This window comes from Schistocerca cancellata, chromosome 2 (genome assembly GCF_023864275.1).
Source record: "Schistocerca cancellata isolate TAMUIC-IGC-003103 chromosome 2, iqSchCanc2.1, whole genome shotgun sequence".
In the NCBI taxonomy this organism is placed as follows: Eukaryota; Metazoa; Arthropoda; class Insecta; order Orthoptera; family Acrididae; genus Schistocerca; species Schistocerca cancellata.
The window spans coordinates 334,024,539-334,096,627 of NC_064627.1; the positions used below are offsets into that span (position 1 = coordinate 334,024,539).

Below are 72,089 nucleotides of genomic sequence, written 5' to 3' on the forward strand. Positions count from 1 at the left end.
ATTATTTAACAAAAACATAAAAAACCTATTATTCATGCTGAGTGCAATGCATGTTCTGTATGGCGGCTCCTGCTGTTGCTGCTGCTGCTTACTACAACTACATATAATTCAAGAGAAAGGGTTTGGGCAAATCTAAACTCGATAAATGATAACCCAAACAAGTAATTCCTTTTTGTAAAAACTATATTCTGAAAGCGATTCTTTCTCATTCAATTAACAAAACGCTAGAAGCTCTCTGAACAATCTCTTCGTATGTAAATCTGCCTCCAGTGGCATTAAAGCAATATTACAAATTAATCAAACTCTTGAGACAGACTGAAATACTTCTCAATTAAATATATAGTGAAACAATTCACTGACAATTACAAAAGAAATCAATGATAAAAATCAATACTTAATCTATTCGCCTAACAATGGTTTCCCTTAAGAATTCAACTCCTATCACTATCAAAATTACCGTCTGCTGCTACTTACATACACAAACCCTTTTCTTTAAATTAATAAGCGCGCTGCAAATTATAAAAAATATCAACTCAATACCAAATCCTGTGTCGCTGCTGGCGGACACAGCAGTACGGCAGCTCGGCGACGACCCCTCGCCCAACACACATATGCACCACGGCAGGCGGGCTCCTACATTGGCTTCCTAACTGCCACTAATTAATCCGTGCGCTGCGAAGTGCGACAACAATATCTTAGATTCCAGAGCTTGTGTATGCGGGCTGTAGCCAACCTTTAAATCCTAAGAGAGTATTGCCAACTCTCAACTGCAACGAAAGTGAAACCAGTATCTCCGGCAGAAAAGAGAGAAGCAGGTGGATTCAGGTGTTACTTGCTTTCTCACCCTATTTTCCGCCTTCCAGCAGCACATTCAGGACGGCCACAAGGCTCAGCATGTTGGTAACCAAACATCGCCGTCTTTGTACTCATTTCAGCTCGTGTCGTTTTACATTTCAACTTACTGTGTTTTACTGTAAATAAAAGCTCTAAAGATACACTTTGCTCTTTTATTGACATTTGTTGCTTCCCTATTTGTTTCAGTTTCGCAGTCCCATTCTCACAGCTAGGCAGTAATTTCTTCTTAGATTTGTCTCAACTAATATGAATAGGTGTGGAAATGCTACACTGCTTTGCAAAACTTAAGGACGATACAGATAAAGTTACGTAACACTAGGTGGAAACGAATGAAATTGCGGGAGCGTGTTGCCAGACACATTCCTGTTGTGCACAAGATGCTGAGGTCAGCTTGACAATAGCGCCAGGTGAGGGTGGCCCCGCAACACGAGGCTGTTGAAGCTACGAGAAAAGTCGATGTGTGTCAATCGTGGAGTAGTTACGGTGCAGTGTGCTTGTGTTCTTCGTTACAACATGACCCGGCGACAACATATGGGTGACTTCACACAGGGAACGATGGATGGGAAACTGGAAAAAAATGGTTCAAATGGCTCTGAGCACTATGCGACTTAACTTCTGAGTCATCAGTCACCTAGAACTTAGAACTAATTAAATCTAACTAACCTAAGGACATCACACACATCCATGCCCGAGGCAGGATTCGAACCTGCGACCGTAGCGGTCGCTCGGTGCCAGACTGCAGCGCCTAGAACCGCACGGCCACTCCGGTCGGCAAACTGGAAGAAGCACCAAGTATGAGGAGTATATCCCATGAGTTTGGTATATTGCTCACAGCATTGTTTCACGCGCACAGGGGGCGCTCCGAACCACAAGAATCGCTGCTATAGGAGAAGAGGTGGTCGACCACGGTCAACTACACCAGCGGGTGCAGCTGCAACCACATTTAACAGGACTGCAAGGCACGATGTCTCACGCTTCAGAGTGGCACGGAGAGTGGATAGGAAGGTCTTTTTGATCGAGGACTAGTACGTTGCGTTCCGTTGACACCTGGTGGCGTTTGCGATGGTGCCGAGAGCGCAGATACCGGGCCGTCGTGGAGAGGTGTTTCTCAGATAAGTGGAGATTAAGTTTGAGTAATGAAAGAAGGGTGCCAACGGCAGTGGTAACACCGGTTCCCGTCAGATCACCGATGTTAACCGCTGTCGGGCAGGGATAGCACTTGGATGGATGGCCATCCGGTCTGCCGAGGGCTGTTGGCAACGGAGTGTACTCAGTCCTTGTGAGGCAAACTGAGGAGCTACTTGATTCAGAATTAGGGGCTCCGGTCTCGTAAACTGACATACGGCCGGGAGTGCGGTGTGCTGACCACATGCCCCTCCACATCCGCATACAGTGACGCCTGTGGTCTGAGGATGAAACGGCGGCCGGTCGGTACCTTTGGGCCTTCATGGGCTGTTCGGGAGGAGAATAAAAGAAGGGTAAAAGAACGGACCTGCAAAATCACAGACCAATATCCTTAACATCGGTTTGCTACAGAATTCTTGAACATACTCTCAGTAAGAATATAATAAATTTGCTTGAGACAGAAAAGCTTCTGTCCACGAATCAACGCGGTTTTAGAAAGCATCGCTCGTGGTAAACGCTGCTTGCCCTTTTCTCACATGATATCCTACCAACTATGGATGAGGGGCAACAGGCAGATTCCATATTCCTGGATTTCCGAAAACTTTTGACACGGTGCACCACTGCAGACTATAAACGAAGAGACGAGCATACGCAATAGGTTTCCATGTATATGAGTGGTTCAAGGATTTCTTGAGTGACTCGATGGTAAGTGTTCATCAGAGACTAGGATATCGTGATATAAAATAAATAAAATAAATAAAATATTATTTAAATTAATTAATTATTCTATCTGTATGATGGTGATTGTGATTGTAATTGTAATTAATATTTGCTTATCTGGAACGTGGACGTTTAATTATTCGGTATCAGACGCTTGACAATGGCTTTCTCGTAAAGGCAATGTTACTCGTAGTTGACCGTGAAATAAAACTGAAATAATCGGACTTCGTAAATAAATCGTTTCCAAAGACTGCTGCGGTAGGTGCGGACTCATAATCTAAATCTCAATATTTCAATAATTTGCCAGCCATGCCAATACGTCGTACAGAGGTGATTGTCTACTAAACATAAGAAAGTTACACAGTTAGTTAAATCAGATATATTCAATGAATAAGCCTACAGTTCATAATCCTACTTACTTTTATAAATATAAATTCTTTACAGAATCGAGTGCCTAGTCTGGTTGCAACTCGCAGTATTCTTCTATAACATGAAATATGGCGGTGTGCCAGACAATAGAATAAAATACGTGCTTCTCGCACCACTTCTACCAGAGCTCTCTCATTTCTTAATCAAACATAAGAGTAACGTAATTGTGCTTTTGTTTTATCAGCGACACAGCGCTGCAGTTGTGTGCCATAGGCTTTATTTATTTGTCACTGATTATTTATTTAATTAATATTTCGCGTTTCCGAGGAAACTCACGCTCGGCATGCAAATGTGCCTTTATAGTGAGGAGCGCCCCATGGAAGTCTGGTAGGATCGCTCTTATTATTTATATACATAAATGATCTGATGTACAACAGTCTGAGGCTGTTTGCTGATGATGCTGTGATGTACGGGAAAGAGACGTCGTTGAGTGACTGTAGGAGAATAAAAATTGACTTCACCAAAATATCTGGTCGTTGTGATGAATGGCAGCTAACTCTAAACGCAGAAAAATGTACGTTAATGCAGACGAGTAGGAAAAACAAACGCGACGATTACGTATCTAGGCGAAATGTTGCAAAGCGATATGAAATGAAACGAGTATATAAAGATTGTAATAGAAAAGGCGAATGGTCGACTTGGGATTATTGGGAGGATTTTAGGAAAGTGTGGTTCATTCGTAAAGGAGACTGCAAACAGGACACTAGTACGAGCCATTCTTCAATATTGCTCGAGTGTTTGGGATCCGTACCAGGCCGGTTAAGGGAAGGCATCGAAGTAATTCAGAGGCGCGCTGCTAGATTTGCTACTGGTAGGTTCGAACAACACGCAAGTACTACGGAGATTGTGGTGTTTCTCCTGGGTGGCCTTGGGTTTAAAAAAAAATGTAAGCTAAATTTTATAAAGAACCGACAAGTTACGCCAAGGAAGAAGAGATAGAACTACAATGGGCATGTTTTTCCATGGACTCTTGCGCTTCTATGCGTGAACTATCTTTCCTTTGTCATTCGCTTATCTTATCTGCCTGGGTTCGGACCTAAGAGGACGTTCTTGTGTAAAGCTCATCTTTCTCTACCAGCTAATAATGTAAGTTGTACATAAAACCAAAAAAAAATATAATGGTTATATTGTCAAAAGAATTTGTGTATGCGGTCAATGAATTTGTAATCTGATACCTGGATTGCCCTAAGTAGATATGGGCCTTAACAAAGAATTTTCATTGTTAGGCGCTATCTTAGAAAATCTTTAACGTTTTTCTTTTAGCTCATCTACGAGACGTGCCGTCGGTTAGGCCAATTAACTTCCTTTCAGATCCTAAGAGCCCGGAAGAAGCTGCTAATAATTTAACAATTTTTACTTACAGCTTTTCTTTATATAACGAGATAACATCCTTGGCAGAAAAGGTCTGATCACAGGATTCCAGTTCCATTACAGGATTTCATTTGTAGATGCTACTCGTGTTATCTTATATTGGGGAATCGAGACGAAATCACGATATTGAGTTACGTATTGCAGTAGTTAACATCGAACAGACTTGTGAAATATTCTCTGGTGCAAGCACACGACTTTTCACGAACCAGGAATAATATCTGTGCTGTTGGGTAAAGAAGGAAAGGACAATTAACTGTCGACGATTGGGCAACTACCCTGAGAACTAAGCTACTTTATTAATTACTGACCTGTGTCAGGCTTACTAAAAAGATATTGCACTATTAAGAGCATTGTTGTGAGTAAGTTGCAGAAAAGTGTTTTCAACCGCTAGTATTGAATCATTAAGAATACGATTACATTGGCAGACTGCCGTATATTTTTTAGGTATCACTGTTTTTATATTTTTACATTACAAGATGCTTCCGGAACTCAAATTAGAAACCCTGGAGGGAAGGTGACGATCTTTTCGTGGAACAAAGTAGAGAACATTTAGAGAACCGACATTTGAAGGTGACAGCAGAACGATTCTGCTGACACCAAAGTACGTTTCGTGTAAGGACCGTGAAAGTAAGATGAGAGAAATTGGGGTTCGTACGGATGCATGGAGATAGTCGTTCTTCCCTCGCTCTGTTGGCGGGTGCAATAGGAAACGAAGCGACTAGTAGTGGTACAAAGTACTCTCTGCCACCCGCCTTACGACGGCTTGCGGAATATGTATGTAGATGTAGATTCCAGGCTTACCGTCATATGGCGAGAGGTGGGAAAGCTTAATGCACCCAGGAACATTGCCGGATATGATCGTTTTGGTGATCCGAGTGTTGTGGTGTAGGGAGGTGTAATGTTGCATTGACATACTGACCTCGATGTCTTTGAACACAGAACGCTCACCAGTCAACGTTATTGTGACTGTACACCTTCCCCCTGTACATCTTTTCAGGGTTGCACTTGGCCCTGACTTCACTCTTATGGGGTGACAATGCATGAGCGCATCGAATAGCGCAGATGGAAGAGCTATTGGAACTAAAGGATATTCGGCGAATGGACTGCCCTGCCGGTTCTCCGACTTAAATCCCATCGAGGACGTCCGGGATTCGTTGGAGGGACGTATTGTAGTACGTCCAGATGCAACAACGATAATCCAGCAGTGTTCAACAGTACCAGTGGAGGCACGGAACGCCTTACCACAGGAATTCATTATCAACCTTGTGGCATTCGGAATAGGACTTATGTCGATAGGAGCTTTTTTTACTTCAAATAATCGTTCCTGTCATATCTCTGAATATTGACCATTCCTCCTAGTACATGAATTTTGTATTTTGAACTTAATCTGTAATACCAACACATGTCCAACACTCATACAAAAGTTATCCGTAGGCGAATAAGACTACTGTGTATGTAACGGCCACTCTTATTTCATAAACGAAGTGCTTTAATGTACTTTGTAATTTGTTAATCGTAATTACTTGTACGTCTTTCCTTTCATTAGCTTTTAGTTTGTCAACAAAGTCCTTTGAATTTTGTTACTTGTACAGAAGTTGGCGTATGTGTCTATTATTAATGATTTGCTAGTCTTGGACCTGTTGTTGATAACTTAAAAAATTTTATCCATGATAAAAACAATCTTCCTGCGTGGTTAAGACAGGTAAGTACGATGGTAATCCCAAAAGTAAGGTCTCCTTTTTTTTTATAAGTACAGAACTCTGTTTGTGTGGGAGTTGGTCACACTGTTATGAAGAGTGCTTCACGCGCTGTGAGTAAACATGCGCACGCCGCGCTGAGCGCTCAGTCTCGGCTTGGCAGCCGTTGAGAATGGAGCTCCCGTTGGGTGTTACCGCCAAGTGCGAATTGCGCGCAGTTATTCGGTTTCTGAACGCAAAGGGCACTGTGCCGATTAAAATCCATCGCCAAGTGACGGAAGTGAGTCGTACATTGATGTCAAAAATGTTCGTAAGTGGTGTAGAGAGTTTGCAGCTGGTCGGACCGAAATTCACGACGAACAAAGGAGCGGGAGACTGCGAGTTTCTGAGGAGACAGAGTTGAAGGTTGAGCAAAGCTTGCGTGAAGATCGGCGGATCACCCTGGATGATCTCTGCACGTTGGTTCCTGAGGTTTCCCGAAGCACCGCTCACACAATTTTAACGGAAACATTGGATTACTGGAAGGTGTGCGCAAGATGGGTGCCACGCATGCATGCTGACTGAGGACCACATACGGCAACGAGTTGATGCTTCCCGCGCATTTCTTCACCGCCTTGCAGCCGAACAGGACAACTTTCTGGACCCCAACTGTCACGGGTAACGAAACCTGGGCATATCACTTAATATCTGAGACCAAGCAAAAATCACGCCAGTGGCGGCATCCTTCTTCGCCAAAGCCGCGGAAATTCAAACAAACACAGTCTGCCGGTAAAGTCATGACAACCGTTTTCTGGGATCGGAAAGGGGTATTGTTAGTCGACTTTATGCTCACTGGGACCACAATTAACGCTGACAGGTACTGTGAGACTCTGAAAAAACTCAAAGGGGCAATTCAGAACCGAAGAAGAGGAATGTTGAGCAAGGGCTTACACATTCTCCATGAGAACGCTCGCCCACACATCGCTCGGCAAACCGTTGCTCTCCTGCAACAGTTTGAGTGGAACATAATCACCCACTCACCCTGTAGTCCTGACTTGGCGCCCAGTGACTATCACCTGTTCCCAAGGTTAAAAGAACATTTGGCCGGAAAGCGATTCAGCATGGCGGCTAGCTGGTATGACATGGGTATACAAGAACCACCACAGCGTCTACAAAAATACATCTACAGAAATGGTGATTATATCGAAAAATAGTTAAATGTTCAAGCTGTAAACTGATGTAAACCATTGTAGAAATAAACAGGTCTAAGTACTTATAAAAAAATAGGAGATCTTACTTTTGGGATTACCCTCGTAAATTCTTCTTTGTATAGGAAACCTTACTCTGATTCTTCGTCTTTTCAGACAATTTTATTAATAGCAGGACTTTTATACATAGCACAACTCCACCCATACAGCGTAATACGAAACGTTTTCATCTTTGACAACCACACAAATGACAGGCATTCTGTGAAACAAAAGCATGAAACACATACAAAGGACTTCAATATGTTCCACGTAAGATAGTAAACGTCGAATAAGCAGATTTCAGTATACAACTGTATTTTTGTTGTATTATGTCAATGTGTTTTATAATGACACAGTTCACGAAGATCCAGCATCACAAAGCGTTACTTGTCTACAATAGCAACATCTGTAATTCTCCACTATTATTGTCCTTATGCAGCACTGCCGTTTGGACGTAAAACGATCTCATGAACCTGCAACATCAAAAGAAAGTGTTTCAATTGTTAAGCGCTATAAAAGCGAAAAAAAACCTGCTTTGCGCAACAGCAGAACAAAGAACTGTGAAAGAAGCTTACCTGTACTCGAGGATGCTGGGATAACATGTAAACCACGGCTTCTGCTACATCCTCTGGTTCCATGTACGGGGCTCTATCGTAAAGGTCTTTAGGCCAGAATTTCCCGTTGTTTAGCAGCTCTGTCTTCACAGTGCCCGGAGAAACTGCCTGTAACGAAATTTCGCTCTGTGAGATTGACAGCTTCTCTCTTCTATACAATGTAAAACTTGTCAATGAAATAGGAAATGTAGCACAACGCAATGGTAATTCTATGATTCCCTGTTGCTACATAAAGAGGCTTTGATGTGGTGGCTCATTCTCCTCATACACAACAGTCTGGTAACATCTTAGAATGGAGCATAGAGCAGCCAATAAAAACCAGGTACGTGGGACAGCAATAAAAAGTGCGCACCGTCTTCACGTTAGCAATTTCTGTAACACTCTCTGGGGTTCCGTCAAAATTATTATCATCACCTTTCTTTTTATAGTTATTATTATTGTATCTAGTACTATGATGGTGACGCACATTTCTTGTGAGAACGATAGAGACGCCTGTGTGGTATGCCATTCAACTAACCATAACAACAGCAAACAAAGTTCAGGTTCATGCAGATTCAAAGTTCAGATTCATTTTTATCCTCACCTTCTACATCAAAACTACGAAACGTATCTCACCAATAATCGCTTATTCGAACCCAAAAACTAACATAACTCATCTGGGGGAAAATTTTATTATTTCTGTCTCGTTGTTCAGTAAGGTAGCAATAACGCGTTGTTCATTATGCTGTGAACACCTTGCGATAGATACTAATTCTCAAAGGTATTTTATTCAAATAGCAAGCAACAATGTGGCTCAATGTTAAAGCACCTCTAAGTGAGTAAGCGAATTTCTCTTATCACAGATTGTAATATTACGCAGATAAAAATAGATATTCCATCACTCAAGCCTTTTGTCAGAGTCCATTACATATGATTATGAATCAATTTTCGTCGAAGAAGAAGTCGCTGGAAAGGAAGCACGAATATACAGGTAGCAGCTGGAGATATAAATCGACCATAACCGTTCCAAAGGAACCAACCCAGCAGTCACATTAATCTCTTTCGAAAACTACATCAGCCCCATATCTGAAAAACTGCAACAGGAATTGAGCTCCTCCCTTCATGACATCTAGTCCACTGTCTTGACCACCGTGCCTCCTCCCACAGTAGAATCCATCTAAAACTGCAAGAGTCGTCAGTTGCAACAATCTCAGCCATCAGCGTGTCACCAAAGAGAGAGGACTGAGAAAATTGCAGACAAATGTTCTGGGTACTTCCTAAGGAGGGTATTTACTCCAGATCTTCTGGGGACTCCGTCATGAGGGGACGCGATTTCACTTTGCCGGCTATTCACGCATTAACACAGGGAAATAAAGTTGGAATACCGTCCTAAATGCATTACAAATTTTTTTTGAACTGATTAAGCGCGCTAACTTAATAATGAAGGAAATGTAGGGTCGAATACATTTTTATTTATGCTGTTGCAATACATATTACTACCTCTTCGACTCTTAAAATTATATAAATTTCTCTTCGGCCTACGATTTACATTAATAAATGTCGAACTAACTTACAATAGAGAGGAAATTGTACAAATATACAACTTTTTAAATGTTTTTGTAATTCAAACAATGAATCAGAAACACAGGATGGTTATAATAATATGCTAAATATGGAAATTAGGTAATACAAATGGAGGTTGCAAAATTAGTTACAGAATGTCTGAGAAGAAGAAATTCCGGAAGCTGGAGTGACGTTGCATTTGTTACACTGTACATCATAGTTACTCAAAAGGCGTTATGCGGAACACTGACTTTCCGCGGGAAGTGAGTAAGTACTCCGTGAAAAACTATTAATAAAATGAGATTTTTTTCGATATTGAATATTTTTAAAATTTTATTACAATTTCTGTATTATTAGCTATGATTTAAAATTGAAGTACTCACTGAACAAAACAAGTTTTTCAATCTTCAAAATAAGCAATGTGTTCCATCAGAGTACCAAGATCCCCCAAGTGTTCCGTCAGAGGAAAAGTTTGGGAACTCATGGTCTACGTGAAAGAATACAGGTGGGTTAAAAATGCTAGTGACCCAACATACTCTGTAATGGACAATGTAAAGTTTGGTAACTATCGTTACCAACAGTTCTTGAGAAACCAGACGCTGGCTGAAACTACGATAGTGTGGTAAGGAACATACGTTTGAATACTGTAGCTTCTGTTAGACTTCATAAAGATAGAGAGAAATTCAGAACTGAAAGAAGAGCTCGAAGATGCAATATCACGAAACCTACTCTCTATAGCCCTAGGTAAACAGCGGAAACCAAAAAGGAATATGTGTTACTAGGATGTGCCTGAAACACAATTGTTTTGCCTATAATACGAGGTGCATTCAAGTTCTAAGGCCTGCGATTTTTTTTCTAATTAACTACTCACCCGAAATCGATGAAACTGGCGTTACTTCTCGACGTAATCGCCCTACAGACGTACACATTTTTCACAACGCTGACGCCATGATTCCATGGCAGCGGCGAAGACTTCTTTAGGAGTCTGTTTTGACCACTGGAAAATCGCTGAGGCAATAGCAGCACGGCTGGTGAATGTGCGGCCACGGAGAGTGTCTCTCATTGTTGGAAAAAGCCAAAAGTCACTAGGAGCCAGGTCAGGTGAATAGGAAGCATGAGGAATCACTTCAGAGTTGTTATCACGAAGAAACTGTTGCGTAACGTTAGCTCGATGTGCGGGTGCGTTGTCTTGGTGAAACAGCACACGCGCAGCCCTTCCCGGACGTTTTTGTTGCAGTGCAGGAAGGAATTTGTTCTTCAAAACATTTTCGTAGGATGCACCTGTTACCGTAGTGCCCTTTGGAACGCAATGGGTAAGGATTACGCCCTCGCTGTCCCAGAAAATGGACACCATCATTTTTTCAGCACTGGCGGTTACCCGAAATTTTTTTGGTGGCGGTGAATCTGTGTGCTTCCATTGAGCTGACTGGCGCTTTGTTTCTGGATTGAAAAATGGCATCCATGTCTCATCCATTGTCACAACCGACGAAAAGAAAGTCCCATTCATGCTGTCGTTGCGCATCAACAATGCTTGGCAACATGCCACACGGGCAGCCATGTGGTCGTCCGTCAGCATTCGTGGCACCCACCTGGATGACACTTTTCGCATTTTCAGGTCGTCATGCAGGATTGTGTGCACAGAACCCACAGAAATGCCAACTCTGGAGGCGATCTGTTCAAGAGTCATTCGGCGATCCCCCAAAACAATTCTCTCCACTTTCTCGATCATGTCGTCAGACCGGCTTGTGCGAGCCCGAGGTTGTTTCGGTTTGTTGTCACACGATGTTCTGCCTTCATTAAACTGTCGCACCCGCCAACGCACTTTCGACACATCCATAACTCCATCACCACATGTCTCCTTCAACTGTCGATGAATTTCAATTGGTTTCACACCACGCAAATTCAGAAAACGAATGATTGCACGCTGTTCAAGTAAGGAAAACGTCGCCATTTTAAGTATTTAAAACAGTTCATATTCTCGCCGCTGGCGGTAAAATTCCATCTGCCGTACGGTGCTGCCATCTCTGGGACGTATTGACATTTTAAAACAATGCGCATGTTTCTATTTCTTTCCTGTCCGGAGAAAAAAAATCGGAGGCATTAGAACTTGAATGCACCTCATAATATACTACTAAATGACGGACATTTTCCACTTAGGGTAAATGCAAAGTATTGCTGTATGGACAATAAAATAAATTATCAGAAGAATCAAATTGTTCAAATGGCTCTGAGCACTATGGGACTTAAAATCTATGGTCCTCAGTCCCCTAGAACTTAGAACTACTTAAACCTAACTAACCTAAGGACATCACACAACACCCAGTCATCACGAGGCTCAGAAGAATCCAAAAGCCTTTTACTGCTTTTTGGAAATAGGTGTTGTGCCCAAAAGGAAAAGTTCATAATCAGTGTGTGCGACTAGTTCTGAATTACCGAAATGAGTTATGAAATTGTATTAAGTTGTTCATCAAGTGAGAGAGATAGAGATGTTGGTAAGAACTATAAATGAACAGGAAACGATGAAATTCATCAAGAAACAAATTAGAAACAGTAATGAAACTGAATGAAACATAGGAGTCTGTTAATGACAGCCCTGTTCTTACCGGTCTAAACACCAACTATTCGTTATATCCTATTAAAAAGATGGCCAAACATGCTCACATTCGGTAAGGCTAACGCAGAAGACATGTTAAGAGTAAATACCTACACGTGTCTCTGTTACCACTCTAGAAAGTATGGCGAGAAACGTACTTATTGAGTCAAATAATCTACATTGTTTCTAGAACAAGAGATTTGATGCTATTTATCCCTGCTTCGTCCCGTTAAGGTACAATTTAGTAACAGCTGTTGACTTACCCCCACGCGAATCTTGCTCTTTTTGGCGACGAGGTCCTTCCTGAGGCCTTCGAGCAGCACGTTGACGGCGTGCTTGGTGGCAGAGTACATGGCGGTTTCTGTTCCGAACGCTGGCAGGTGTGCAGTTAAGCTGGAAACAAGGACAGGAAACTGTGAGGCTACCTGCAGTCCCAGACAAACAACAGATACAAGATGTAACGTACTGTGCATACATAGGAAAAGAAATCCACTACTGTACAGCTACACTATTGATGAGAAACAGCTGGAGACAGCGTCTGCCGTAAAATACCTAGGCGTAACTGTCCAGAGCTACCTTAAGTGGAATGACCATATGAAACAGATAGTGGGAAAAGCAGACACAAGACTCCGATTCATCGGAAGAATCTTAAGGAAATGTGACCCATCCACGAAAGAGGTGGCTTATAAGGCGCTTGTTCGCCCGATTATTGAGTATTGTTCATCTAACTGGGATCCCTACGAGTTATAACTGATAGAGGAGGTAGTGAAGATCCAACAAAGAGCGGCGCGTTTCGTCACGGGATCGTTTAGCTGGCGAGAGAGCGTTACGGAGATGCTAAACAAACTCCACTGGCAGACGTTACAAGAGAGACGTTGTGCATCACGGAGAGATTTACTATTGAAATTTCGGGACAGCACTTTTCGAGAGGAGTCAGACAACGTATTACTTCCCTCCACATACATCTCGCGTATTGACCACGAGGAGAAAATTCAAGAAATTAGAGCCAATACAGAGGCTTCGTTCTTCCCATGCACTATTCGCGAGTGGAACAGGATTGGAGGGATCAGATAGTGGTACAGAAAGTACCCTCCACCACACACCATTAGGTGGCTTGAGGAGTGTGATGTATGTGTATATGTGCGGCAAATAATATCCAGTCAAGGAGAGTGTTAACGAACTGTCAGATTGCAAAATGCTAACTTTCATGGCAATGTCACAGATAATAAAATGTTCTGGGCTTTTACACCGAGATGGAAAGGATGGTTCAAATGGCTCTGAGCACTATGGGACTTAACATCTGAGGTCATCAGTCCCCTAGAACTTAGAACTACTTAAACCTAACTAACCTAAGGACATCACACACATCCATGCCCGAGGCAGGATTCGAACCTGCGACCGTAGCGCTCGCGCGGTTCCAGACTGAAGCGCCTAGAACCGCTCGGCCGCACCGGCCGGCTGATGGAAAGGATTTCACTTTTAAACTCAACGTGTCGTCCACATCTTCAGAGGACGTTTTCAAGAGCTATCGTAGTTTCTTTGAGTGTCCGATTCACACCTTAGCTTGCTGCTGACTGCAGTAAAATTTCGTCTACGCCAGCTCTCACGCAGTGGCGTGACGTCACATGTTTTGAATACCCGCGCGCAATTGGTCGTTGTCGACTGCCGTCGTCTGCTACTGCTATCACCCCATGGTGGAATACTGGTACACATCTTCTTCAGCACAGGGATCCAAATGTCATTCCATTTCACGCCCTCGTCCTTCCTACTGTAATTCCTGGGGTATTTTAAATCTCTATGGCTAGGGGGACTATGCTCCAGACTGAACGCTGAAAGGCTTAATCAGTCTTAAATGATGATGATGATTATGGTGATGATGATGGCTTCTGTGTATAGTCTTTCGTGGTATCCGCTCGCGGCTGCCAGTACTTAAGTCCCGTCAAAATGAATATGGTGGTCTCCTGGCTGCAAACATGTTCTGCAAGAGCTGATCTGTCATTCTCCCCCCTTCTGCCATTGTCCTACACCAGTATCAGTTTTTGATCAGAGCATGAAATATTCTTTCTTGTCAGCCAGCCTATAGCATAGAGTCCAAATCAGCTGACACAATGAACCTTCATACTAGAGCAGGGCTTAACAACTCGCTGATTTTGAGAGTGAGCGCTCTTGCCTGCTCACGCCCTTGCTCGCGAACACAGCAGTTGAAACGAGGCAGAGACTGAGGAAAATGGGCATGATCTGTATGGTTGCGACAACACGGGAGAAGCTGCACCTGCAAAATAGAGGAGGGTCAGTTTTGAAACCGGTGGCGACTCGGCACTGTATAACGCCGACAATATCTTCGATTTCGATCCCCAGTGCGTGGAATGTTACGTTTTTACACAAATAGATGGGTTCACCAAATATTTAGTAGATCACAAGACTCAATACTTTCAGGAAGCCAGTTTACAAAGGCACTACATGTCTTACCAGGTACACGAATACGGATACCAAAAATTTTGAAGGACCTGAGCGTGTATAAGAAGTTGTAAAACATTAAAGGAACTTCTGGGCTGAGGAAGAAGAAGAGGAACAGAAATTAAGCGAATGTGCCGTTCGGATGACCTACAAGTTTTCACTACTTTTCACTTTCACTACCAGCAAAGTCCTTGCGCCTTTTCATAGATGGTGATTTAATAAATGAATACTTGGTAACTGTAGCTGAACATTTATGTCCACTTCAGATAGAACAACCTCGCGTGGTGCCATTCAAAAATGTCAATCATGCGTCCCACACAGGTTCTAGCAGAGAAGGTTCATAACAACCTTGCAAAATCTTCAGCGCTCTATAAATGTGTAGATATGGCACGCACACAGTTGGACGTGGCATTCTTGACATCGTTGAAGGAAGTGTATCAAATGTAAGTTTCTAGCGGAATTTATTAGTTTATGTGTCTACCGACGAAGCGGCCAGTCACGTTGGTGAAAAAAATTAGGATTCGTAGCGCTACTGATGGGAAGATAAAACGCTTCCAGTACTCAAATTGCGCTAATCTTTAGCTTGAAGTAAATGACCTGTAATAAGACAGGGAATATAAAGACAATCTATATTTCTCCAAGCATCACACTCGAGATCGATCTCCTCGTTTACACAATGCTCCACGCGGCTCCCCACCGTGTTCCCTGCGACGGGCAGTTTTGCGTTCAGCATCTGCTCACGGAGCAGAATTAGAGGATCAAGTTTGAGATATTTGTCCGAATTTCCAGATTTATCTTTCTCATCATTTCCCCGAAATCATTTCATGCGGATACCGAGAAGGGTTTTATTCATTCTCTGTACTTTCCTTTGTTTGATTTTGGTACTTATTATTTTATATTTTTTCCCTCTTGAACACCCCTCGGATAATTTTCTGATCTATTCCAGTCCGCTCTTGTGCTGGCACTCCAGCGACCTCGTCGAAGACATAAACTTTTTCATTCATATTACAGGGCCAAGAGCGTCTTGGTTTCGTCACATTTGTTGAGCCACGTCAAAAACTGCTCTGGAGAAACTGAAAGTAGTTAGCGATCAAATTTAATAAAAACATCCTAGTTTTCGACTTGAATGACCAGTTAGAACAACGATGAGCTATTATTCTTGTAATTCTGAACTATAGTTTTCGACTTGAATGACCAGTTAGAACAACGATGAGTTATTATTCTTGTAATTCTGAACTACATCTGCATTGCCACATGTACTTGCCAGTTAATATTAAGGAGCACATTATATGAGAGTACTGTGTAAACTGTCTTGAGAATCCTAAGAAATATCCGATCTCGCCCAGAAAATCTTGACGATCTGTGGCTGTGAAAACGCACTGCTCATCTGCATATGGTGCATCTGACCTAAATTAATCGTAATTTTCAGGAAACAACCTCATTCAATTGGAAATTTCGTAGGTGATACAAATAAAGATTCGTGTGAATGAATGTGTTACACTAGATACGGAGGTCATTAAAAACCACAAAGTATAGCAGGTCATTCCTTTACGTAATAGAATCAGGTGACAAAAGTCATAAGACAGCGATATGAACATATATAAATGGCGGTAGTATTGCGTACACAAGGTATAAAACGGTAGTGCATTGCCTGAGCTGTCATTTGTATTCAGGTGATTCATGCGAGAAGGTTTCGGGTGATTATGACCGCACGATGGGAATTAACAGACGGAATGATAGTTGGAGCTAGATGCATGGGACATTCTATTTGGGATATTGTTAGGGAATTCAACATTCGAGATCAACAGTGTCAATAGTGTGCCGAGAACACTATAAATAAAAACAAAATAAATTTCAGGCATTACCTCCCACCACGAACAACGCAGTGGCTAATGTGCTTCATTTAACGATCGACAGCAGCGGTGTTCGCGTAGAGTTGTCAGTGCTAACAGACAAACAAAACTGGGTGACATAGCCTCAGAAATCAAAGGGGGACGTACGACAAATGTATCCGTTAGGACAGTGCTAAGGAACTTTGCGTTAAAAGGCTATGGCAGCAAATGACCGACGCGAGTCACTTTGCTAACAAGCACGACATCGGCTGCAGCGCCTCTCTTGGGCTCTAAACCATATCGGTTGGACCCTAGGCGACTGGAAATCATAGTCCGGTCAGATGAACTACGATTCAAGTTGGTAAGAGCTAGTGATAAGGTTCGACTGTGGCGCAGACCCCACGAAGCCATTGATCCGAGTTGTCAACAATGCACTGTGCAGGGTTGGTGGTGGCTCCATAAAGGTGTTTACATGGAATGGACTGGAGCCTATGGTTCGTCGTCCTCTTGGAGACCATTTGCAGCCATCATGGACTTCTTTTTCCCATACAACGATGTAATTATTGTGGATGACAATGAGCCATATCACTGCGCCACGATTGTTCACGATTACTTTGAGGAACATTCTGGACTGTTTGAGCAGATGATTTGGCCATCAGATCGCCCGACATGAATTCCATCGAAGATTCGCGGGACGTAATCGAGAGATCAGTTCTTGCACAAAATATTTTACTGGTGCTACTTTCGCAATTATGGACGACTATAGAGGCAGCGTGAGTGAAGCGTCACCGGGTGCTGAGATGGACGGGCATGTGGTCAGCACACTGCTGCCAGGCCGTATTTCGATTTTCGAGACCGGAGCTGCTACTTCTCAAACAAGTAGCTCCTCAGTTTTCCACACAAGGGCTGAGTGCATCCCGCTTGCCAACAGCGCTCGGCAGACCGCATGGTCACCCATTCAACTGCTAACGCAGCCCGACAGCGCTTAACTTCGGTGATTTGACGGGAACCGGTGTTACCATTGCTGCAAGGTCGTTGGCAGTATAGCAAGTACTCGTAATAATTGTAGCAACGAGAGGATTAGAGACATAAAGAGTCAATCTTATTAAAGCACGTTCGAAGTGAAGTGTAAGGTTAATGATTCAGGACATTGTCATAACTAACATCCTCTTTGCTAGAGCAGCCCATAGAACAAGATCGCAAATAGATGTAATTAAACTTTGTTTAATTGAACAAGAAAACTTTAAAAAAAGGAGTCTGCTGTTTCTGAGGCAACACGACAAAAGAAAGTAAACGTTTTCCAGAAATTCTTCTTAGTAAAGCGAAGGAAAGGTTCATCGCAACAATTGTTCTCCAACGAAACGAAAATATATTCTTGAGAGCGTAGACTACGTTCTCCTGACCAGTGGGAAGTCTATGTCTAAATAAAATACTTCTTCATAGTTCTATCGAGCAGCACAAAATGTCCACGGCGCAGAACACCAAGGATCGGAACACAGGCCGCGAGAGTGCAGCCATCCGGATGGGAAAGGGAGCGTCCAATCCGAGGCGCTGTTCAAACGGTGATAGTATATTAGTCACTGGCAGTCGAGGACACAACTGACTCTAGCCGGTTCCGAGCGACCAGAAACAATCGCGGGTCGGAAGGTTACAATTTTCCTATCGGCTATCGAAATCGATCCCTAATGCTATCTTCTACGGGCTCTGGCTGCTTACCGGGAGGCTCTAATGGGGGCTGAGCCGGATACCACGGAAACGAACCTGAACGCCTAAGTCAAGCTGACGATAACCCGCTACGCAAAGATGCGTTGCGGGTTGGCGACATTGAAGGCGAAGCCAAGAGACACCCCAAAATGTTTGGCAGAGGTTTCATAAAATCACTTTCTGACTATTTCTCTACGATTGCACTTCCGAAGAGGGCATGGGAAAAATAACACTTGTGTCTTTCCATGCAGGTTATGATTTATTAAATTAGAATGGTTACTTCTCCCCGTGTAGATTGGTGCACTGTAAGGGGACAAGTTGAAAGTTTGGATTATACTGGACACGGGCTTACCTGCTGATGTGGATGATGAAGCCGTCGTCGACGCCCCTGTTCAGCATGTCCTGCACGGCCTCCCTGGTGCAGATGCACAGTCCCAGCACGTTCACGTCCAGCATGCGCTTCCAGGACTCCGTAGGTGCGGCTGTCCACATCAAGACGGCAAAGAGTCAAACTTTAATACTCTCAGGCAAGAACAACAAATACTAGTTAGAGTGTTCTCAGAAAAATACGCTGCTGGCCGCGTGCACTCTAAGACAAAAAAGGATTCACCACAAGGGAATTATCCCAATGGGAAGGAAATCGGTAGATGTGATGTACATCTGCAGACAAACAAATGATTACACTTTCAGAAAATTTAGATGGTTTATTAAGAGAAAGAGCTTCACAAATTGAGCAAGTCAATAACGCGTTTATCCACCTCTGGCTCTTATGCAAGCAGTTATTCGGCTTGACACTGATCGACAGACTTGTTGGATGTCGCCCTGACGGATATCATGACAAGATATGTCCAATTATCACGTTAGATAGTCAACATCCCGACCTGGTTGGAGGGCCGTGCCCACAATGATCCGAACCTTCTCTATTGAGGAGAGACCCGACGATCTTGCTGGTCAATGTAGGGTTTGGCACACATGAAGACAAGCAGCAGAAAATCTCGCCGTGTGCGGGCAGGCATCATTTTGCTGAAATGTAAGCCCAGGATGATTTGTCATGAAGGGTAACGAAACAGGGCGCTGTGCTGAAGGGGTGCTGCGGATGACAGTCACAGGGGTCATGCTATGAAAAAAAAGGCACCTCAGAACATCACTCATGGTTGTCGGAGCGTTTGCTGTACATCTACATCACATTTACCGATTTCCGTCCCACTTGGATAATTCCTTCTAGGTGTGTCGTTTTTCTTATCTTAGTGTGTAATTGCATTGCGTCGTTTTTCTTATCTTAGAGTGTAATTGCTTTATTATGAAGGTGGCATGCAACGAACATCAAAGTCTCATGAAGTGTGGTATAGGTAGGTTCAATCATCTCCAGATTCTTAATACAAGAAAAATTGGCTACAGAATACTGTAACCTCTTGCTTGTGAAGATGGACAACCATCAGCTGTAAAAATTTGGGTTCGTCATCCAAAAACCGCATTGGAGTGTTAGCTGTGTAAGTAGAAGAAAAAAAAGTCTACCAGCACGCATCACATTCGACTATGTGATAATGGCGTATCGAGACTAAGATCTATCGTCCCACAACTATGTTGTTCTCATTGATTGGGATCCTCTGCGACTTCTGTGTGAATCTGGAGCCTATGGGATCAGGAGAACTTTACTCAACGCCATGCAGAGTAGCAGGAGCTGCTAGTGATTAGTGCCAGAAAGGAAAGACATACAGGTCGTGTAGGATGGTCCAGACACGTCACGAACCTTGAGTCAGTAAATGAGAATGTTCACTGCAAGACAAATATCAACACAGGCAGTCCAAAGACGTCTGAAGCACCACAGAGTGTCAGCATGGTGACCGCTGTTGTGCATTACTTCAACACAACAGTAGAGAGAGGGCCCCCCCCCCCCACAGCAACACTGGTTTAAATGGTTCAAATGGCTCTGAGCACTAACCTAAGGACATCACACACATCCATGCCCGAGGCAGGATTCGAATCTGCGACCGTAGCGGTCACACGGTTCCAGACTGAAGCGATTAAGCCGCACGGCCACACCGGCCGGCAGCAACACTGGACTCAGATGTGGCACCACGTCGTCTTTTCTGGCAAGCTCACAACTGTCGTGTATGAGGAGGCTTCGAGGAAAACGAACTTTGACAGACTGCAATCGTCATCTTCATACAGGCACAACTCTTAGCGTGATGGTATAAGAGACCATTGGCTACAGAATACTGTAAGCTCTTGCTTGTGAAGATGGACAACCATCAGCTGTATAATAGAATGACGACAGTGAAAATTTGTGTCCGATCCGGCCTCGAATCCTTATTTCCCGCTTATCGTGACCGGTCGCCTTACCATTAGGCTATCCGACCACGCTTCACGGCCAGACCCAAACTTCCATACGTCGTCAACCATGTGTCTACAACCTTCATCACCTCTGGTCGGCGTTGTCGGCAATTTGGAGAACAGACCACTAAATTTCTTCCAAATTTCTTCCATGCTACACAGCTTTCCTGTCATCTGCTGTAATCATCTGAACGTATACTTAGCTTTAGTTTTTTCGAAAGACGCGATAACGTTACATTCGAGCTCATAGGAAAGTGGAACATGAAATACGAGCTGGTCACACAGGAAAAAAATAAAGTAAAATAAAATAATCCTGACTGACAAATATAGGAAAACAACCAGACTATTTTACAACCTAATAATTGACAAGCAAAGCTTCATGTGATGAGTTGACACATAAAAATGTACACACCAGCATAAATTCATCTGCTTTTCAACACGACAGAACTGCTATAAGCTAAATGGAACTTTTTCATTCGATGGCTCGTATGTGTAGCACAACGGTGGGAGGCTACAGGTCTGCAAATAAACACATCAAAAAAAGTTTTGCATCACCCCGGTTCCCAGAACTACTGATGGTAGACGTTGACTGTAGATATTGTATCACAGACACAGTCCCTTTGACTGTTCAGAGAGCCGGCCGCTGTGGCCAAGTGGTTCTAGGCGCTTCAGATAATTAGGTTTAAGCATTTGTGAGTCTAGGGGGCTGATGAACTCAGATGTTAAGTCCCATAGTGCTTGGAGCCATTTTAACTGTTCAGAGATGTCACTAAACCTGCCCAAAGATGTAAAGAACCATGCACGAGCAACGCTTATTAGACGGAGGGGGTCCGACAGCCGATCAGTTTCAGTAATTCCACCAGGAAGGAAGTACACGGCTCGTGTTGTCTGTAGTTCAACCATGCCTAGACGGTCAATATCACGGTTCGATCACGTCCGCATTGTTACTTTGTGCCTGCCAGGAAGGGCTCTATTCAAGGGAAGTGTCCAGGCGTCTCGTATTGAACCAAAGCGATGTTGTTCTGACATCCATGTTATACAGAGAGACAGGAACTGTCGATGACATGCCTCGCTCAGGCCACCCAAGGGCTACTACTGCATTGGATGACCACTGCCTACGGATTATGGCTCAGAGGAACAATGACAGCAACGCCACCATGTTGAATAATGCATTTCGTGCAGCCACAGGATATCGTGTTACGACTCAAACTGTGCGCAATAGGCTGCATGATGCGCAACTTCACTCCAGACGTCCCAGTGCAACCACGACACCATGCAGCGCGGTACACATGAGCCCAACAACATGCCGAATGGACCGCTCAGGATTGGCATTACGTTCTCTTCACCGATGAGTGTCGCATATGCCTTCAACCAGACAATCGTTGGAGACATGTTTGGAGGCAACCATGTCAGGCTGAACGCCTTAGACACACTGTCCAGCGAGTGCAGCAAGGTGGAGGTTCTTTGCTCTTTTGGGGTGGCATTATGTGGGGTTGACGTACGCTGCTGGAGGTCACTGAAGGCGCCGTAACGGCTGTACGATACGTGAATGCAATCCTCCGACCGATAATGCAACCATATCGGCAGCATATTGCCGAGGCATTCGTCTTCATGGACGACAATTCGCGCCCGTATCGTGCACATCTTGTGAATGAGTTCCTTCAGGATAACGATATCGCTTGACTAGAGTGGCCAGCATGTTCTCCAGACATGAATCCTATTGCACATGCCTGGAATAGATTGAAAAGAGCTTTATGGACGACGTAACCCATCAGCCACTCTGAGGGATCTACGCGGAATCGCCGTTGAGGAGTGGGACAATCTGGACCAACAGTACCTTGATGAACTTGTGGATAGTATGCCGTGATGAATACAGGCATACATCAATGCAAGAGGACGTGCTAGTGGGTATTTGAGATACCGGTGTGTGCAGCAATCTGGACCACCACCTCTGAAGGTCTCGCTGTGTGGTGGTACAACATGTAGTGTGTGGTCCTCATGAGCAATAAAACGGTCGGAAATGATGTTTATGTTGAAGTAGATTCCAATTTTCTGTACAGGTTCTATAACTCTCGGAATCGAGGTAATACAAACCATTTTTTGATATGGTTACTATGTACAGGTTATATTTGCATTGTCCTACATAATAATTACGACAGTGAAAAGAATACTCTCAACAAACTAACGTGACTGAAATTCAAGTGCCAGCTGTATCCATCCGACAAAGACCATGAAAGGGCGAATAGGGGAAAAATTCGTGTAGTCGCAAATTTTTGAACGGCGGTAGTGGGGAGTTTCAGGAACAACATACGGGTACTAAAAAATACACACTTGCGGGAAGTGAGTGTAGGATGGGTTGCGTTTTAAGGTCACTTTTTGACGTTTTCCTTGAATAACTCGAAAACTGCAGCTTCTAGCGAAAATGTTTTCCAGCGAAAAATTGAACTAAAATTTCCTACAAAAGACACTTTAAGTTTTTTCTCGAGAAGTAACAGTTTCTGCGTTGCAGGGGATGGAAAAATCACAAATTATTAAAATAGTGTTTTAATAGTATAAAATTAATGCCTATTGTTTAACGAAGTGGGTTAAGGCTAAATAATAAATGGCTGTACCGTATCTAAGTACAGAAGAGCCGTATTGAGGGGTAAATTGTGTTCTGGGGATGTAACAGGTGGTAGTGGAAGGGAGCGGGGATGGGCAGTAGAAGTGTGAGGGATGCCAGGCCGCCAGAATGAAATCACTTACTTCCCTCATATGAAGGGCTTATTTCAATAGTGGCGCAAGTCCATTTTTGTTCATTCTGAGATACAGAGTCCTAAGTTAAAAGATCGCTGAAAAATATGCAGTTGAGATACCAGAAATATTCACGTATGTATACTTGTATATTTCTGGTATCTCAACTGCATATTTTTCAGCACCCATTTAATTTTAGGACTCTGTATCTCAGAATGAACAAAAATGGACTTGTACCACTATTGAAATAAGTCCTTCATATGTGCTTCTGTAAAATGGAGGTCGAGGTAGTAAGTTCCCACTCTCTCTACACCACTACGTCGCAGGAAACAACTACACTCTGTTTCACAATCATACCGGGTCTTCCGCAGTGTGCCTCGTAAATCGCTGGTTTCGTGTAGACACACCTGGAGAGTGTTTATTTTTCCCAAAAGGAGTTAGCACTAATTGGGATACAGATATTAGTTACTAATAAAACTACATACACAAAAAAGCAACACAAATCTCTGCCTCACTGCCTTCTACTGCCAGTAGGGAAACTGACTGTTAGTCATCCTGTAGGACTGTTGCGGCTTTTTTCGGGGAAAGGTCAGTTCTCCAACCACGAGAGCTGCTCGTTCTTCAGTTTACAGAATAATCGACTATATCCTCCCAAGCATTTCCTGTTCAGTTCTCTTATGACAGAAGACACCTACTGAGAATCATGTCCAGGGGACCACCTTAGATCTCGGTGGTCGCAGTATAATTATTGTCTCTGAACAAAAATACGATGCCAGCGGGAGTGGCCGAGCGGTTCTAGGCGCTACAGTCTGGAACCGCGCGACCGCTACGGTCGCAGGTTCGAATCCTGCCTCGGGCATGGATGTGTGTGATGTCCATAAGTTAGTTAGGTTTAAGTAGTTCTAAGTTCTAGGGGACAGATGACCTCAGAAGTTAAGTCCCATAGCGCTCAGTGCCAAAAATAGAATCTCTATTTGTCTCAATACGTGTTCCTTTCACTTACCTTCTGTACCAAATTCTACCAGTTCTTTCTATCTGTGGTCGAAGTTTCATGGAGCTGTAGTTAGCAGTAATTCGCACGTAAAAGTTACTTTGATCCTTAGGTTTTGCTCACCAGTGAACTTTTTTTTGTGTTCCAGCACTTGTTACCCAAGTGACGAGTGATCTCAACACATTATGCTAGCAAATCAGTGAAAGAAAATATGTACTTTAAGGTAACTTAAATGATTTATATCTCCGCAAAGTTGTCAATTATTCTTTTGGCAAAAGTAGCTGAACCAAAACATTTTAGCAGATTAGTGGTATATAATCTTCACAAATGTATTCCCCTCCTTTTCGGAGTGTTAACGCCCAACGATATGCAGATGCTCTCCAAGCACAAAAACGTCTTGCAATTTCGAAATGCTCTGATGAATTATATCTCCGAGAAAAGTATCTTTCGCGTTGATTGTCCACCATTGTCCGTGTTTCTGACTACGAAGGACCAAGCTTGGCATGTCTTCCACACCTACGCATAATTTTTTTCTCAGACCTGGAATCGATTGCAAAAGAGCCTTTAAATGACTTAATGTAGGGTGCGGAACACCACCTCAAGCAGATAGTGCTATCCACAACCATCACTCATTTGCTGTCGAAGAAAGAGATTTTTGGTTCAGTTACTTTTCTTGAAAAGATTATATTAGGTTTCACCTCTTTTCTAATTACTTGATAAAAACACTGTAGTATGCAAATGGTAACCAGCCTTTACTCTTATCTATAATTTCCGAGAAGTAACGTCCAACGACAATATTCTCATTTCATGATTTCAATGAGCTCTTGGACACCAGTGTAAAAAAAAGCGAGGTGCCGAAAATCGAATTTCAACCTCCGAATATAATTGTGGTCGGTCAGTGATGCATAGTGCTATAGCCAGCTCTAATGTAAATAACTAATATAAAAATGTAAACACATCTTTATTTTAAGAAACCTCTTACAGTCTATTTACAACAATTTATCTATGATCTTTCGGGCAACTGCATAAAACTGTAAAGTTCTTTCTACAAGGCATACTCAGGTTCTAACACTAGTGGTATATGCCTTCAGTGACACTTCATGTTTTTGTTGTCTATAGCAGCAGCAGACAAAAGAAACTACCTGTGCCATTCAATCGATTATCAGGTATTACAAAATGCGTCAGACATGTCAGTATAAATATATATAATGCAGTATGACAGCATTATAAGCATATATCGGAAAACATAGCATTTATATCACACCAGATCCACTGATATTGCCCAACTGAATAGAAATATGTGATCGGAGGCTTCACTATATGTTTTGCTTCACTGAGATGCCGAAACAAACTCATAAACTGCTATATTTACTTACATGATAGGTCGCTCTCTACGACAAGTCCAGCGTTGTTAATGAGGATGTCGACACCTTTCAGATTGTCCTTAATCCATTTGAAAGCAGCAAGGATGCTTTGCTCGTTGCTGACATCTCCTTCTAGAGCGTACAACTTTCCAGGAGCATCTTTTAGTGCCAGTGCCTACACAAAAACAAGATTACCGGCGAACGGTTTACGGCTAGCAGAAAGAAACAAGGGTCAAAGATGATATTAAAATACGTAGAACAAGATGGTGCTGTATGTTACCATATCCAAAATTATCTTGCCAGTAATATTTAAATAATAATGAATTGCAAAAACATCTTCTTCTATAGATAAAATTAAATGAAATTCATCTGTTTGAATGCCTTGCTGTAAGTTATAAATTTTTCTGTTAACTGAACGTAGTGGCCGTAAATAATAGTTCTTCGATATGGCATCATCTGAAGAGGAGAAAACAGAAGCATAAATTGAAGAAACTGAAAGAGATGAAAATACTTCGTGTTAGCCTGGTTGGAGACTTCGCTGCAAATTGTCACTGCACAAATCCAAAGATTCGGGACCATATCCTTGCTCGATTGTTCTCACGTTAATGTAGCGCCCAATCCTGATGATACTTTGTAAATGTGCAAAATGTCAGTGTGCCCCGTGGTTCCAGTTCCACGAGCATGTTTAGTAAACCATATATTCTAACCAAACTCTAACGTGGTGATCATTTACAGAAATATTACAATGATGTGGAATTTTGGTGAACAAATTATTAAAATTGGTTTTAAAATGCGTTACGGAACATCCACGAAAAAACTTCATGTATCTCATCGGATCCATACTCGCTTACTTGTTTTTCTCCACTTACATACGCAGGGAAAATGTTAACATGTTGAGCTTCCTTAGTGATTAGTCGTTCTATATCAAAAGTCTTCTTTCTGTCGCCATGATTTGGAGATTTATTTTGCTTTGCAGCTAACGGTATTTTTGATCTCCTCAATTGAGTAATTATTTTTCTTTTTTGTGTAGGCCTATGCTATCCCCACAGCATAACTAGTGTAAAATCCCAGTCTGAGTCTTTACATACCTCAGAACTTCCAGGCAAGGAACGGGAAGGATATCGGCCGTACCCTTCCGAAGGGACCAACGGAAATCACACGGAAAACCCACATCAGTGTGTCCATGTGGACATTTAAACCACTCCCCTCCCTGTGCAAATTGTTGGAACATGGCCTCTACATCTCTCACTATGGAACTCGTGTACAGGCAGAAATGAAGAAATTTAAAATATGTGCGATATTCATAAATCTTACATAGTCGGCTTAAATAAAAGTGTTAGTCGGAAAACCTTCAAACGAGACAGGACCTGTGGCAAGGAGATGTACTCACAGTACTACCAAGGCATGGAAAAAGAGACGAACAGAGGAAACGGGGCTAGAACCTAGCGCCCTGTCTATATTTAAGTAATCAGAGACGTTCCTAACAGCTCTGCTGGACAACAATGTGGAACAAGATGCAACACAATTGTATGCTGATCACACAGCGTGATGCCAAGGGTCTAGCGCACGTCGAAAAAGGATTATAGTTTAATTTCCAGTTGACATCAAGATCATTAGAGACTGGGCACTACCTCAGCTGAACGAGGATGGAAAAGGAAATCAGCTGTGCCCTTTTTCAGGGACCACGTATTCTTCTGAACTGGTTTAGACAGATCTTAAATAGCCTACATTAGGTACGCACAGGGTGCCTGGAATCATGCTGCTTTTCGAATCCAACTGTATAGGCCAGGCACTTACTTTTAGTTTACAGAGGGGCAAAAAGTTTTCATCAATCAACGACCAAAAGTTATTCAAAAAAATGTCTCTGAGCACTATGGGACTTAACATGTGAGGTCATCAGTCCCCTAGAACTTAGAAGTACTTAAACCTAACTAACCTAAGGACATCACACACATCCATGCCCGAGGCAGGATTCTAACCTGCGACCGTAGCGGTCGCGCGGTTCCAGACTGAAGCGCCTAAAACCGATCGGCAAAATTTATTCATTTGAAAACCTGTTTCGAATATTATAACTCTGTTTTCGGTGCAAAAATTTGTGTTTGTAAATTAATGGAGCTATAATAATGCAAAAGTAGCCTTCAAATAAATAAATTTTCGTAGCTGCTTCCTGAAAGAAAGACTCTCCTTTTACAATGAAGCCATCAGAGCAAGACTACAAAAGAGATACTTAGCATTTGACTTAACAAAATATGTCTGCAATAAAAAATCGTTTTGTAAACGCAAAATTCATCACTGCGAGACATACATTCATTCAGAACACACATATGTATCATAAATAGTACTTTTATGATCAACAAAAGAAAAGCAAGTAATCAGGAAAAAGGAAAGAATATTGTGAGGAAGATATTAAGAAATATACGAATTGTAGAAGTATTTAAATTGTCACACAGAAATAAACAATAACGTACAATAAAGTATAGGTGAAGAATGAGTCCTAGCAGAACGCCAAGAAAAATCGTACAGAATTTAGAAAAATTAACCGAACGGCTTAGGAAAATGAATGAAGACCTATAAAATATTGGTACAAAGAAACAAGAAACTTAAGACTGAACAAAATACGGAAACAAGTATTTCCCCAGATAAATGAGTCCCAGGAACATTGAAGATGATGTACAGTAAAAACGAGGAAAGAAAAGGTGAACAGACGAAGAAGTGTTGAAGTATTGGAGGGCAACGTGTAGGATAAAAATCGTAGAGGGAGACCAAGAGATGGATACACTAAGCAGATTCAGAAGGATGTAGGTTGCAGTAGGTACTTGAAGAAGCTTGCACAGGATGGAGTAGCATGGAGAGCTGCATCAAACCAGTCTCTGGACTGAAGACCACAACAACAACAACAACAACAAAATTTCAGTGATAAGCCCTCTAAAAGAAGTTCTTTCTCTTTTTTTCACCCATAATGATCGTTTACTTCACTGACGCCGTATATAACGCAACGACTGCAGAGAAATCAAGAGTGTCCAATTTCCTTTTAGTACTCGATGTCTAGACAGCTTGCTCTCTATCAGTACAATACTGACGAGCACCGTGCGGTATGTCTAAGCACACGGGACTTTCCTGGTTCGCTTTAAGACGCACTTTAAGTGACTTTAAGTGGATGCTTACAGTTTAGGACAGGCATGGCCAAACAGCGTTGCGCGAGCGCATGCGCTCCGGTGGCGCTCCTGCCTAGCTCTCCGAGCACAGCGGCGAGTGCGGATGAGGGGTGAGGAGGAAGAGGAGAATGAAGGCTGCAGACGGACGTCGCTAGGGCAAAGCAGTCGCCTTGTCATACGGCAAGCAATTTGCTGACAATACTAGTTGCGTTAAATTAGATTTACGTTCTGCATTAGTAATACTATAGCGTCTACACTCATGTCTAAAAAATGAAAAGTGGAAAAGCCATATCGCTCAATGCCGAATGGAAATTGCCTCACTATTCGTATAATATTAAGGCCATGCAAAGTACTTAGTGTGGATAAACACGAACCACACAAACAATTTGATGCACTTGTCTTCTGACGAATGACAATGAATGCTGAGTGAATTGAAGGCAGCCATTACGGCATAAACTGAGTTAAGGGTAAGCAGAGTGCTGACAATATCTTTTGTAGTCAACATGTGAGTTAACGAGCATTTCGCTCTCATTTAAGTCAGCCTTCAGGAATTGTGAAACGAACCCTGTCGTCTAGGACTGCCCGCCACAAAGGGCGCAGTTTCACCACGAGATGGGGAAATTCACAGGTGTCTATTGTCTATTGAGGCCTAAGCGCTAGCCGGCCGGTGTGGCCGTGTGGTTATAGGCGCTTCAGTCTGGAACCGCGTGACCGCTACGGTCGCAGGTTCGAATCCTGCTTCGGGCATGGATGTGTGTGATGTCCTTAGGTTAGTTAGGTTTAAGTAGTTCTAAGTTCTAGGGGACTGATGACCATAGATGTTAAGTCCCATAGTGCTCAGAGCCATTTGAACCATTTGTTAAGTCCCATAGTGCTCAGAGGTATTTGAACCATTTTGAACCTAAGCGCTGTAGTGTGCGAGTGAGACAGACGAGAACCTACGTCATAGGGAAACCCAGTGGAATCCCTTTGCGGCCGAGGAGACGTAGAAGTGTTAAATATGGCGGATCATCTTTTTCTCCACACAAAACACACTGAACGATGACAGCCTATCACCTTATTGAATCAGGTAATAGAATCTTTGTTATAAAGTTTAGTGCATAATAGTTACTTTTGTTCATTAGTTATTTATCAGAAAGCACATTGGTGCAATGCTACTGGTCGAGGCCTTCAAAGCTAAGAAGGAAATTGTATTAGTTTTATGTAAAAGAATTTAACGTTTATTATGTAATGGATATTATTGTTACTTTATTTAGAACGCGAAAGGCGTCAGGCTTTGATTATTTAAATATGTTAAAATGTAAAGTAATGCAGAATAAAGGGAAACATTTATGAAAACTATTTCATTCTGTAGCAATTCAGGGAAACAAGCCACAGTAATTTTAATCTGCCATCCTCCATAAATTTTCATGGTGATCCCAATAAAACTTGAATATTAATCATATCTATAATAGTTAGGATTCACTGTTAAAGTGAAATTAACAAGTTTTGTAACAAAGATCTGAATGCTAAAATCTGAACGCTTTGATCGATCTTAACGATCGACATTTCATATAGGAGCGCATCATTAAAATGGCAAATGTTGTAAATATCAACTCTGTAACTTTATTTGTTTAAAAGATATAGTAAATTTAAATGATTAATATTTTCATTTAAGCATCAGATCATCTTTTTCTCCACACAAAACACATTGAACGACGACAACATGACACCTTATTGAACCATTAGGTAATAGAATATTTTTTGTAATGTTAGTTACTTTTGTTTTTTATTTATTTATCAGAAAGCACATTGGTGCAAGAATACTGGCAGAGGCATTCAAAGCTAAGAAGGAAATTGTGTTGGTTTTATGTAAAAGAATTTAACGTTTATTATGTAATGGATATTATTGTTACTTTATCAAGAACGTGAAAGTGGTCAAGCTTTGATTATTTACATATATTAAAATGTAATGTAATGTAGAATAAGCTGTAGCCAATCAGATGGACGGCTTCAGGAAAGGGAACTGCCCTAGCTGGTTGAGCGAAGGTATCCCGCGCACGGGAAATGCGGCCGGGTACGGGCAGAGGGCAGTTCTGGTCGAGACACCAAAGGGGAGACGCGAAAACGGGCATTTCGGATAGGAGACACCAAAGTAAACAGTGCTGGAGGAGGGAAGGTCGGTTTTTAGGCAGCTAGGAAGTGAAACAACTCAGAAAATTTCGCGTTGTGTGGTATCGCGGGACTTAGTCTCTGAGCGGTGAGCAGCCGCGCGCCTGGTGTGAACTCCAGCTTCTCGTGTAGTTAAGGAGGCGGACTATTGGACTTGTGTTTCTCCATGAGATTGTGAATGATCAAACTGTATCAAATAGATATGCGCTCGAATGTAACAGTAACTCTAAATACGACCACTTTCGCTGTTAGTTTGCTTTCTGAATAAACATTATTCTAACCGAATCGCAACTGTGTGGCCTACATCATTTATGGGTCGTTAATTTGGTTCCCAATATTATTATTACTGTCATTATATGTTATGTTAACTTTGTATTTCGCAAACTTGCCATCAGCCAGACAATTTAACCAAAGGGTCACAAGTGTCTAAACTAGGGCACGTAATGCGACACTTGCGGTTCAACCCCTAGACGAGTTTGAGCCGAGACATTTCGACGAAGAGGAACCGCATGTGAGCCCGAACATCTTTGGGAAGTTAGCTCACAAACATAGAGTATTATTTGAATTCCTCAAGTGTCTTAACACAAGGGCAGAATCATTTGGTGACATATGGCGGTCAAGACTGATGCCATCAAACAAAAGTACTACTATGGAAAAATCAGCTTCGTGTTCATGATATGGAACATTTCCTGCAAGTCAAGGCAATCATTCCTGGGCCAGACATGACTCTCTGAAACACTTCATCACAATTTCCCAAAGAGATTCCAAAACATTGTATGACTGAGGACAGATTTCGAATTATGTGTCAGATCGTTCTCACTTTTGGCTGCTAATGTACCTCATTACCCCTTCCAGCCGCGCGGGATAGCCACGCGGTCTAAGACGCCTTGTCACGGTCCGCGCGGTTCCCACGTCGGAGGTCCGAGTCCACCCTCGGGCATGGGTGTGCCTGTTGACCTTAGCGTAAGCCAGTTTAAGGTAAATTAAGTTGTGCGTAAGCTTACGAACCAATGACCTCAGAAGTTTGGTCCCATAGGATCTTACCATATCATTACTTCCAACTTGAGCTGACAGATGTACAGTATAGCACCCTGCTCAGCAACCTGTTTATCCAATCCAGGTATTTACGAGACTTTTATAAAATGTCTGCTACGGTCGCAGGTTCGAATCCTGCCTCAGGCATGGGTGTGTGTGATGTCCTTAGGTTAGTTAGGTTTAAGTAGTTCTAAGTTCTAGGGGACTAATGACCTAAGATGTTGAGTCCCATAGTGCTCAGAGCCATTAGAGCCATTTTTTTTATAAAATGTCACCCCAAGAGTAATGTCCTCGATTGTACAGACAAGCCGCTAAAATATTTCAGTGTTTTCAGTGTTTGGTACAACACATGGGTGCATAATTTTTTTATGCAATTGACAACAATGTAGCAACATTCAGGTGTGACTATCACGGATCATGATTTCCGGATTTATTACGTGTTATAAAAGTTGTTGCTTTGAAAGAAAAAAGTGAAAATAAGCACATGTGATGAAATCCTGCTTATAAAAGTAGTTGTACTGTGTTGCAAACGTTAAATATAGGCCATTAAAATTGCTACACCACGAAGATGACGTGCTACAGACGCGAAATTTAACTGACGGGAAGAAGATGCTGTGATATGCAAATGATTAGCTTTTCAGAGCATTCACACAATATTGGCGCCGGTGACGACACCTACAATGTGCTGACATGAGGAATGTTTCCAACCGATTTCTCATACACAAACAGCAGTTGACCGACATTGCCTGGTGAAACGTTGTTGTGATGCCTCGTGTAAGGAAGAGAAATGCGTGCCATCACGTTTCCGACTTTGATAAAGGTCGGATTGTAGCCTATCGCGATTGCGGTTTATCGTATCGCGACATTGCTGCTCGCGTTGGTCGAGATCCAATGACTGTTAGCAGAATATGGAATCGGTGGGTTCAGGGGGGTAATACAGAACGCCGTGCTGGATCCCAACGGCCTCGTATCACTACCAGTCGAGATGCAGGCATCTTATCCGCATGGCTGCAACGGATCGTGCAGCCACGTCTCGATCCCTGAGTCAACAGATGGGGACGTTTGCAAGACAACAACCATCTGCACGAACAGTTCGACGACGTTTGCAGCAGCATCGACTATCATCTCGGAGACCATGGCTGCGGTTACCCTTGCGGCTGCATCACAGACAGGAGCGCCTGCGATGGTGTACTCAACGACGAACCTGGGTGCACGAATGGCAAAACGTCATTTTTTCGGATGAATCCAGGTGCTGTTTACAGAATCATGATCGTCGCATCCGTGTTTGGCGACATCGCGGTGAATGCACATTGGAAGCGTGTATTTGTCATCGCCATACTGGCATATCACCCGGCGTGATGGTATGGGGTGCCATTGGTTACACATCTCGGTCACCTCTAGTTCGCATTGATGGCACTTTGAACAGTGGACGTTACAGTTCAGATTTGTTACGACTCGTGGCTCTACCCTTCATTTGATCCCTGCGAAACCCTACATTTCAGCAGGATAATGCACGACCGCATGTTGCAGGTCCTGTAAGGGCCTTTCTGGATACAGAAAATGTTCGACTGCTGCCCTGGACAGCACATTCTCCAGATCTCTCACTAATTGAAAACGTCTGGTCAATGGTGCCCGTGCAACTGGTTCGTCACAATACGCCAGTCACTACTCTTGATGAACTGTGGTATCGTGTTGAAGCTGCATAGGCAGCTGTACCTGTACACGCCATCCAAGCTCTGTTTGACTCAATGCGCAGGAGTATCAAGGCCGTTATTACGGCCAGAGGTGGTTGTTCTGGGTAGTGATTTCTCAGGATCTATGCACCCAAATTGCGTGAAAATGTAATCACATGTCAGTTCTAGTGTAATATATTTGTCCAATGAACCCGTTTGTCATTTGCATTTCTCCTTGGTGTAGCAAGTTTAATGGCCAGCAGTTTATATTCCTAATTTTATCATGTGTGTAGCTTTCAGCATACAGTCACCTCACTGATACACCTGCTCGGAATAGCGTAGTGGTGGGGGAAGCAGGAGAGGTTGAACAGACTCAGCTCCCCAAATCTTTCCCAGGCCTGGTCTAGGGCTACAAGAGTGGCGAGCAGTGGCTGGTGCAGCTTACCTTGACCTTGTCGACTCTCCTAGCCAGCCCCACCACGGTGAGTCCGTGCCGGAGCAGACTTTGGGTGATGGCTGCCCCGATGCCGACGCTGGCGCCTGTGACCAGAGCGACGCGGCCTGCGTACCTGTCCATGACTGCTGACTTACTCGCTGCCAGCTGCTGACTGCTGACTGGTGAGCGCACGCAGTATAAATAGCCCTCGTCAGTCTAATGTCACAGAAATACCGTTCGAGATACGCTCTTTCTCTTTACTCGAGGCGTATCTATTACGCCACCCTGATAGACGTTATCTGTTTCGCCCGGTATGACACGGAGCCAGAAGTTGTACAAGGAAATTTCATCAAGCAACTTACGCTCAACTGTCGTACCACTCAGCGATCGTCGTTATGCATGCATTGGATATGGCAATGGAAATGTAGAAAGAATGAGCCAGATTCAAATCTCTCTCTCTCCATACATCCACACGGTGATTCATCACCGTTGACCACGTGTCGGAATGGTGTTAAATTTTAATAACCTTCTTCTCTTCACTAAGTTTGGTACAAACGTTACACCAAAGCTATCTGCATTTTCGAAAGTTGGCACCAGGAAGGAAAGTCCCGTCGGCCACAATAGCGTTAGAAAAGATAGATGCCATATCCACAAAACCAGTTGAGTAGGGATGCAGGAAGGAAGCGTATCTGACATGCCTGTTTAGGGAACCACACTAAATCTAAATCTCGATGGCCAGGCGGGCATGTGAACTCCACTCGAGCGAACTGAAGTAACTTTAACTTCCGTAAGCAGAAACATCGCGACGTATTAGAAATCTTTAATGATCATACTCTTTGGCAAAAACAGTGAGCTGGTAGTTTCTTTCACTTGTTCAATTTGTATTAAGTGTTTCAGCTGAAGGACTGTGAACCGCTACTGGCCGCTATTGACGCAGCGTCCGAAATTGCTAATAGTCAGAAGGAGAGTACAAGCACAAGAAAGCCGCTGGTCTGAGATCATCTCTTTGGGTAGAAAAGAACAAGGATTACTCAGACAATCCTTTTAATGTGAAAAGAATATATGAATTGTGATTCCAGCCAGTTTGAAATATTGCTGAAGAGAAGAACATTTCAACCAAAGCGTCGTTGAAAGTTTCATTGTGGCATTCGTCTGAAGTAATTTAGAAAAGTTACAGAAATCAGTATCGTCGGACGGGAATTTTAATTCCGCTGACTCTGAATAAAATTACGTTGTGTTAATAATCACGGTTTCTATCCCTAATGAACTCTTCATCAACGGAAAATTGAAACCTAGTCATAACAAGCAAAAAAAAAGAAAAAACAGCAAGGCCCTTTCTCTGTCTATTGAGATAATCAGTAGTTGTTTATAGTGAGGCCATGGGAGTCACAATAATTTTAGGAACGTTTGAGATATAAGTTGTTGCCTTTTTCATAGAAAACTAATGTATATCTAATTGTCATGTAGGATTGAAAAATAAGGGAAGCATTGTGTTTAATATCCCGTTGACAACGAGATCATTGGAGCCGGAGAACGAGGACAGTCTGAAGTATACTGAAGAGTTAATTCGGTTTTGTTCTGTTTTTCCAAATTAACCATTCCGGCCTTGACAACAAACAATTTAGAGAAAACGCTAAAAAAATCTAAATCTGAAAGGACGGACAGAGGTTTGCTACCTCTCCTTGAGGAAGAGTAGGTTTTTCCTATGAATCTTACCAGTGGAGTCGTTATTTAATCGGCGGTATGCAGAACCTTCTAACATATTAAATATTTGGCACTCCTCAGGACGAGTCATATGCAGCCAACGTCTTTAATAGCTGCATTAGCAGACTGCTGTTCCTCCAAGACTCTATGATCTTTCGAAAATCCCCAAGGATTACGCTCCATAGTAAGCAACATTGGACGGCCCACCTACTTCGTAGCTACACATGTTAAATCGTTTCTGCTCCGCTCATAGGCAAACGCAACAACCAAACCCGGAACTCAGAGGACTTTACAGGTCGTCTAAAAGCGCTCAAGCCAACCATTGGCTCTTTTAGCTAGTTTTGACGTTGTGTCTTCATTTACGAAAGTCCCTTTACAGAAGTCTTCGGCATTTAAAAAATGGTTCAAATGGCTCTGAGCACTATGGGACTTTACTTCTGAGGTCGTCAGTCCCCTAGATCTTAGAACTACTTAAACCTAACTAACCTAAGGACATCACACACATCCATGTCCGAGGCAGGATTCGAACCTGCGACCGTAGCGCTCGCGCGGTTCCAGACTGTAGCGCCTAGAACCGCTTGGCCACTCCGGTCGGCTCTTCGGTATTCAGTAGTAGCATGTTTCAGGAGGACATTACAATGCCTTTTAACGAGTAATTACTACAACATACTTTTCATTCAGTTTTTAGTACTTTGAGCAACTAGACGGTATCGCCACGCGAAAACTTCTGGTGGTTATTTTATTTAGGACTGAAGATAAGGCTTTACTATTGGCGTCCTCAAAACCTTCCTGGTTTGTTAGTACGTTGATGACACATTTGTGGTGTGCTTCATGGAACGGAAACATTACCACTTTTCTTCAACATTTAAATTTATTCCATCAGAATACGCAGTGGACCCCTTTATGGAGCATACCGTGTATCGCAAGTTTACTTACACTGACACATATTCCCACGCTGCAGGTTAGGGATACTAAAAACCGACAGGTTAAAACCGATACCGGTATTTTAGTTCTGAATAACCGGGTAATTATTTCGTCTCGGTTATAACAGATGTCTTTTTAGTTTTCACTAATAAGCGAGTAATAGTAACCGAAACATCAATTAGCCATAGCAACAACGCTAAAATTTTTCGTTTCTAAATACACCTCTTGTTTTGCCTCTTTATGTGAGGATTTGGAACTGCGTCAGGTCTGTGTCTTTTAGCAGTTCTCCTTGTTCGCTGTCCGTCTTCGTCCCTTCACCGCATATGTTCCTGTTTCTATGCTTTTGGGCGCTGATGACCACGTTGTTTAGCACCCGAAAACCTCAAACCACACACACACGCATAAATACACCTTTCTTAGGAAAAGAAGTAATATTATACTTAAAATTTGCTTAATTTTGAAATCTAGTGTTGTGACAGAAAATGAGAAAAGCAATTAGTGTTATTTTAATAACAAAACCGACAGAAACGAGCAGCAAAATTAAGAATCGGTACAGCATTGCTGAGACAATAGTCTTCCTGTTTCCGTGTGTCGCGGCTTAAGATACTCGAGCACGTGTAGTATCCAAGACTTGTCCCTACCTGGCCTATAAGGCAGTTTCTCGCTGTCGTCGCCGAACATCCGTGGTACTGTAGAATGGCACCTACCCTAATCTGGAAATATTTTTACTGAGTGACATAACAATGTATTGTATTAGTGATTTTTCTTCATCATTTTTGTTCATAGACAAGTCATTTTTCCCTCGTTCTGTTTGCGAACGGAACAGGAAAGGAATTGGCTAGTAGTGGTACGGGGTGCTCTCCGCCACTGGCCGTGAGGTGCATTGCGGAGTATTTATACGGATGTAGATATAGATGTAGATGTTGAAGTCAATATTATGAGGAGATGAGATGAGACAACATGAATTAATGTGATGATTATTAACTGTGTATCTACTACAAATATACAAGAGTTTACACACAAAAATGCTGCAAACAAATTATCACCCACATGTTATTATACATAGTCTTTTTTTTTTTAATTCAGACTGTGATGGAAAACGGTAATAAGCGTTTGGCGTCAATGGCCGGGAGGCCCCTTACGGGGCAGGTCCGGCCGCCTTGGTGCAGGTGTTACTGCATTCGACGCCAAACTGGGCTACCTGCGCGCTGGATGGGGATGAAATAATGATTAAGACAACACAACACCCAGTCCCTGAGCGGAGAAAATCCCCGACCAAACCGGGAATCGAACTCGGGCCCCTTAGGACGGTCGTCCGTCACGCTGACCATTCAGTTATCTGTGATTGAACCTCATGAAAGGCACACGAATGGACACTCTTAATAAGAACATGAAGTACAATGCTTCATTTGCTTTAAAAAATTACTGTGACATTAAGGTGCCCGCAAATGATTCCTTTAGCAGTGGACTTAACCCCACTTATTTCTTTTTTGGAGTTACACGTAAAACATCTAATGTTTACTCATATTTTTCTTTTGCTGGGTCATAAACTCTTTGATGATCAGATGGCCTCTGTCTGTTTTAAACCGAACAGTTATAATTCTTTCATTCGTATATATAAAACAGTATATTTTTGTGATTCAGTATGTTCTCAGTTTATTTTAATACACGAGTCCATGTTATGTCTTTTTTTGTACCTACGTATCTTACATTCCATGTTGCATAGAGAACAGTTTGGTCGTCGTCTTCGAAGTGCGACGGGATGTACCTTTCGTAGATTTTGTGGTTTTCAATGACGCATTTCATTATGTGCTTACATCTATGACAGCATTAACTACTTACTTTGATGATCAAATGGCCTCTGAGTTTTCTCTGTGACAATAGGACACATCGTACAAGGGAAAGCTGTCTATCAAATGTTTTTTATTCCAGTCTCTGATCACAATATCAATTATTTAGACGATGACCGGTTATATTTATATGTTTGCTGATTATATTTATATGTTTTGACGATGCCATTATGGCCTTATCACTTTAGGACACGGTGTAAAAAAGATCTGAGGATGGCCATTACGGACTGAAACCGGTCATCGTCTAAATAATTGATATTGTGATCAGAGACTGGAATAAAAAAAAACATTTGACAGTATTGGATCACTGTTTGTGTACACGATTATGTCGCAGTTGGTGAAAGCTGTCTATGGTGGTATAGACACGTACTCGAGCAGCCCAAGATACAACAGTGAAACGCAGGATTTCGTTGAAAGTGTATTGTAAACGATTCATCGGGAAACAGAGGCAACGTTTACCAGATGCTCTCCACACAGACCTCAGCATAGCGAGCCTCCAACCTACCCAAGTAGAAGGTCGTGTGGAAATAGAGAGCCAAAAGAACGGATTTGGCTACATTGCGGGACAAACGGTGGGAAAGAAGGAGAAGAAGAAGGATGGTCCATTGTGATGTCTTTTTTTCCAATTTGTGAATCTGGGATTTATCTCTTTATTTATTTATTTAACTTGGTATGATCAGAGCCCTCAAATCCTCTCTTAATCTAACGAGGCATTCTGTATATTTTATTCTACATTTTTTACGATAGCCATGTTATATCTGATATAGAGGGTTGGTCACGTAATACGTAACACCCTTTTTATTTCGCGAACTGTTAACATATCGAAAAGCGGTTTTCAGCAAATGTTAGAGCGTCGAGGGGCACATATGTTTTCGTTTAGTTGATGTTTTTAGCGTTGGTATCAAGGGAGATATTGAAGCAAGTGCCTTTTTCTTTTTAAGTGGGATCGTATATTTCTTATAACTGCTTTCGGTAGCTCTTGAGAAGACAATTACAGTGTTATAGCGTTTGTTAACGTTGATGTGAAATCTGTCGTACAAAAATCGAGAAATGTCCTAGAATTGAAGGGCACAGTGGCGGAATCGGCATTATAAAAAAGGACAAGGAAGAAGGCTGCAACTGACAGGGAACACAAAGAAGCTGTTCTGGCTACGAGGCTAATGAATCCGCACAGTGGTACGAGACATATTGACAAGAAATGTGAAATCAACGAGACGAGTGTGGGTTCGTGGGAACAGGAAGCACACTGGACAGGCAAGGAAATGACAGACGTAACAAAAAAAAAAAAACTGTCCTGTGTCATCATCACAGGCTAGCAGCTTCTGGTGTTGTCTCCATGAGCGTCGCTACGCTGGGTCAGCCTTGGGGGTATCAGCTATTATGCATTTATTGCTGAGTCCTGTCCTGCAGCCGAGCTGAGCCCAGGAAAGTTACTCTGTCAGCGGGAGCCGGCACTTGGCTGTGTTCTGAAGTGTGCCTTCAGGAGATACTGTCACGGTTTCCTAAAGAAAAATCAGAGCCTAGCCTCGAGTGCAGCTTTTACTTTCAGAGAACCTCTGACGCGACGCTACTTTCTGGGTGCAAAACGCGAAACTGGCAAAATATGTTTGTGATGTCATGAAGATGAAGTAGAAGCGACAGCTTTTGGAAGAAGAAGGATGAGTCGAGAAGTCATTGGCGTTTTATCACGACGTAGTGCTCTTGGCGGGATTTTTGTACATGAAGGAAACTCGCCATTGGTCGGATGAGTGTTAATATTTCACGATTGGTGGAGATGCCCTGTTTAGCGGGGAGAAATAACAGGCTGTATTTTTCAGCTAACTAAATTGTGAGTTCACTGGAAGACGGGGAGCTGTGTGCATCTTGTGCACATCTCTAGCGTTTGTTTGGAGATGGAGAGCCCTGCGCATTTGGCAAATAATACACTGAAGCGCGGAAGAAACTGGTGTAGGCATGCGTATTCAAATACAGATATATGTCAACTGGCAGAATACGGCGCTGCGGTCGGCAATGCCTACGTTCGACAAAAAGTGTCTGATGGAGTTGTTAGATCGGTTACTGCTGCTAAAATGGCAGCTTATCAAGATTTAAGAGAGTTTCAACGTAGTGTTATAGTCGGTGCACGAGCGGTGGGACACAGCACCTCCAAGATAGCGACGAAGTGGGAATTTCTCCGTAGGAGCTTTTCACGAGTGTACCATGAATATGAGGAATCCGGTAAAACATGAAACCTCCGACAGCGCTGCGGCAGGAAAAATATCCTGCAAGAACGGGACCAACGACGACTGAAGAGAATCGTTCAACGTGACAGAAATGCAGCCCTTCCACAAATTGCAGCAGATTTCAATGCCGGGCCATCAACAAGTATCAGTCTGCGAACCATTCAACGAAACATCATCGATATGGGCTTTCGGAGGTGAAGGACCACTCATTTACCCTTAATGACTGAATGATACAAAGCTTTACGCCTCGCCTGGGCCCGTCAACACCGACATTGGACTGTTGATGACTGGAAACATGTTACATGATCGGACGAGTCTCGTTTCAAATTGTATCGAGCAGATGGACGTGTACTCGTATGGACACAGCGTCATGAATCCATGGACCCTGAATGACAGCAGGGAACTGTTCAAGCTGGTGGAGGCTCTGTAATGGTGTGGAGCGTGTGCAGTTGGAGTGATATGTGACCTCTGATACGTCAAGATACGACTCTGGCAGACGAAGCGTACGTAAGCATCCTGTCTTGTCACCCCACACGTCCATAATTGCTACAGGGTGACTTCGGGAACACTCTTCTGCGTTTAAACACTGCCGCTGACCACTAAACCCCTCCAGACATGAACATTATTGACCGTATCTGGGATGCCTTGCAACTCCTGTCCAGAAGAGATTTCCACCCCCTCGTAGTCTCACGGATTCATTGACAGTCCTGCAGGATTCAAGGTGTCAGTTCTCTCCAGTACTACGTCAGACATTATTCGAGTCCATGCCACGTGTTTCGGCTTTCCTGCGTGCTCTCAGGGGCCCTACACGATATTAGGGATGTGTACCAGTTTCTTGGTCTTCAGTGTATCTTAGGAGACATGCAGGGCTTAGAGTTTGTGTTGACGGAAGCTCGACCCTCGTCCTGTACCACAGACGCACATACACAACGGCGGCGGTCTGTGTGTCTCATGCTGATGACTTAAGGTGACCATAATTAGTAGCACTGGCATTGTGGAACAAATCTTGGTCCATATTTCCAAAGGTCATTGCGATCATATGTCTCAAATCCAGCATAGCTTCAGTAGATGCATGAGTTTTTCAATATAACTCTCAAACCAACAGTCACTGTATTCCTCTACATAAAAGTTTGTAATTTTGTCTCCGTCTCATTGGTATTGTTTTCTGGTTCGTCCAAGGAACGCTGAAAACCAATAAGTTTACGTGGTAAAATTCACTAACGTGACATTTGTAAAATCCATTGATATTCTTTCGTATTCAGATCCGTTTGATGTGTGTTTTAATTAAATAAACTATTGCTTCAATGCAAAGCTTATTTCTGTTTACCACCTACCAGTCATATCAGATTTATTTCTTCATAATTGTCCACTTCAGAATCCACAGCTAGGGATGTAAATTCCTCGGATTATTCTTTCCACTGTGCACAACAATCACAGCTTGGGTCTTGAAAGCGTGTCTGACTCAATTAACAATATGGGTCAGCACTCCGTCTTCAGGCCACGAGTGGCCTACCGGGACCATCCCACTGCCGTGTCATCCTCGGAGGAGGATGCGCATAGGAGGGGCGTGGGGTCAGCACACCACTCTCCCTGTCGTAAGATGGTATTCTTGACCGAAGCCGCTACTGTTCGGTCGAGAAGCTCCTCAATTGGCATCACGAGGCTGAGTGCACCCTGAAAATGGCAACAGCGCAAGGCGGCCTGGCCTGGGTGGTCACCCATCCAAGTGCCGACCACGCCCGACAGCGCTTAATTTCGGTGATCTCACGGGAACCGGTGTATCCACTGCGGCAAGGCCTATGCCAGTATGAGTCAGGGTAAACATTTTTACATACAAGAAGTTTTGCAAGCTTACTAACTAACTGCAATCATATTTTATGTAAAATTTTTAGCATAGCCCTACAACCATAAAGCATGCAGAGCATTTATTTGCTCTGCATACACTTCAGTTACGAGGGCTGTCCAGAAATTAAGTTCCGATTGATCGCGAAATGGAAACCACAGTGAAAATCAGAAATGTTTTATTTGTAACGGTTAGCTATACCTTCCAGCTACTTCTCTACGTAGTCGATGTTCTGACTTAGACATTTGTCGTAGCGTTGTAACAGCTTTCCAATCGTAGAAGACAGCCGCCAGTGCTTTCCGCCAATTCTCTACGCTGGCCTACAGCTCGTTATCTGTGCCAAAATGTTGTCTTCATAGTCAGCAGTTCATGTGAGCAGAGATGAAACTCAGAGGGAGACATTTACGGGCTGCATTATGGGTAATCAAACATTTCCAACTGATAACGCTGCAGGAGTATCTTCATTGCCCCTGCATAATGCGGCTGAGAATTGTCTTGAAGAAGAAACCGCACGACAGTTATGTAATGTTGGCTGCATAGCTTCAGGCGAAATTTCTCACCAGGCCCTCGTACTTGGCGGGGGAGACAAATTACTAGACATCTTTACGCGCTCACTGTAAGCTCAGAAATGAGAAGAGCAACGTGATGCTATCTAGGGTCATACTAGAGACACTGCCCAACACATCTGTGCAAAACTTTATCGGATTTTCATAGTCGTTTCCATTTCGCGACGGATCGGAACTTACTTTCTGGACATCGCTCGTGTATTAACGGAATCTTCCGTTGGTTCTTGGTAGAGCAACATATAATAAATGAAAGCGCTAGTTTACTTTTGTTCAACAGTATTACTTTTATTGTTTTAGCCGGTTTGCTTTTGTTCTACAGTATTATTTTTATTGTGTTAACCGGTTTTGGCCGAGCGGTTCTAGGCGCTTCAGTCCGAAACCGTGTGACTGCTACGGTCGCAGGTTCGAATTCTGCCTCGGGCATGGATGTGTGTGATGTCTTTAGGTTAGTTAGGTTTAAGTAGTTCTAAGCTCTAGGGGACTGATGACCTCAGGTGTTGAGTCCCGTAGTGCCCAGAGCCGTTTGAACCATTTAACCGTTTTCGGCCTACAACGCCATCTTCAGGCATTCACATGTCAGAGTCTGAAGATGGCCTTGTAAGCCGAAAACCGGTTAACACAATAAAATTAATACTGTAGGAAAAAGCAAACTAGCACTTTTCATTTACTGTAGTTATATCTATAAGACTGCTGTCTACAGTCAGCGCACGAAAAAAGTTATTTAAATAAAATTTATTAAGCCCTGTGAGTCGTATTTCGTAGGTCTCAATTCACCATATCATAGTCCAGTTGCCCATATATGTCGCACAGTAGGGATAAACGTTTAGGCTTCATTCAGTTCTTCACGTTGTCGAACAGAAAGTGACGAACAGCGTCCGAAGTAAATAATGTCAGCGCACAGCCTCGCATTCCTCTTACTGGAATAAAAGCGGCTCGAGAGTAGCCAGTCGGCATACTGTAGAGAAAGGCTGTGACGGAAACGAGAGGGCATTTGCAGAAGTGTCGTAATGTTGCACCACGATCCGATAACGCTCTAGCACAACGATAAGGACAAAATGTATTATTATCTGTCGTATGTGGCGTATCGTGAAGAGTATAGCGTCGGTGACCTCAGACGAAGATACTGGATTATCAGCTCTTTCTGCTTCTCATTGTCAAGAAACTAATTGATCTGCAGCTGTACCGATCTTAATTTTGGTCATTCAATACTGATGGACTGTACTTCAGCTTATTATTCATGGCATCTTTTTTTTAATAATTCGGCCACTGTAGGCTGTGGTCGGCGATCGGCGCATGCTTGTTGAGTACCTGCAACTACTTACTATTCACAAATGCCGTAACGTTCGTCCGTGTTTATGTTTGCACCTTTTTTTTTTTTTTGTAATTTGTCTGCCAGTTTTCAATCTCGTCCATTTTAAATCTCGGGTAGTCATTCGTTTTTTGTGTACGAAAGGTGAGAAAATATTGAGTGAAATTTATGGAAAAATACACTATGGGTGATGTAATGGTAACAAAATTAGAATGCTTAAGGATATCTGTACTAATATTCATTGTGAAGTGTGACAATCATTGAAGACTTCGTGCGTAATTTTGATGTAGATTTTAAGAAAAGAGAAGCTTTCACTAGCATTTGATGAACTTCCTTAAGTTTCAACACATATTCTTTGTTAAATTATTCCAAATCTCCTTCACTAGCGGGAATTGTGCACACACTACATACCGAAATTTCTGAAGGAATTGCACAAAACAAGTGCCAGTAGCACCAGTATGCAGCGAGTAGTACGTAACGAGGGTGGTGAATTTTCAAGCCAAATTCTTGTGGGAGACGAAAAATGTGTGGCTTATGGTACACCAGAACGTAAATAAAAAATCCATGCAACGGAGGCGCTGAACTCCACCAAAGAAAGTGAAGTTTCTTTTTGTTGTGTCGTCAGTCCTCTGGTTAGACGCCTCCTGTGTCAACCTCTTCATTTCAGAGTAGCGCTTGCACCCATCATCCTCAGTTATTTTTTGGATGTATTCCAATCTATATCTACAGTTTTTACCCTTTACAGCCCCCTCTAACCTCTTCAGTCCCCGCGTCCAGCCACTTGGACGTTACTTCCCTATTTTTCTTTTTGGAAATCTTCGGCACTGCAACCATGTGTCCAGTACACTGCACGCTTTATCCATCTCTGGACTTTTTTTTCCTCTCAGTAATATTTAGTTTCTGCTGTTGGCTACTTTGAGATGTTCCACTCACTGCGTCATGGCGGCGCAAAGAAGCGGCCTGTTAGAGTCTTCTTCCATCTCGTTGACTTGACAATTGTGAACTTGTGGACTTAGCACAGCAAGGATCAGCAGGCACTAGGTGCTAGCAAGAAATCAGGCATGGACCTATCCTACTTTAAGATTTGTATTGGTGAATCCCCGAATTTGGCTGCAATTGCAGCACGACAAGACATTTGCTCCGCAGGCTCTGAATCTGAGTCTCATGAAGCAGCTCTTAGAAAACGTGCAAAGATAAGTCAAATTACAAACAGAATGTTAGGAAAGGTGAGAGTAGACATTTGCCTCCCTGCCCAATTACAGACAAAAATGAACGGATGAGATGCTGAAACAAGAACCGCGAAGATAAAACCAGTTCACATGATCCGAAAACAAAGTATATCTGTGTGTTCCTAATGACATAAAAAGTTTCTTTTACTTCCACAACTGAAAAGTGATTGCGATGTACTAACAGAATTTCAGAAATATTGATGACTGAAACTACTTTTCTTGTGGCATAATTTTTAATACTCTGTAAGTAATATATCTAAGTGTTAAATAAAAAATGAAAAACATAAATTAGTGTTACTGCTTCCATGGCCATATATCATGAATGGTCGCTTTGAGTTCCAGTGTCCAGGTAGCTGGACGTAGAAAAATATCTACCTGGATAAGCAGTAAAATGCTGATTTATGACATCCATGTGACACAACCTTAGGAAAAGGTAATTAAAATGATATAAAAATTTTGCTTGGATCTGAAGAGGCTAATGTCATGAAAATTATCCCGAAATGTCTCAACACATCTCCCATCTCCAATCTTCCATCATCCTTTCTTTCTCCTTGTCAGTGTTGTCCGCATATTTCTTTGCTCGATGATTTCAGGAGAATTTCATTTTTTATCAGCCCATTTCATTTTTAACTTTTTCTATATCATCACATCTCAAACACTTCAATTTCTTCTTTTTTGTTTCACTATAATCCAAGAATCACTTGCACGGTCTGCTTCGGTCCCCAATTCTGAAGTAAAGTTTGTCACTAATCTTATTTCTGCTGCTCCTCATTACTTCCGTCTTTCTTCAGTTTACTCTCAATCCATATTCTGTGCTCACTGGACTTCATTCTATTCAGCAGATCCTGTAATTCTTTTTCAATTTCACTGAGGATATCAATGTCATCAGCGAATCATATTGTTGATATTTTTGACCCTGAATTTTTATCCTAGTCCTAAACCTGTCTTACATTTTCATCAGAGCTTCTTCTATGACCAGTATGAGAGAAATATTGGTTACCTATCCAACACCATTTTTAAAGTGAGCATTTCGGATTTGGTTTTTCATTCTTTTTGTTCTTTCTTGGTACCTATACGGATTGTATATTATCCGTCTTTCCCTATAGCTTGCACCTATTTCTCTGAGAATTTCGAATATCTTGTGTCATTGTATGTTGTCGAACGCTTTTTCTAAGTCCTCAGATGCTATGAAGATGTCTTGTTAAGCTGGTTGTGCAATAATTTTTGCACTTATCTGGCTCCTCTACCTATGGAATTTGGTGAACACTATTTTCCGAAAGTCAAATGGTATGTACTCAGTCTCACAGATTCTACACCAACCTGAATAGTCACTCCCGATGCCACTTTCTCCAATGACTTTAGAAATACCTCAGGAACGTACGCTACGCCCTCTGCTTTATTTATTAGCAATTCTTCCGAAACTCTGTTAAACTCCGAATCTAATACTGAATCTCCTATGGGGATTTCTTCTTCTACCACGTCATTGTACGCCTCGTCGAGTCCCTCAATGTACTCTTTCCATTCATCCACTCTTCCTCTACGGTCCCAAGCGAAATTTTTCCTGCACTCTTAAGGCTTGCTTTTAATTTCTGTCCTTTCAACTATCGTTTCTTTTGCCAGTTTTTCAGATCTTTTCTGCAGCCATTTCGCCTTGGCTGTCGAGCACTTCCTATTTATTTCATTCCTAAAGTTTTATATTGCTGTATTCGTTTTTAGTTCCAAGATATTTTTGTACTTCCTTTCCCAACGATCAGTTAGAGTATTTCTTCTTTTACCCAAATTTGTTTTTTTTTTTTTTGCAGTTAACTTCCTTGTGCCCATACTTGTTCGTCCAAATCCTGTGACTGCCCTTTTCAAAGATGTACATTCCTTTTCAACTAAACCGCCTAACGTGATATTCAGTATCGCAGTGTCTACAGCTTGAGAGATCTTGAAATGCATATCGTAGTTCCTCAGCACTTCAGTATCCCACTTCTTTCCATGTGGATTCTTCTTGATGATTCTCTCAAACTTGAGCCAAGTCATGATTTCTTAATTGTGGTCTGAGTCCATCTCTGCCCCTTGATACGCCTTAAAGTCCAATATCTGATTTCGGAATCTCTGTCTCACAATGATGTAATTCAGCTGGTATCTTACTGTATCTCCAGGTCTTTTTCTCCTCCTCTTGTGATTTTTGAACAGTGCATTCGCTATTTCCAGCTGAAGTTTACTGCAGTGTCCCATTAATCTTTCTCAGTACTAATTCCGAACCGTATTCTCCCGTAACACCGTCTTCATCTCCTTCCTCTGTCGCCTTATTTCAATACACCATGATTATTAGATTAACATATCCCTTTACATGCTGAGCTACCCGTTCAATGACTTCATATACTAATTACTTCATCTTCCGGTTGTGGCGTCGGCATATACTCCTGAATTACTGTTCTTGGCGTTGGTTTTCTGTCTACTCTGATAATTATCAGTATCACTGAACTGTTGAGAGTAGCTCACTGCTGACCCACCTCCCTATTTATGACGATTCCTACTCCCTTTATACCATTTTCTGTTGCTGCTGATCTACCTCTATATTCATCCGATCAGAAATCCTTCTTTCTATTTCGCTGACCCTATTATATCTAGACTGAGCATCTGCACGTTGTGACTTACGACATTCCGCTCGTAGAACGTGACCCTTTTGTTGATTATAAGATCTTTTTTCTCATGTTTATCTTTACCTTGGCAGTCCCATCCTAGAAATCCGAATGGAGGACTAATCCCGTTTCTTTTGCCAATTACCACTTTTTCAGTTACAGCCACGTAAGCAGGCGAGGCATATCAAGTAATGGTTTTCATTGCCTTCTGCATCCTCCGATCGTTGATCATCTTCTGCCTTTCAGGGGCAGTTCCCCATCACAAGGGCAAGAGGGTGTCCTGAATCTTCATCCGTCCCTTAACCCTCTTTGACAAGACCGTTGGCAGAACATGCGTGACTCCTTATGCCGGAAGTCTTCGACTACCATTACTGATGATTTTTATTCAAAATTTAAGAAATGGCTGAGATCGAATCAGGACCCATGACGCTTTTGTACTGTAGATCAATTCGCTAATATTTGACATGCGAAATTTTAGCAAACAATTTCATCCCTAAAAATCACGAGGATAAGCATATGGTTGCTGTTATGGAATTTTTTGCCTCAAGGTAAAAAAATCAGTTCTGTTACGTAGGTGCGGGACCTCAACTAAGCTGTTCAACCTCCCTATAGCCCTCACCTGGCATCCATGAAATATCCGTTGTTGCTACACTAGTAAAAACATAGAGGTCAGCGGTACCAAGGGACTATTATGTCAAGTCAGTCGTTCAAGCAAACAGATGAACTGTGCACAAAGTTTGTATTTACACGAGCGCCAACATTAAGTTGCCCTAAGGTTGTCACAAAAGGCCACTACCATATTCTGCAAGACCCGACCCATTCTATTTGCCTCGTGGGAAGCGGTAAAAATGGAACTAGACAGGTAACCTAAGGAAAGTGTCTTCGATCCAATCGCGTCATGTGCTACGCCGTTAGTAATCACCAACAAGCCAAACGTTTCCTTGCGATTGCTGTGAGGTGACCCACCAGAAACGCGCAACGGTCAAATCGATACCTACACGATAGACGCCATCAGAACTTTTAATGAAATTACAAGGGGGAAGTTTTTCTCAAAGGTAGACATAACGTAGTTATTTCTGTAATTGCATATTGACGTGGCGTCACAGCACTTCAAGGTCGTCATTTCGGACTATACTATGTTAAACGCCTATCATTCGGTATCACAAGTGCTGCCGCCATGTTTGAACTTTATCGCGAACAACTCATTCAACAGAGACCGACTTCTGATAACTACCTTTATGATGTCATCGTTACAAGTGCACAATGCGACGAGCGTTTACGCAATCTTAAACCTGTTTCAATAGATAAGGAGTTAGGTGGTGGCGTCGATTAGATTAGATTAGATTAGATACATGAGAGACAGTTCTTCCCAGTATACATCGAGTACATACGTCAGTTCTAGAATCAGACGGCACAGTTCTTACACAAGAATATGTCAGAGCAATTGCCGAGCGAGGTAGTGCAGAAATTACAGTCGCATTTGGGATTGCGATGCGGCAGTTCAAATTCCACTCCAGCCGATAAGATTTAGCTTTTCCATGATTTCTCTGAACTGCTTCAGGCGAATACCGGGGCACTGTCTACGTTCTTCTCCGTCTTTCCTAAATCAATGTCTGTACTCTGTCTCTGATGTCTGCGTCGTTGACGGGACTGAAAACCCTAATTATAGTTCCTTCCTTCAAAGCGAGTGAGAAGTTGCCCTTCAAATTTAAAGCAACTGTGGGCATTCCTCTGTAAGGGGAACTACTGCGTGAAGTTAATTTCTAAAGGAACCCGTTTAACGCACCCAGTGAATCATCTGCCACAGACATTAGTGTTTTTCAGTTGGTCACAAGACGAGGAAAGCTTTTTAATAGTTGAAAATGGTATTGAGGTCAACATCTCCTCTAGCGACGTTTTCACCGGAACAGTCTGTAGTATTACATTAGGTGCATCACAAAAAGATACAGGCGCCGTCTTAGAGCAACGAAGACAATATGGAATAATCAGTAGCGTAAACGTTCAAACCGCTATTGTGTGCCGAAAACAATTTTTTTCCAAATCGGGAAAAAGCTTTTACTATACATAAAGCCATGTGGTTTTCTTCACAACGAAGTTGAGTTGAGTAATCTTTATATACAGCGTGTAACGTTTGTAAGTACACTCCGCACTCCGTCTTCAGGCCACAAGCGGCCCATCAGGACCATCCGACCGCCGTGTCATCCTCAGTTGAAGATGCGAATAGGAGGGGCGTGATGTCAGCACACCGCTCTCTTGGTCGTTATGATGGTTTTCTTTGACCGGAGCCGCTACTATTCGGTCGAGTAGCTCCTCAATTGGCATCACGAGGCTGAGTGCACCCCGAAAAATGGCAACAGCACATGGCGGCCTGGATGGTCACCCATCCAAGTGCCGTCCACACCCGACAGCGTTTAACTTCGGTGCTCTCACGGGAACCGGTGTATCCACTGCGGCAAGGCCGTTGCCAACGTTTGTAAGTGCAGATACTTTTATATGTGGTGCCTTAATAAATGCACACCTCAGTATGTTGGTTGTTTTTCCTCTGCATCGAACAGTCTTCCCACAAACACGTCACAAACTTTACGACCTGACGTTTTCTGCGTGGTCATAACTGCACCACTAAGTGGACTCCTACTGTCAGTACAAACTAACCGCTTTGCGTCCACACGTCGACAGATCAACAGCTGACCTACTGCCATGGGAAAATAAGCTCTAATGGCTTGCTGTTGCCACTTGTATTATCCTACATAAAGACAGATAACTTGTAACAGCAATAATTATTAGTGTGCGGATGACGTAAACACTGACGTAATATTGTTCAAAAAACAGTGCTCAGTCACCAGTATAAATATCTTCAAATTAATACATTTAAACTGGTATAGATATGCGAATTCTAACACAGAGATGTGGAAACAGGCAGAATATGGCACTGCGATCGGCAACGCCTATATAAGACAACAAGTGTCTCGCGCACTTGTTAGGTCGGTTACTGCTGCTACAGTGGCAGGGTATCAAGATCTGAGTGCGTTTGAACGTGCATTATAGTCGGCGCACGTGCGATGGGACACAGCACCTCCGAGGCAGAGATGAAGTGGTGATTTTCTCGTACGACCATTTCACGAGTGTACCGTGAATATCAGGAATCCGGTGAAACATCAAATATCCCAGATCGCCGTGGCCGGAAAAAGATCCTGCAAAAACGGGACCAACGACGACTGAAGAGAATCGTTCAACTTGACAGAAGTGCAACCCTTCCACAAATTGCAGCAGATTCCAATGCTGGGCCATCAACGAGTATCAGCGTGCGAACTGTTCAACGAAACGTCATCGATATAGGCTTACGGAGCTGAGGGCACACTTGATGACTCCACGACACAAAGCTTTTCGCCGCGCTTGGGCCCGTCAACACCGACATGGGACTGTTAATGATTGGAAACACGTTGCCTGGTCGGACGAGTCTCGTTACAAATTGCATCGAGCGGATGGACAACCTCATGAATCCATGGACCCTGATGTCAACAGGGGACTGTTCAACCTGGTGGAGACTCTGTAATGGTGTGGGGCGTGTGCACTTGGAGTGGTATGGGCCCCTGATACGCTTAGATACGACTCCGACATGTGACACGTACGTAAGCGTCCTGTCTGATCACCTGCATCCATTCACGTCCATTATGCGTTCCGACTGACTTGGGCAATTCCAGCAGGACAAAGCGACACCCCACACGTCCAGAACTGCTACAGAGTGGCTCCAGGAACACTGTTCTGAGTTTAAACCCTTCCGTTGGCCACCAAACTCGCCTGACGTGAACATTTTTGACCGTATCTGGGATGCCTTGCAACGTGCTGTTCAGAAGAGATCTCCACCCCGTCGTACTCTTACGGATTTATGGACAGTCCTGCAGGCTTCGTGGTGTCAATTCCGTCCAGCACTACTTCAGACATTAGTCGAATCCATGACTCTTGTTGCGGAACTTCTGCATGCTCGCGGGGGCCCTACACGATATTAGGCAGGTGTACCAATTCTTTGGCTCTTCAGTGAACATAACTGCCACATTCGCCTTACGAATTAGTAAACACAAGGGATGTCATTTTCTCCATGACTCATGTTAGAAAATGCCTCGGACATAATAGACGCCATACCGCTGTATCGATATCCGGGCTCAGAGCGCCTCTTTCAACAGCACTGAGTTCCGTGTTCCGAGACGGGAAGGCGTCTTGCGCACGATTGAGGAAATGTAAAGGTTCGACCCATACTCTGGATGGATCAGGATCAGGACGTCAGTGGAGGTACCCCACGTGAAGTCAGCTGGCGGGAAAGGGCAACGTGTGAAGAGCGGCTTGCCGTTCGGTGTATAGGGAAGGCGTGCTAGCGGAACACACGAGGACTACAGCCGTCAGTGGTGCGTCTGAGCGCGATCGAGCAAGCGTGTAAGTGCTCCTGTCTCTTCCCTCTTGCTCATATACTAGAGAAACAGCACATAGGAACTTCAGTTTTAGGAATGATGAGTGTCCTTGTCAAACTGTGCTCCGATTTTGTTTACAGTGTGTTAACTGGTCACCATTGATGCATGATTGTGAGACGTTATGATAATGATGTTGCGTTATTCCGTCCTTGCCGGTAGTTAAAGTATGCTAAGTGGAAGATACGAAATATTGCGGCTTGTTTATAGTTCACACTTCTAATGGCGGTTTTTTGACGACGTCCATTCACTAGCGTTGTCCCTGAAGTTGTTAAACATGCAGCGCTTCTCATCTGGTCATTGAATGCTGTGTTGATTTTCTCAAAGAAGGTTAATGTTAATTGCAAGGCAAGTTTTTTGCGGTAATCAGTTTCATTAGATGGTACATTTGTGCCGTGAATGACGGTATTTGTTTGGGGTAAACAGTGCTCTTGTTTCCTAAAGGAAAGAGCCTCGCCGCTAGCAAAATGTACTGCACAGCTTTTCTTTTTGTGCACGTGTACTCTTGTTTTAATGTTCTCATTCAAAGGCAACGTACCGGCCATTTGTAAACGTAACTGCACGGTAATTTTTACCGTACACAAATGGACAACGTTAACTATATAGCTGTTGGTTAAAAGGCAATGTTATGGAGGCAATGTGTACGTGTTCTAGGCTCATGCCTCCTACGAGTGTCATGACCGCAACATACCAGGTACGCCAGTTTGCTCGCAGATGAACAGATGCCAATCGAATTGGGCGCCACTCTCTGCGGTGGTCTCCGGAGGCAGACCTCTGATGGAGATAGACATCCACGCAGGCCAAACTATTGCCGCTAGAGCCAAGCACACCTACAACCTGCGGACTTGTCCTTCCACCAAAACAAAGTGATGCAACGGGCATTGCACAGAAACAGCGAAGCGGCAGCATTCCTAGGAAGGGATCATCAAGCTGACGTCTAGTTCTTCTGTTCACAGAGAACTCCACATCGGCCTCTGGAGTAGCAGCCGCCAGACGATCAAATGCACAGTGAACCTGGAGCCATCATCATCTACAATGGACATGGCCGACGACGTCGTTACCACAGATCCAGCGCGCAGTCGGAGAGCAACGTTGGAATGCCATTGTGGTACAAAGTCGCACTATACAGTAAATTCGAGACGGGAGGGGGAATGGACATCTTACATCTGGGCCAGAACTATTGCTCGAATGCACGGCGAAACAAATTAAGATCGCGAGTAACACATGGGGGCTGTCACCACTGCAGTATGAACCTTCACTGTTTACCTTTTGCTTTCGCAACTGAATCACCTCTGAACATAATATACCTCAGATTGACTTCCGTTATTGGAATTTTTGTGGTTGTTTCGTTCTTGGTTGTGTATGCACATGTTTCATTCACGATCCTTCCGTTTAACTTACAGACAGGCTTGGGAATTCCTTCCGGAACACTACAATTGCATTTACGTAGCTTGTGCAATCAAATACCAAATTTGGTTTATAACGTACTATGCCCCAACAGAACAAATAGTCCTGTCACGGAGAAGCCACGCGTAGCACTTCCGTCCGTTACTGCTACACTATAACCTCAAAGCTAGAGGCAGTTTATATAATGAAATTATTTTTATTCAAGCAGTTATAGTATAAAGAAGCAGAGCAGTGTTACCCTCTCAGAGGAATTTTGTTACGTTGACCGTGTTGTACCTAACGGAGGTGGCTTATCGGAAATGAAAGTCGAAATTACGTAAATATTTAAACAGAAACAAACAATGTTTTACCTGTCTACACTGTTCAAAGAATAAAGAAAACGGTCTCCAGCCTAATAACGTAAGAGAATAAGTAACGTTCTTATTCAAGAGCTGAAAATAAGTAACTTCAATGGGCAAACACAGCCTATACTTTTGTCACTCGAGAGTGCAATGAACACAGACATCTGCATATGTTCACGGTAAGGTTGGAACTGACAGAGCAGAACAAACTATTTGCATAAATATAACAGATAACCGTACACACTATTACTTTCAGGGCTTATTCAAACTGATTGGTCTTCATAACATTACTATTAATATTCACTGTAGATTCATAGATTGGACATAGGTTCAGTATTACATTTCAAACATTTTCCTATCTGACAAAAATTGTAAATGTAGTTCACTGCATTATTATGAACTGGTCATAGGTTAAGTCTCTCTCAGCTGAATACTTTTCTATGTAGAATGAAAGTTAAATGTATTTCACTAACAAACAATTTCTCACTGAATTTTGAATAAAAAAGTTACTCTTTTCATAGATAGTGGTCTTTCTATTAATTGTTATTTATCATGAGCAGAAAGGATAAACTGTGGATCCTATTACACTATTAATATGCACTTATTTATTTAGCGTATGGCTATACATGCATCGTTAATACATCAAGTGTTAGACATTAAAATCTTATAACAATCATGAATATAATTTATGTTTATATTGGTCAGTTAAAAGGTTATATCGAGGTTTGAGATCCATTCTAGCGCCGATGTGGATGCCTCCAGGAAGTCGGACCAGTTCCCTGCATGTGCTGGCAAGGAGCATTCACCATGGATGTGTTGGATCGTCTGTCTAGGGGCACCGCAGTCACATTCTGGTGACATCGCTCTTCCCCATTTGTGTAGTGAATCCGCACACCTGCCATGTCCAGTACGTATTCGATTTAATGCGGACCATGTTTTCCGTGTTAGTTCCATTCCAGAGATGTTGCAGTTATAGCTCTCAAACCAGGTCTGTAGTTGGTCATTTTGGTTCCAATCTAGTCTCCATTGTTTCATGTGGTCATAGTTATTATTTTGAAGCTGCTCAGCTGTGCCTATGGGTGGCTTTCTTGATTTCAATCGAGTGTGTCGCAGTTGTGAGAATTCTTCTTTAATTGGTAGTTCTGGTTTTGTCTCAATCTTTCTGAATTCGTGCAGTAGGGCCGCTTTTCTACGCAGGTCCGGGGGCAGGATATTACATAGCACCGGTAGCCAGTACGTGGGCGTTGATTTAACGGTTCCAGAAATCAACCTCATTGTGTTATTTAATTGCCTGTCAATAAGTTTGGTGTGACAGCTATTAATCCAGACTGGAGCGCAGTACTCAGCCACAGAGAACACTAAGGCGATAGATGAGGTGCGTAATGTTTTTGCGTTAGCTCCCCAAGTAGTACCGCTAAGTTTTTGAATGATGTTATTCCGTGTTCCAATTTTTGCAGTGGTGTTCTCCAGATGTTTTCGGTAAGAAAGAGTGCGATCCAATGTTATACCTAAGTACTTTGGAAACTTATTATGTTTGAGGTTGGTGTTTCCGAGTTTTATGTTAATAATTTCATTTGCCATTTTGTTATTAAGATGGAATGTAGATACTTCAGTTTTGTTAGGGTTTGGCTTGAGTCTCCATTTCTTGAAATAATTGTATAGTATTTCGACGTCATTATTAAGGACTTCCTCTGTATTGAAGAGATACTTATCTCTGGTAGCCAGTGCTATGTCATCCGCATAGCAAAATTTTCTTGACTTTGTGTTTGGGAAATCTGCTATATAGAGGTTAAACAGAAGAGGGGCCAATACGGAGCCTTGCGGAAGCCCGTTGTTAATAAGTTTTGTTTTGCTTGTCTTTCCGTTTAGGGTGACCTGGAAGGCTCTGTTACTCAACATATTATGTATTAAGGATGTTAAAATCTGTCAAGGAATCACTCTTAAGAGTTTGTAAATTATTCCATCTCTCCAAACAGTATCATGTGCAGATGTTAAGTCTAGAAATACAGCACTTGTTTTCAATTTGTGTTGAAAGCCAGCCTCTATGTAGGATGTTAATGCCAGAACTTGGTCACAGCAACTACGGCCAGGTCTGAAGCCTGCCTGTTCTATAGGTAAGTTCTTCATAATGATGCCGCTAATTCGATTATGGACAAGTCGTTCGAGAAGTTTGTATGTACAGCTAAGAAGTGCTATTGGTCTGTAGCTTAGCGGTTGGTCTGCTGGTTTCCCTGGTTTCAGCAAAGCTATTATTCTTGCCTTTTTGAATTCTCTAGGGAGATGGTTTGTAGTCAAAATGTTCGAAAAGAAATTTGCCAGCCATTTGACTACGTTCTTTCCAGGGTAGGTTAGAAATTCTGGATGTATATTGTCAAAACCTGGGGCTTTGCCCGGTTTCATATCCTTGAGGGCAGTAATGACATCATCCTCAGCGAATGGTCTGGAAAGCTCTGATATATTTGGAGTATTCTTTTTTAGTGTTCTAAGTTCGCGCTTAATCATCCTGGTATGTGGTTTGTCTCTCGGAGCTCTTGACATTTCGACAATGTTATTTGCAATTTTCTCTGGTGTTATGGTTGGATTTTTTTGGGCTGGTCTTGTCGTACCTCCGAATTTACGTAACAAACTCCATGCCTTCCTGCTTGATTGAGTGAAATTCATTCTTTCAGTTGCTTCAGTCCATCGTTGTCTTCTTGCGGAATATAGATTGTGGAGGAGGTCATCAGCTTTTTCTTGGTCACCACTACTAGTAAAATCCTCATATAGCTGATGGCATTTTGCATCCCATCCTGGGATGTATTCTTTTAGAAACCCCCTAGGAATGTATTTTTTAGCAGAGGTACTTATAGCTTTCCTGAAACGATCGTAGCATTTAGGTAGTGACGGTATAAACCGGATGCATTTATCAAGGTCCGCTGAATACTTCTCCCAGTCAGCTTTTTGGAAATTCCATCTAGGTCGAGGGAAGAACCGTATCAGGGGTATAGTGACACCGATGTCTAAAATAACAGGCCTATGCTGGCTGTGTGGGAAATCTGTGGCAACCCTTCTATGTATAGGCACTGGTTTTCCCTCGTTATCGGTAGTTACAAAGCAGAGGTCCGGATTGTAGTCCCTGCGCCAGGCGGCCGAGTGGAATGTGCCCCTCTCCTTGGCATCGAATATAAGATGTAGATTGTTCTCGTCGGCCCATTCCACCAGCGCTTCTCCGTGTTCATTATTTTGGGTGTATCGCCACATTTCATATATCGTTGGGTGTTCATGTGCGGGTAGTACAATACTTGGCCAGATTTGGTTTGGTGGTTTGTAGACATTTATAAGTCTTATGTTGTCTACTTTTATATCAACAACATGGATGTTGTTTTCTGTGCTTGTGGACAGCAGGTGTACATGTTCAATATCGGATCGGGCATATGTGGCGGTGCCATAGGCGTGATGATATGTTGCGCCTATTTGTTGGAAGCCTTGAATACGTCCTCTTCTTTGTAAGTCTTCCTGCGAGTCGGTATGTGTTTCCTGAAGGAGTACCACATCGATGCTATTGTCCAATAGAAACTTTGAAAGATATTCAGGTTTGGATCGGCTAATTCCCTCAATATTTAGCTGGCAGATCCGGACTGATGGTCCCAATCTTCTAGTCGGATGGTTCCCAAAGGAATCGTTCGTTTGGTCGCTTCGTTGCATGTTTGAATTACCAGGAGATCCCAAAGGATAGTCTGGTAGCCAAGTTTGTAGACTATTTAGCCGTGATATAATCACGTTGCCCGGGGTGCACCACTAGGAGGCTAGTCCACTACGCACCCCAAAACACAAGAGGAACCCAATATTGTACAGAATTTGACGTGAATAGCAAGAGTAATTAAAACATTCTATACTTAAGTAACTTTGTGCATTTGAACAACTTTCAATGGAGGGGGGCCCTTAATCTTGCCCTCTGTAGCAGAGCAAACTAAACACACTTTCAGTACACTAGAGAAACAAGTACTTAGCAAGCATGAACATATAACTCTCAACAGTTGCAGTTCTGAACTTTTACTGCAGTGAAACACAAATTTGAGATATTTGTAAGGTCCTTTCAACAAACAATATTAATTTTAGCACACTCTAATGCCATATTAATTTTAATATGCCTTTAATAAAGGGCACTCGGTAAATACTTTAGCGTGGGAGGGACCCTAAGTGGATACGTGACTGACGATAAATCACGGCAGGTACAAGAGTTCACTCAAATTTTACCTTATATTTGGGTACACTATAACATCCTATGAGCTGATCCTTCACTGTACATTACTATAGTGTTCCATTACAGTGATTGCGCAACTTGGTGGCGATTGCATGGTGGTAGGTGGATTTGCAGGTAGAATTGCTGGACTCCGCATTTCTTGGTGGCGATGATAGATACCAATTTCAGAATAGTTCCAGCTCTTTTTCCATCCGTCCAAGCCACTGGAAAGCGTCAGAAAAAGCCTCTCTCGGAATCAGCACAATACACAACTTTTACATGAGTAGTTGATAGTTTCGTAGCTCGTCCCCGACTGACTCATGGTTCCACCTTTTCTACCTAGGCCAACCACAATTTGCGCGCGCTACACAGCTCCGTTCCCGAGGGGAGCCACAACACCTTTTACATACAAAATAACTAAGAACCCTAAGTGAAGGTCAGCAGTTTACATAACAGCAAACAAGCATTTTAAATAAAACAAAACATTTGAATATATTGATAGTTCTACACAAAATTATTTAAATAAAATAATTTAATTTTAAAGATAACCAAAGAGATTATATGAGGAAGACAAAAGATCATTTGTTCATGTTGTGCATATTACAGAGATTACACTTCATTACAGTATCGAATTAATCGTACACTAATTACAGAAGTTCAACGTTGGGATGTTGAACAAAATAGAAAGCTAAATGAATCAACAAAGAGTATGTAGTGTGTAAGCTATGGTGTTACAGTGTTTCAGATGTGCTTAGAATGACATCACTTCTCGTGGCTGTGGTTATCATTTTTGTTGTGCCAGTGCTTAAGTGAGTGTATTTTACACTGTACAGTGAAAGAGTTCGACACTAGAGTTCCTTCTGTACCGTCTAATAATTCCCAAAATACATCTCTCCATCGATCACAGAGTCTTCTATTTTTTATGATTAACATTTTCAAAATTTTTATCTCACCACCATAAGTCAAAATTGGAAATGCTGATTATAAATCTCCTGTTCCTGACACGTTACAAGCTTCATTTTGCCAGAACCACACCATACTATTTTTACTTTTCTGTATATGTATTTTCCTGTTCGTACTGCCGTCTTCAGATTTCTGAAATATGTAACCTCATCAACTCTTTCTACGATTTCATTTTAAATTCTATTACTCCTTTCCACAGACATGACTTCACTATTTAAGTCACAATGAAGATGATGTTCAGCCCTGTGTTTCTCTTCCATCAGTTGAAATTTACCTGCGCTAGAGGAAACAATTATCATCAGAAAAACTAAATCGGTTCAATTATGTTCCAGCAATACGTATCCCTTTTCGGTTTTTTTCCATTTTAAGGACACACAGATTTCCCTTCGAACGTGTGAAAATATTGGTAATAAGGATTCATCTTGGATGAGTCCTCCTTCAAATCAGAACTTCACACCGCCCTGCTAATTTCTAATGGAAGTTGTAGCGTCCATTATATTTTCAGTATACTGTTCTAAGTTGAATAAATTCCTTGGTTCTGAAGAGTTGGTAGTAAATATTTTGTTGATATTGAATCAAAGCTTTTAAAAATCTAAGACTAAGTGGCGATTCATACGTACTGCGTCGCTCTGCAATTTTGTTCACGGCTTGCAAGTGGTCACTTGTGCTATATCCACTCCTAACTCTAATATATTCATTTGCTTAACTGCAATCCTGTGTTATTTTCTACGTTGGTCGTGATATTTTTAGCGCTTATGTGGTGTAGGCAAGTTGGGTTGTAGTTTTTATTTTTTGTACTTAGTGTTCTTTCCCTTCATAGAGTGCAGTTGCAGCATTGCTCCAGCTTTGAGAAACCATCTCCCTTTGTGAACGTTCTGTAAACACTTTAGCAGTTTCCTTTTCTATAATTGTACCTCAAGTTTTAAACATTTCTAGTCAAACACCGTCTTGTCCTATGGTTTTCCTTTCGTCAAATCTCTAATGGTTTTATACACATTATCTGACATTTTCCGATATCATTATGTTGTATTACCCCATAAATTTCTGTTCAGCTCGCTGACGATTTGATGACATTGGAGATCTATCTGCCTGCACAAAGAACTCAGCGTCTGCCTGCTCATGAGGGCCAAACACAGGGCAGGGAAAACACTGTGCCATTTTTCTGCAAGCTGTCATGTTGCTGTCAGGTCAGAGAGCAATCCTGCTGTGGGATAATTAGTGCTTAATGGAGAGAAGCAGTAAGCTGTGGTCCGTGCAGCCAAGTGTCCCATTTTCATGTATACGTTCCGGTCAGTCCAATGCAAAGAGGCCGCGAATGATGCCCGAGATGCTGTTCCTTAACACGTCATATCTTGTCCTCTAGCTGTAGGGCCTCTACCACCATTTTGCGGTTCTTGGGATGTACTAATCACTTCATGACACATTTCGACTGTTTGCGTTTTTTATTCTATTTAGTCTAGTATAAATTTAAGTGGGTATCTGTATTCGATTGTAGCACCTATTTTGATCTACTAAAACTTAATGTTCTGTATGGGCTTCATTCTAAGCTATTAGGACGCATCAAAGTTTGAATAATCATTTCCACGTAGCACTGCAAAAAGTTAACAAGGACAATGTACAATGATGTTGACACCCACCACGAAGCTTGAAATCAAGAAAACAATAAAATAATTAAAAAATGAAAAGTTAGAAATGCTAGGGAGTGCCAGTCCGTGTATTGAAACACTGTGGACACAGCATAAAGCTCACTTAACTCCATCAGCTCAAGTAATTTTAAAGTGTAAACAAAGCAAAGGCGCCTCTCTACCAAAGAAAGGCGAAGTAGAAGACATCAAATATATCTCTACCGTCATTATTCTCAACAATTATAGAATTAATTCTGAAGTAGTAGAAGTACAGCATCGGTCATAGTTGAGTTTATAAAGGTACTATTTCATGACGTAGACAGCGGTAACTGTGTAACAGGAATATTTTGATCCGTGGATGACCTTGAACACAAAATTTTAGTGACTAAGCTAGATTCGTTAAGGGTAAGAAGAGCAGCAAATTAATGGTTCCAATCATACTTGGGAACTGGGGTACAGGCGATAGAGAGAGCACAGGCCGCAAATGGTAATCTTTTTGCAACATATTTATCAGAGCCTCAAGATAGCTCATGTCGTGGTCTTCCGTCCAAAGACGGTTTGATGCACTTCTCCCGCTTGAGCACGCTACATAACTATCGCAACCTACAACCTGAACTTGCCTGCTTAGGGTTAGGCCTTGGTCTACAGTTTTACAATAGGTGCCTTGTTTCAACTTAGGTCGTCTTTTAGTGATTTTTCAAATTCTTCTCTCACTATCATATACCCTATACCATCTGCATTTATTTCTTCTTCCATTTACACAATACTGTATGAGGTGTCTTTCATTTATAAAGCCCATCTATTTATTCCTCCCATCTTTCCCTTCTTCGCTTGGTATTCGCTTCCCATCTGAGCTCTTGATATTCACCCAGCTGCTGCTCTCCATTCCACATTTTTCTTTCATTTTCCTGTATGCAGCATCCCACAGTCACGCATGTTTCTACAGCTCTGCATTTCTCCTCAAGCCACTCGTGCTTTGCTATTTTTCACTTTCTGACAATTTAATTTGAAGAAGTCAATATCGTCTTTTGCCTGCTTCATTTGCTGCACTTTTCTGTTTTCTCCTTACATCAGTTAATTCAGTGATTCGTCTGTTATCGAACAGTGGTATCTTAGGAAGATAACTGTACTTTAAACACATCAGTGGCTTTCCAGGCAGCGTTATGCATAGACAAAAAATACCAATTAAATTAATAAATACTATGTATATAAAGTGTATAAGAATAGCGATGTACGCGATACGATAAATAAATAAAATACTTTTTGCGAAAGACAGGCACAGTTTAATTGCAGACAAAACCCAAGAACGCCAGATAAAGTGAGTAAAGCCTTAACATGTGTTTAAAATTGGCCACAAGCAATAAATTAACGCTAAGCATAAAGGAAAAAACCGCGTGAATTTCAGTTTGAAAAGGAAAAACATTAAATGTAGACGACAATACCATAGACGGTGTAGCACACGCAACATTTTTAGAGATACACGATTGTCAGCTGAAACGGAATGACAGTGCAAGGATACTAGCAAATTTAATCAGTATGTTATGCCTATAGATTCCTGCAACCAGTGTGTAACAGTAAGTGCTCCTATGAACACTTAGTTTCTAGATATGTTATCAGTTTTTGGGGATAAAGTGTGCATAATATTCCACAACATTCAAACTACAGAAAAGGACGACAAGAAAAATGAAAACAATAATGAGGCTCATTGTAAAGATGTCTTTAATAGATGAGGATTCTAACTACATCATCGAGTAGATCCATCAAACACTTTGCACATAAAGGTAAACATTAATAATTACTACACGTTAATGGAACAAGAGCTATCGATAAAAATAAAACAAAACACTCAAAACAGTATTTACAACCAGCGAATCATACTGTACAATGAACTGCCCAAGTAAATGAATAATGTAATTAAAATTAACATATGCATATGATGGCTTCCACAGATAATGTCAGTCTGAATAAAATCCTATTTCCCCAAAAGAATTAATTCAAATTCAAATCAATACATGTAAAAAGGTATTTGAGGTATACCATTTAAATCATAGATACAGTATTTTATATAATGGGTTAACTAGCAGAAATTAGATGTTGACTGATGGTATAAGTGTTGGACTGCATAAGAAAAGAGGGCAGGCATGCTGGTCGTCAATGTTTCAGTCGATTGCTGTGTCGAGGCCTTGCACTTAGTCAGCTACAACAGACAACATAGATGCCCTGCACTTTGTCAGTCATAACCAACAACACAGATGGGTTATACGGGCACGAACCTTGCAGAGGCAGCTCTTCAGACAACAGCGAAGGGATGGTCACACACCAGCCAGCCATTAGGCGACTTCCCAAGTGCCGCAAGAGGTCACTGACCCCGTGAATCTTTTCTCATCCACGGACCATAAGGCCAAAAGTAGTACATGCAATATTCCAGCATCCGGCAGTATTTTGGCTGGCGCCCGGTCTACGCTCAGAAAATCGCTTCGAGTGAGTTTCCTGGGCCAGGCGCCGATTGTGAAAGCATTTCCAAAATCCGTGTCTCACTCTGGAACCTCTGTAACGTCAACGTCGTCGTCCATGTCGACCTTTGCCACCAGGAACTGCCTGCTATACTATTTGATGCCTATAAGTGAAGAGACAAGGCATCCGATGCCATGACCAGCAATTGGACTTCATAATATTTGTCTTTGCTTTTCACTGGCAATACGCCGAACTTAGACTTTGTGCATCCCTTCGAAACTTTAACTTTTACTCGTACATTCGGGATTTTAAATTTTGTGCATCCCTTCTAGAATCTGATTGTGGCAAGCTTTATACATGGACAGCGGCTTTTTGGAACTTTCAGTTTACTATGACATTTTCGGGCCTTCAGAGATTGTTACTGTTCTTTCAATATTCAAAAAGTGACCCATTTTCAATTATTGTGTTCCATACTAACTCCCATTAGAATATACTGTTTGTGTATGTGTTACAATAAACTTCAGATTCATTTTCCACCTGGATGTTTTTCCTGCGCCACCTTCGGCGGACACATCACTGATCACGGCTGACCACCATAAGGGACTTCATATCTGTGTCTGTCATCCGAAAACAAGTAGTAAGCTTATTGTGTCGTCCTGCGCCATTGGCTGGAAACTAGCTATTACCATCCCATGGATAGGCTGCCGTTAACACCACAATACTAACGGATTCCTATTTGGAGTGTTGCCGCTGGCGTAAAACATGAGTGGCGTCGCATTATGTTTAATAATGAATCTCGTTTCTGCACTTCCGTGGATGATCATTGTCGGCGAGCATGGCGGCGACCAAGGGAGAGGTCCCATTCTTCCAATGTTTTGGAGAGACACAGCGGTGTTATTCCTAGTGTCGTGGTGTAGATGGTCATCGGGTATGACTTCAAGTGACAGTTGGTAGTGACTGCGGATACTCTTAAGGCACGACGGTATGTCACAGACATTTCGCGTCCTCATGTATTGCCAGTCGTGCGACAATATCAGTTCCATTTTTCAACAGGACAATCCTTATCCACACATGGCACGTGTCTCTATGAACAGTCTGCATGACCCTGATATACTCGTGTGACCAACAAGACCTGCAGATCTGACCTCTATAGAATAATGTGGAAATATGACAGAAGTCAGCTCTGTCCTAGTGCACAGTATCTGGGATATCAAGGACCAGGTACAACAGTTGTGAGCCAGTTTGCTCAGGAGTTTGCCTCAGGAGAGGATCCAATGTCTCTATCCCACCCTACCCAATTGAAGCAGTGCGCGCATCCAGACCAGAGGCTCCACAACGTCTTACTGATGAGTGGGTTCATACTGCCAAGTTGTTTGCAAATTTGATTCAATTTTGTAATCACTGAAATATCACGTACGTTATCAACTCGTGAATTTTCATTTAATTTCCCCCTCCTCTTCTGGGTGCTTCGCTTTTTTATGTTGGCAGTGAATTTACATTTATTCTAGAAGTAATTTTTGAAGTTTTTCTACTTATAACAAGTTTTTATTGCAAATTTTTTTTTACTGCGCTGAAGACCCCACCGTGACGCATATGATCGCATTTACTTACCATCATTGGAAGAGAACTTAGTAGTTAGTATGTCAAGGGATACAAAGTTTAGGGATAGGCAACCTGGAAACCGAAGAGTAAGTGAAATACAATACGATCTGGATATACAAATTTCACTATAGAAGACACTGAGTGTAGTATGTAACAGCAAAGTCAATTGATAATATTGCGGACAAAAATTCAAAAGACGAATATGTATAAGGAAAAATAACAAATTGTACGAGTGAATATTCAAGGAATTAATAATACAGCATTTTATTGTTTCTTTTGTTATACGTAAGATACGTTCATTAAAATACAGAGTAAATTCAAAATCTCTGTTCGTATCAAGCTGAACGCTAACCTAGCTGCTGCTGATGTGAACCCGTCGTCCATGCTTCTTCTAAGTATATTCTGCACAATTTCCCTGGTATACATATTTTTTCTATAAGAATAACAATACTGCTTGTTAAAAATTGTATCTGATGCTCAATTTTTCATTTAAATATAATACAAAGAGCCCCATCCGCTTTATTTCATAACACAACATGGCACTGGATTGCTATCTCACTTCATGAAGCCATAGGACAAATAAAAGTAGACCAATCAGTGCGATCAAATTTTTAGTTGAAAAGTTTCAGGTAATCAGTCACAAAAAAATTAAAATGCATGTGTTATAATTTGCAGGCTTAAAACAGAAAAGTAACTGAAAGTTTTATTAATATTATACATAAGTAAAACAAGGTGAAAGTGACACATAGGGGTCGAAAAACGTTTGGTTGAACTATAAAAAAGGAAAAACGTTTTGTTTTGCAGAACACGGAGTTTAAAAACACAAATTTAATTCGTACACATGGAAAAGCAGCAAAAGGAGCTTCCAGCAACGGCAAGATGAATAGTTACAAAGCATTCACGACAAGAATAAAAAAATATTCCCTAACAAGTCACTAGGGACTTAACAAATCTCTGTTCCTGATGCGGGAGTGACCTGGGTTCTATGAGAATTTGCTGCAGACTGAAAACAGGAGAACTGATGTCCATGTACATTCACTAGTTTATTTAAGCAATCTTAGGTGAAGGAATATTTTTTCTCTAATGTTCGGATTTTTGTTAAATACGCAAAAACTGATACACAATTCCAACTTACAAGTTTATTTTACTCAGTGCTACATATCAGATAAGTACAAAATTTTAGTCATTATTTGGTTTTAAAGCGCTAACAGTGTTTACTGATGATGGCACAAAGGTGCTCAAACATGTTCAGGCATATTGTCAAAAAACAGTTGTCCACATAATAGACAGACTTAAAATTCAGTAACCAATTCTTTGGTAAATTACACTGGATCCTCACGTATAAATTAGGTTTCATTTGTAACACTTCTCAAGCTGGAAGTTTTTCCCACAGTTGTAATATCTGCAAGAATGGCAAGGCTATCCTCGTGTCTGCTGGAGAGTTAAATTGTATTCATTACATTGTACAGCCATCGCAAATGGATTCCAACCTGCAACATACAGACATCACGTAGCGTTTTTAGTTGCACTGTTTACAAAATGTACATTACTTTCATTTATGTAACAGTAGTAAGCACCCCCACATATTTGGTCGAAGCTCACGGGGAAGTCAGAGGTTAACAATCCCAGGGAAGAGAGGGGAGTACAAGTAACTAGAATTCATGAAAGAGATTGGTTTTCGTTCCTGTCTTCATTTTTATTTTTTATGAGTGGCCACTGAAAAAGCAATGCAACATTTTTTCTGAAAGCAGTTTGGTGTTATTCAAGATTCCAACACTCCATATTATTCCCCACTGTTTTGGCTGCAAAACCTCACTGTTAAACAAACTCCTCTCAATACGGTGGCCTTAAGACGCCTTATAACGCCGTGTGACTAGGGCCTCCCGTCGGGTAGACCGTTCGCCGGGTGCAAGTCTTTCGATCTGACGCCACTTCGGCGACTTGCGCGTCGATGGAGATGAAAGGATGATGATTAGGACAACACAACACCCAGTCCCTGCGCGGAGAAAAATCTCTGACCCAGCCGGGAATCGAACCCGGGCCCTCAGGATTGACATTCAGTCGCGCTGACCACTTTTTTTATTTTTTAGTCTCATTCTGCTCTATGTTGGTCGTTGAATTTGTTCGTGGCGGACGTCCGATAACACTCCTTCAGGTTCTTTGTTGATCCGTTCACTCTGTTTTTTATTACAGAGGGTAGCTAACCCTCTGACCGAGCACGTTGAGCTACCGTGCCGGCACCCCGCTCAGCGACTGGGGGCGGACAAAACGCCTTATGGGAGCTCCTGTATGCCAGCATGGTACCACTGAGCCGGCAGGTTTCGGAATCAATTTCTTGCTGCATCAATAACGTTCCCATCATGCACGTATCTCTTCCAGACAGATGGAAGTCGGAAGTCGAGATATCCAGGCTGTAGGGTGGACGAGGAAGAACAGTCCAATGAAGTTTTGTGAATTCCTTTCAGGTAAGCAGACTTGTATGTGAGGCCTTGCGTTGTCACGGAGAAGGAGAAGTTCGTTTACATTCTTGTGACAATGAACACTCTCAAGTCGTTACTTTAGTTTTCTGAGGGTGGCAAAATACACTTCGGGATTGACCGTTACGCCATGAGGGGAGGGGGGGGGGCATAAAACAGAATAACTTTACGCTATTTTGTCGAAAGTCGACATGTTGAGAAACGTGGCTGTTGTACTAAGGTTTATAATTTATAAAAAACAGCTACCAGCCACAGCTGTTTTTTATAAATTATAAACCTTAGAATAACTTTAGGTCGCAGAAGACGGTTGTCACGATTTTATCGGCTGAGGGTGTGGCTTTGAACCTTTTCTTCGAGGGAGAGATGCTACCACACCACTCCATTAATTGGCGTCCGGTTAGAGGTGATGGACCCATGTTTCATCGCCTGTGATGATGTTCGACAAAAATTTGTCACGATTAGCCTTGTAACGTGCAAGCAACTCCACACAGATGGTTCTTCGTTGCCCTTTATAGTCTCCTCCTAGGCAGCAAGGAACCCTAACTGGTGGACAAGCGTGTCAGCATTACTAACAGAGAAGTGCAGTTGAGCAGCGAGGTGTTTGATTGTGATCCGTCGATCACCTCGAAAGAGAGTGCCAACCGGTTCTAACATTGCAGGGGTCACAGCTGTGTGTGGCCAGCCGCCACGCGATAGATCAGACAGGTTGCAGCAAACATGCTGCGATGATGACAGATGCCTCGTCCAACGACCTACCGTGCTTTTGTTATCTGCCAGGTCCGACATTCTCCTAACGTCTATGAATATCTGGTTTTCTTAACCACCCTGCTTGGAATGCACTGTGTTACAGATGCCATGCTACAGTCTATGTAGCGCCTAGCGGGGCGCCTATCAGAAATTCATGAACTATAGGGGCTATTACACTATGTCCCACAACAAATTCCGCATTTTTTCAAAGGAAACAGGCGAGAAAAAATTATGCTGTATTACTTACTGAACACCCTTCGTATATTATAACGTTTCGATTGTGTAGCAATTTTCAAGCAACTGCATACGGATCAGAAAAACGTAATTAGCATAAAAGATGCAAAGTAACTATTGGTAACAGTCAACAGAATAAAAAGAACACTTACAATATGTAGCCCGTGTAATACATATGCTTTGGATTACAGCCATTAAATTTCATGGGCAGTGTGCAGTTTGCCTGATATGCAATAAAGTAAAATTAAAATTAAATACTGTGCAAGTACAGGCAAAAATAGTACATAGGCATTAGATGAAAACGTGATATAATGAAACAATTTAAGGTATTACCGACCTCGAGAACTGTACCCATGATATCCAGTTTTGTGCAAACAGTAGCACACAGTCAATCCATTTACTAGTGTGTGTTTACCTCCATTCTGATGACCCTTAAATTTACCTACTACTGGTTTGCCATCTGAATTATTGGTATTCATACAACTGCTGCACTTTTCTCTCAAAATTTATTTGTACTGTAGGCTGCTTCTACATTTCCCACAAGCATTCATACTTCTAGAGTCTTCCGTCTGTCTTCTGACCATTCCTGCTTAGCCAGTTTGCACTTTCTCTCAATCCCATTTTTCCTTTCGCCTGCTTCATTTACTTTATTTTTATACACTGAACAGCTAAAGAAACTGGTACACCTGCCCAATATCGTGTAGGGCCATAGCGAGCATGCAGAAGTGCCGCAACACGACGTGGCATGGATTGCACTAATGTCTGAAGTAGTGCTGGAGTGAACTGACACCATGAATCGTGCAGGACTGTCCATAAATCCGGAAGAGTAGGAGGGGGTGGAGATCTCTTCTGAACATCATGTTGCAAGGCATCCCAAATATGCTCAATAATGTTCATGTCCGTGAAGTTTGGTGGTCATCGGAAGTGTTTAAACTCAGAAGAGTATTCCTGGAGCCACTCCGTGGCAATTATGGACGTGTGAGATGTTGCATTGTCCTGTTGGAATTGTCCGAGTCCGTCAGAATGCACAATGGACATGAATGGATGCAGGTGACCAGACAGGATGCTTATGTATGTGTCACCTGTCAGAGTCGCATCTAGACGTATCAGGGGTCCCATATCACTCCAACTGCACACGCCCCACACCATTACAGAGCCTCCACCACCTTGACCAGTTCCCTGCTGACATGCAGGGTACATGGATTCATGACGTTGTCTCCATATCGATACACGTCCATCCGCTCGATACAATTTGGAAAGAGACTCATCCGAACACGCAACATGTTTCCAGTCATCCAAAGTCCAATGTCGGTGTTGACGGACCCAGGCGAGGCGTAAGACTGTGTGTCGTGTAGTCATTAAGGGTACACGAGTGGGCCTTCGGATCCGAATGCCCATATCGATGATATTTAGTTGAATGGTTCGCACACTGACACTTGCAGATGGCCCGGCATTAAAATCTGCAGCAATTTACGAAAGGGTTGCACTTCTATTAGGTTGAACGATTCTCTTTAAATCTTGCAGCATCTTTTTCCGACCGCAGCGATGTCGGGTATTTGATGTTTGATTGTATCCCTGATATTCGTGGTACACTCGCGAAGTGGAAGTACGGGAAAATCTCCACTTCATCGCTACGTCGGAGATGGTGTGTCCCATCGCTCATGCGGCGACTGTTTCATCACGTTCAAACTCACTTGAATCTTGATAACTTGCCATTGTACCAGTAGTAACCGATCTAACAACTGCGCCAGACACTTCTTGTCTTATATAGGTGCTGCCGACCGCAGCGCCTACTCTGCCAGTTTACGTGTCTCTGAATCTGAATACGCATCCCTATACCAGTTTTTTTTTTTTTTGGCGCTTCAGTGTATTTCTCTCTTTATCAATTAAATTCTATGTCTCTTGTATCCAACGACAGGACTTATCTTTTTACGTGTTTGACCCTCAGCTGCATTAATTATATAGTCTCTCTTCAGTTACAAATGGAGAGAACCAAAACAGGCGATGATGAATTAATAAAACTGGGTGGCAATATGATTAGTATGGTGAAGAAGTCATTCATTCCTGTCATGTAAAAGCGCTGTTACGTGAAAGGGCTGCTCGAGTGTTTTGGATACCCGCCAGCTCGGAAAATGGTTCAAATGGCTCTGAGCACTATGGGACTCAACTGCTGAGGTCATTAGTCCCCTAGAACTTAGAACTAGTTAAACCTAACTAACCTAAGGACACCACAAACATCCATGCCCGAGGCAGGATTCGAACCTGCGACCGTAGCGGTCTTGCGGTTCCAGACTGCAGCGCCTATAACCGCACGGCCACTTCGGCCGGCCAGCTCGGAAGACATCGAAGTAATTCAGAAGCGTGATAGTACACACATCAAAAAAAGTTTTGCATCACGTGGGGTCCCAGAACTCCTGAGATAGACGTTGACTGTGGATATTGCATCACAGACAAAGCCCCTTTGACTGTTGAGAGATGTCACTAAACCCGCCCAAAGATGTAAACAACCATGCGTAAGCAGCGACCATTAGACGGAGGGGATCCGACAGCCGATCAGTTCCAGTCAGTCCACCAGGAAGGACGTACACAGCTCGTGATGTCTGCAGTTCAACCATGCCTAGATGGTCAATACCGCGGTTCGATCGCGTCCGCATTGTTACTTTGTGCCAGGAAGAGCTCTGAACAAGGTGAGTGTCCAGGTGTATCGGAGTGAGCCAAAGCGATGTTGTTCGGACATGGAGGAGATACAAAAAGACAGGAAATGTCGATGACATGCCTCGCTCAGGCCGCCCAAGGGCTATTACTGCAGTGGATGACCGTTACCTACGGATTATGGCCCGGAGGAACCGTGACAGCAACGCCACCATGTTGAATAATGCTTTTCGTGCAGCCACAGCACGTCGTGTTACAACTCAAACTGTGCCCAATAGGCTGCATGATGCGCAACTTCACTCCCGACGTCCATGGTGAGGCCCATCTTTGCAACCACGACACCATGCAGCACGGTACAAATGGGCCCAACAACATGCCGTATGGACCACTCAGGATTGGCATCACGTTGTCTCCACCGATGAGTGTCGCATATGACTTCAACCAGACAATCGGATGAGACGTGTTTGGAGGCAACCGGGTCAGGCTGAACGCCTTAGACACACTGTCCAGCGAGTGCAGCAAGGTGTGGGTTCCCTGCTGTTTTGGGGTGGCTTCATGTGGGGCCGACGTACGCGCTGGTGGTCATGGAAG

General features: G+C 42.5%; 1 protein-coding gene and 1 pseudogene across 1 annotated transcript; both read right to left on the minus strand.

Annotated features, from left to right (window-relative positions):
• Positions 1-7,563: 7,563 nt before the first annotated feature.
• LOC126145509 (dehydrogenase/reductase SDR family member 11-like) lies at positions 7,564-34,192 on the minus strand. Its single transcript, XM_049915563.1, has 6 exons — positions 34,047-34,192; positions 25,600-25,762; positions 18,518-18,647; positions 12,436-12,565; positions 7,999-8,145; positions 7,564-7,896 (listed from the first exon to the last, which is right to left on the minus strand). The coding sequence occupies exons 1-6, from the start codon at positions 34,176-34,178 to the stop codon at positions 7,855-7,857; spliced, it is 744 nt and encodes a 247-aa protein (XP_049771520.1). The 5' UTR covers positions 34,179-34,192; the 3' UTR covers positions 7,564-7,854.
• A 16,470-nt stretch (positions 34,193-50,662) lies between these two features.
• LOC126163539 (5S ribosomal RNA) lies at positions 50,663-50,780 on the minus strand (annotated as a pseudogene).
• Positions 50,781-72,089: the final 21,309 nt, after the last annotated feature.

What these genes read in the sequence shown, in the direction of transcription:
- LOC126145509 (XM_049915563.1), bottom strand. Translation starts at nt 34,178, where the DNA reads ATGGACAGGTACGCAGGCCGCGTCGCTCTGGTCACAGGCGCCAGCGTC. An exon ending in CGTAGAGAGCGACCTATCAT is followed by an intron (nt 18,648 to 25,599) that starts GTAAGTAAATAT and finishes TGATGTGGACAG; the next exon opens with CCGCACCTACGGAGTCCTGG. An exon ending in AGAGCAAGATTCGCGTGGGG is followed by an intron (nt 8,146 to 12,435) that starts GTAAGTCAACAG and finishes ATTTCGTTACAG; the next exon opens with GCAGTTTCTCCGGGCACTGT.